A 58,705-nucleotide genomic window follows, 5' to 3' on the forward strand; every position below is an offset into this window, starting at 1 on the left:
CGGTCACCCGGCCGGGGAATCGAACCCAGGCCCTCCTCACTACCCACTGTGCCACCGTGCCCCCCCCCCCCCCCCCCCCCAGATAAATAAATATGTGTTTGAAATAGCATACTATTTTATGCCGCATACTGGACCAGTACATATAGTGTACTGCATACTGCTCTTCATCAGCAGTATACCGAACAGTGTCCAGTATGTGACACCTGCCAACATCAGTGACTGAGCCAATCAGACCCATCTTAAGACCTGCCCTATTTACGTCCGAGTGTACACCACACAACTTTTAAAGTGGAGAGCATCACATACTTTATGCCAGTTTGTCATAGACTTTCTTGTGTTTTACATCATGAGCAGTAAAGCACAAGGCAAATGTGGAGTATAGCACACAATGGGTTTCAGCTAAGAATAAGAGCTCAAACTCACAGAGGGCTAAAGATTCACACTACAGATCATATGTGCCATCAGTCGCTTCTGATCAAAATCTTGACCTGAAATAGATTGTGACAATCTGTCGCAAGGGGGCAGAACATTGTGTAGTGTAGGCCCACCTTAAGCAATGTCTCCAATTTTCTATTTTCACTGCCAAAAGTTTGCAGTCTCCTATTCCATAGTTTCTTTCTGGCAGCATGCAGCAGGAATTCTAGTCCATTGGTACAGAACTGTGCTAACACCAGTTTCTGAGGCGTCCACCTCGACCAACTTAGTTTCAGTTTCCCTTAGTTGAGACAACAATCAGCTAGTGTAATAAACGGTCCCAGCAAGTAGGTATATCAGGTCAGTATATAGACCTTGGGATGTTGTTTGTTTTGTGTTTTGTTTTATATGAAAAATGTTGACCAAAATGTCTTATTTTGGGAGAAAGAAAGAAAGAAAGAAAGAAAGAAAGACAGAAAAGATGGATGAACAAATGAAATGTATGTTTGTGTTGTAATCAAGACCCTATCAGTTCAAATATGGACTATTTTATTATCTTTAAGGCTTAACATTTATAAACAGGCAGTTTCACCAACATGTTTTCATGTGTCATAAAGCTTTATTATATATTGACTACAATAGTAGAATAGTAAACAATTTGGTAACACTTTCTATGAATGTCACATTTGTAAGCATCTATAAACACATGCATAACAAGTTGTAATACATGCAAGGTATCATAAACATGGCTATAAATATTTAGAAAATGCATTACATGTTATAGCCATGCTTATGCATTATGAATTTTTAACATAATGCATTATATAATTTGTTCATAACAAATTATAAGAGCTCATAAGCTGTATTTTTCTGCTCTAAGTAATGTGAAGCGTACTGTAAGAGGGAGGCTTCAAGTTGAAGTATTTACTGAAGGATTTACTGAAACACTAAAACACAATAAAGCTCCTTACAGGCTTCAAATGTCAGAGTTTAAACTAGAGCTGCCCTCAGTGTTTCACCCAATGTGGGAAAGTCAATGTTCACCACTGTTAATGTGCACCACCGTTAGCCTGGTACTAACTTTACACTGCATATCCAATATTATACTGTTTGTAGCATCTGAATATTCATGATGCAGCCCTAACAGGACCAGAGGTGACAAATAAAATACTAGAAATCTCAGGGTGTAAATAAACTTTTCTTGTCTGTATTTGTCTTTACGCTCTCCAAGCTGGGACTGACTTGTTTGGCACTGAGAATATAACATGTTATTAACACTACTTATAATGCATTATATTAACGATTCTTAATGCATAATAAAGATAGCTATAATGTGGAATTCAGTGTAATTATTTTTTATAAATAGCATTAAAACATGCTATGAATGTGTTTATAGATGCTTACACATGTAACATTCATCGAAAGTGCTACCAACATTTTTTTTATTTTCTTGGCTTTTTGGGAGGAGGCCTGGGAGTTGTTGTGCCAGGGGCCCAAAATGTAGTGCTACACCCCTGCCACCATCATGTCAGCGTCACAGTAGTGCTGAGAATGACCCACCATCCAAATACTACCTGTTCTGTTGTGGTCCTGACCATCGTTGATTGGGATAAAAAAAATTATGTTGGGAAACAGACGGACTACAATTTGTCATTGTAGAACTACACAGCACACCAATGTGGGAAGTGGAGCTGATAAAATAGGCAATAACTGTAGATACAAGGTATCTAATACAGGGCTGAGTGAGCGTATACCCCTGAATAAAACAAAACAAAAAAAACATGCCATCACGCTATTACAATTAAAACCTAATGGTTTTGCTTCCAAATGGGGAATTGGCTTAATAGTTATTACGACTAGTTTCCTGTAGGAACACCTATACACAGCCCATTAGGAAACCATAAAATGCATCTGTAATCAGTCCCAGAACACCTATTAAACCATTAGAATCCTTTACCATGTGATATCAAACCATCAGCAAAACACCAAATACCACAAGTGACTATCGGACACCATCAGGAACCAACAGACAATTTTAATGGTTTCTATGATTTTTTCTGCAGGGGGAATCAATGTTCAATCCCAACAGAGAAGTGTTTGATTTTTAGATTTCTTTCTTATTTTTATTTATTTATTTATTTTTTAAGTTGCTTTTGTGGATTCTTTTTTTGAGTGAAATGGATCATAATATAGCCATGGACTTTCACTTGCATCCTTCCACTTCATCACGCTCTCTGTTAGAATATTCCAAACATGGAAAAACAGAGTGATTCATACAACGGCGTTTTAGAGATGCAGCTAATAAAAATAAAAACAGTAGACTTTGAAAATAAAGTTGTAATATCCATCCATCCATCCATCCATCCATCCATTATCTTCCGCTTGTCCGGGGTTCGGGTCGCGGGGGCAGCATCCTAAGCAATGAAGCCCAGACCTCCCTTTCCCCAGCCACTTCCACCAGCTCTCCAAGGGGGATTCCGAGGCGCTCCCAGGCCAGCTGGGCGATATAGTCGCGCCAGCGTGTCCTGGGTCTTCCCCGGGGCCTCCTCCCAGGTGGACTCGCCTGTGACATCTCCCGAGGGAGGCGTACAGGAGGCATCCTAACCAGATGCCCGAACCACCTCAGCTGGCTCCTCTCGACGTGAAGAAGCAGCGGCTCTACTCCGAGTCCCTCCCGGATGACTGAACTTCTCACCCTATCTCTAAGGGAGAGTCCAGACACCCTGCGGAGGAAACTCATTTCGGCCGCTTGTATTCGCGATCTTATTCTTTCGGTCATTACCCAAAGCTCATGACCATAGGTGAGGGTGGGAACGTAGATCGACCGGTAAATCGAGAGCCTTGCCTTATGGCTCAGCTCTTTCTTTACCACAACAGACCGGTAAAGAGCCCGCATCACTGCTGACCCAGCACCAATCCGCCTGTCAATCTCCCGCTCCCTTGTACCATCACTCGTGAACAAGACCCCGAGATACTTGAACTCCTCCACTTGAGGCAAGAGCCTACCCCCAGACCCAGAGAGGGCTCTCCACCCTTTTCCGCCTGAGAACCATGGGTTCGGATTTAGAGGTACTGATTCTCATCCCAGCCGCTTCACACTCGGCTGCAAACCGATCCAGCGAAAGCTGAAGTTCGCGGCCTGATGTCCCCAATAGGACCACATCATCTGCAAACAGCAGTGATGTGACCCTGAAGTCACCAAACCGGACACCCTCCATCCCTTGACTGCGCCTAGAAATTCTATCCATAAAAATTATGAATAGAATCGGTGACAAAGGGCAGCCCTGATGGAGTCCAACTCTCATTGGTTCTTGAGGAACTCAGGGCGGATCTCATCCACCCCTGGAGCCTTGCCACCAAGGAGCTTCTTAACTACCTTAGCGACTTTGGCCTCAGTAATGGACAAGCCTATTCCCATGTCCCCAGACTCAGCCTCCTCACTGGAGAACGTGTCGGTGGGATTGAGAAGGTCCTCAAAGTATTCCTTCCACCGCCCAATGACGTCTTCAGTCGAAGTCAGCAGCACACCATCTCCACTATATACAGTGCTAGTGGCACACTGCTTTCCCCTTCTGAGTCGCCTTACGGTTTGCCAGAATCTTTTCGGAGCCGACTTAAAGTCAGTTTCCAAGGCCTCACCAAACTCCTCCCATACACGGGTTTTTGCCTTGGCAACAACTGAAGCCGCAAATCGCTTGGCCTGTCGATACCTGCCAGCTGCCTCTGGTGTCCCACAGGCCAACCATGCCCGGTAGGACTCCTTCTTCAGCTTGACGGCATCTCTCACCTGGGGTGTCCACCACCGGGTTCGAGGATTACCGCCCCGACAGGCACCAACTACCTTACGGCCACAGCTACAGTCAGCCGCTTCAGCAATGGAGGAACGGAACATGGCCCATTCTGAGTCAATGTCCCCCACCTCCCCCGATATCTGGTCAAAGTTCTGACGGAGGTGTGAGTTGAAGATCAATCTGACAGGTTCTTCTGCTAGATGTTCCCAGCAAACCCTCACTATGCGTTTGGGCTTGCCTGGTCTGACTGGCATCTTCCCCCACCACCTGATCCAACTCACCACCAGGTGGTGATCAGTTGACAGCTCAGCTCCTCTCTTTACCCGAGTGTCCAAAACACATGGCCGCAAGTCCGATGACATGACTACAAAGTCAATCATTGAACTGCGGCCTAGGGTGTCCTGGTGCCATGTGCACTTATGGACATCCTTGTGTTCAAACATGGTGTTCATGATGGACAAACTGTGGTTTGCGCAGAAGTCCAAAAACTGAACACCACTCGGGTTCAGATCAGAGAGGCCATTCCTCCCAATCACACCCCTCCAGGTCTCACTGTCATTGCCCACGTGAGCGTTGAAGTCCCCCAGTAGGACAATAGAGTCTCCAGGAGGAGCACTTTCAAGCACCCTTCCCAAGGACTCTAAGAAGGCTGGGTACTCTGAACTGCTGTTCGGTGCATAAGCACAGACAACAGTCAGGACCCGTTCCCCAACCCGAAGGCGTAGGGAAGCTACCCTCTCGTCCACCGGAGAAAACCCCAACATACAGGCACCGAGTCGAGGGGCTATGAGAAAGCCCACACCTGCCTGCCGCCTCTCACCATGGGCAACTCCAGAAAAGAATAAAGTCCAGCCCCTCTCAAGGAGATTGGACCCAGAGCCCAAGCTGTGTGTTGAGGTGAGCCCGACTATATCTAGCCGGTATCTCTCAACCTCGCGCACCAACTCAGGCTCCTTCCCCGCCAGTGAGGTAACGTTCCAAGTTCCAAAAGCCAGTTTCAGCAACCGAGGATCAGAACGCCAAGGCCCACACCTTCGGACACTGCCCCATCCACAACGCACCGAACCCCTACTACTGCCCCTCCCATTGGTGGTGGGTCGATGGGAGGGGGGGACTCATGTAACTCCTTCGGGCTGGGCCCGGCCGGGCACCATGAGTAAATGCCCGGCCACCAGACGCTCGCTGGCGAGCCCCTCCCCCAGGCCTGGCTCCAGGGTGACCAGGGTAACCCTGTTCCGGGCAGGGTACACAAGTCCTGTTTTTGTGTCTTCATAGGGGTTATTATGGATCACACTTTGTCTGACCTGTCACCTAGGACCAGTTTGCCATGGGAGACCCTACCAGGAGCATTTGCTCCAGACAACATAGCTCCTAAGATCATTCAAGCACGCAAACCCCTCCACCACGATAAGGTGGTGATCCAAGGAGAGGAAGTTGCAATATTTCAAGGAAAAAAAGCCATACTATTTTGAGAAAAAAAGTCATAAAAATTAGGGACAAAAGTCATAATATTTTTGAGAAAAAAGTCATATTTTGAGAAAAAGTCATAATATTTAGAGACTAAAGTCATAATATTTTGAGAAAAGTCATAATATTTAGAAACTAAAGTCATAATATTTAGAAACTAAAGACATAATATTTTGAGAAAAAAAAGTCGTAATATTTTGAGAAAAAAAGTCATAAAATTTAGAGACTAAAGTCATATTTTTGAGAAAAAAGTCATATTTTGAGAAAAAGTCGTAATATTTAGAGAGCAAAGTCATAATATTTTGAGAAAAGTCATAATATTTAGAAACTAAAGTCATAATATTTAGAGACTAAAGTCATAATAGTTTGAGAAAAAGTCGTAATATTTAGAAACTAAAGTCATAATATTTAGAGACTAAAGTCATAATATTTTGAGAAAGAGTCGCAATATTTTTAGGAAAAACGTAATATTTAGAGACTAAAGTCATAATATTTTGAGAAAGAGTCACAATATTTTTAGAAAAAACGTAATATTTAAAGACTAAAGTCATAATATTTTGAGGATGAAGTGAGCTAACTGTATGGGGGCTGCCATAACACGTTGGGGTCCCAGTTGCTGTCCTGGCACCAGAGCTCCACTCACTCCGGTCTCTCTTTGTGGATCATTTTGATCTTCATTCTCACTGTCTGTCAAACTTCATGCTTTTTGAATGGGGGGCGATGTAGCCCCCAATAGCCATGTATACGACTCTGCCTGAGATTTTCCTTCCACAACACAGACAGACGGTTTCCTCTGAGTCCGTCTGGCTCTTCATTCTAGATCAGCAGTTTCCTGCTCAGCCGGTTCTTATAGTAATACCAGGCTGGTGCTGATGTGCAGGAGAGACAGGAAGACTGAATGTTTCATTAAGGGAGGATCGATATGAAAATATAACTCCATCAACTCAACGCCCCTCATTTTATTGTGACCTCTACTGGTATAAATGCCACTTTAACGTCTTAATTCTATGACTTTTCTCCTCTGAATAGTATAACAGTACGACTTTTTTGCTCTAAATATGATATTATTCTTGAAATATCTTACTCTACCACAGTTTTTTCTACTATTCTATTCTGTACTATTCTACTACAGTCTACTATTTTTACTTTTATTAACAGTGGCCCCAAAACAGCATCGTAGATTCAGGATCATAATCTCAGTACATAAAAATAAAAACAAGTCAAGACCAAAAAGTCAAGACCAACCCTGTATTCGTGTTCACTCTGTCACATAACTGAATCAACAACTGTGTGTTGATTAGAGTAACATTAATAAGCATTTGATGTCGCTCAAAAAGGTACAAACTCAACACATTTTCACATTTGGTAAATCATATTATTCGCCTATCAAAATGGTAACAACATCATTTACAAATTATATTATTAAAGGAGAAGAGGCCATGGGTCAAAAGTTGAGCTGAGAGAGACCTCTGGAGGTGAGGAACGGCATCCTCAGGCACGTCGTACACAACTCTCCCTCTCCTATATGTACACAGTCAAATCTTTTGCAGGAGGGTTGATATATACCTGATATTTGCTCTATTCCAAAGTTCTAAAGTCAAAATATCTTCTCACTTGTCACATTTTTCCTGGTCAGCTTCTGTCACCTTTGCTCTGCCCTATTGTTATCATGCTCACCTGTATTTATGAATCTGAGTCAGACTCTGACTCTGAGTCAGAATTACTGGGACAGGGAGCAGAGTAGGCAATATTCTAATACATGCAAATGGATTGGATTTTATTACGGTGTGCAGATATATCTCTAGTTTGTTCAAAGAAAATGGACATTCAAAATAAAATAGAATAGCAGGGTTTCTTGTGGCTCTCATCGTTCAACTTTTTCGCTGAAGTCAGCTTCTCATTCACCAGCTTCTTGCTCAACTAAGCAAACATTGCAGACAGAAGGTCTAGAATGACATATTTTCACTCACTGGTAATTAAAACATGATTGGTTGAGTCCTCAGTCACTTCATAATTATGTTGTTAGTTAATCTACTGTATAAGGCCTTCTGTCCAGCTCCTGAAGTCCTAACCAACTGGAGAGCTTTCTTGGCTGCATCCACCTAGATACTGTTTGGTAGTTTTCCCATGGGCGTTTTAAGACTGTTTTGGTTTTGTCTAGCACAAGGGTTACAAACAATATTTGCAGAGATAAATACAATAAATATGATCATTCTATGAGTTAAAAGTGAACTAAAAATAATTTATAATGCATGTAATTCCGTAATAATCATTTGGCCCTAAAGAGTTGCTGTGCTGTTAACTTGACATATGTTAAAGAACAAAATTAGCAGAATGCAAGAAAGTCGACAAACCCATTGCTTTTGGAAAGTTTATTTGATGATCTTCAGGTATGACATACCAGAATGCTTTACTTTTTGGAGTAAAGGTTTCTCTTAAGTCAATGTGAAGTCACAGTGAGAGTAGAAGCAGAGCTGAGCTTGTGAAATATTCAACAGAAAATAATGACATTGAATGACACTGATATAAGTATCCCTGATGCTTATGTGGTACATCCAATGGTCAAGAGATGCTGAGCGAGTCCGGTGATACCCAAGTATTTCTCCCTGTAGGTTTGAGTTTGACCTTCTCCATTTGTGGGCCAGTATTCAATCCACGTCTGCTCGCCCAGGATGTACTGCAGCCTGATAAATACAAGAATGAGCCCATGATGAACAAAAAAAAAAATTATGAAGAGTACACAAGGCACACTGAATGAAAATATACTTGTGTACATGTAATATCTGCATTCTATATGTTTAGAGTATTTCTACTATGATGCATTTTTAGCCAAAAAGAAAGGACATACAAGTAACTGTAGATGTCTTACACTCATATTAGAGACATATGCAAACCAAAAGCAATTCTCTTGCATGGGAAGACATCCATACATAAATGCACCAACGATACCTTCCATCTATCTTTGGTAGGTCAACGCTTCGGCCCATGATGAGGTACGTCTTGTCTTTCTCTATTCCAAAAGATTCTCTGCAGTTAGCGTGACCCATAAAGTTTCTCTCTTGTCCTTCCACTCCTGCATCAGTGCCTACATACAAAAAATCAAATAAAATAAGTGCAGACACCATTAATCCTATAAAGTGTACTATATTTATATTTATAGACATACATATGTTCTTCACTAGGTCCAGGAACTGATCTGAAATATAATCAGTTCTCTAGGCATCAGGAAATCAAGGAGGACTCCAGGGGATTCGACACCAAAGCTTTAGACTTGATTCCACACATGCAGACTTATGGATTGTGAGATGCATTGTGTAGACAGCTTGTCTGACAAAAACAGGCCTTCCACAATGCTTGTATAGATTTGTTGTATTTTACCTTAGACCAGTGTTTAACACTTTTTGAAATCAAAGATCTACCAGAATAAAAAACACCTAGGTTACTGAAAATAAAGCTGTGCATGTCCCCAAAAACCCTTCAACAACATAAAATGAACAGCTTAAAATGAATAAAAATGAACAGTTTACTTAATGTACAACTGAGTGTTGGCGATGGTGGCACTCAGGGCGATGCACACTGTCTGCAAGTGCTTTATAATCCGACGTATAGTATGATGTAGCCAGTCTGATGTAGTATGTCAGATATGTATCTGTTAGGTGAGTGTGATATTTGTATTTCTGATGATCTGTGAAAATGCCACCACACAAAGATATGTGGATCTAAAGAAGGCCTTCACCTTTAGTGGACATGGTGAAAAATATAGATATCTCTCACGATTCACAAGTCCCCTAATGTACTTGTCTCTTGACCTAGCTATCATCTTAATGTAATTTTAAAGGTCAGTTATTCGCCTGTCAACTCCATTTGGCAATTCAACATCTGTTGAAATCTTGCTGACAGACCCTCAATTTTAGTGGTAAAAAAGGGTTTGAAATGAATGACACAATGTCTTTAATCTGGTTGAAATCCTCAAACTGCCTACTGAACTCCTCTTACAGTCTTTCCAAGTTAATGCAAAAGTTTTGGTTCCACAAGTGTCTCTAATAACGGTGTAGTTACATGTGAACAACATGCAATAATAATGTAACTATTTATGATTTAGTCACTTATTGATGGATTGCAGATGTGCACTTTAAGTAATTACACATGTGTATCAACTTCACTTTTGCCTCATGTAATTACACAAGAGTATGTTAATAGTTGTAACAGCCTAGTATCGCTCATGTAATGACATGAGGGTAATAACACAGATGTAATTACATCTGTAATCAGACTGAAGTTTTTTTTCTTCCTAGAAGTAAAAGGATATATCTAATAACGTACATTAAGGCATTACATACACTGTATCTGCCAGCTTTCCTTACATTTAGCCAGCATTTATGTTGCTAGTACTGTGACGCTTTCAGTTTCAGTTTCAGCTTTAAACCAGTCTGTAATATGACAGAACAGCAGACACCCCCTCATCTTAACAAGTAACTTTTAATACATTAATTAAATGTGTTGCATTTCTGCCAAAGCAGTGTCTATGTTACCCCTCCATTATTACACAGTACCTACATAACCACTACACATGAACTGTCCACTTATTTTAAAGTGTAACTTTAACGCTACACTAGACAGTAATTACATGAAGCAAAACTGAAGTTGATACACATGTGGTGTCCTTCTGTAACCGACCTGTAACATTTACTAAATCATCAGTAGTTACAATGTTGTTGCATTATGGTATTCATGTGTAACTACATGTTTATTAGAGACACTTAATATAAAGTGGGATCAAAGTTTTCAGAATGGCAAGAGTGTTCGTTTGAGATGTAGTTAAACATTTTGTCTACATTCTAGAAGTGAGGTAGCCTATTGCACTTTGGTTGGGATGTCCACAAGGCAAGTTTAACTTGGAGGGCACTCGCAGCACTAATCATGCGAGAGCAAATCAGTGAATCTCTGGAGCACCTTCCCATCACCTTCCCAGTGACATTCCACATGCAAAATCAAGTCTACATATTCAACATTAAGCTTGTCATGTAATGACTTCAACCAGAGATGCTGTAGAGCTTTTGCACAAATTGGCTGCAAAGCTTTTTTACACAAATTATGAATACATGTACATAAGTATTTTCAGCCTTTGCTCAATGCTTTGTTAAAGCACCTTTGGCAACAATTACAGCCCAAGTCTTTGAGTATGATGCTACAAGCTTGGCACCTATTTTGGGGCAGTTTCTTCCATTCTTCTTTGCAGAACCTCTCAAGCTCCATCAGGTTGGATGGGGAGCATTGGTGCACAGGAATTTTCAGATCTCTCCAGAGATGTTCTATCAGGTTTAAGTCTGGCATCTGCCTTGGCCACTCAAAAGCATTCACATAGTTGTCCTGAAGCCACTTCTTCGTCATCTTGGCTGTGTGTTTACGGTTGTTGTCCTGTTGGAAGATAAACCTTCACCCCAGTCTGAGGTCCAGATCCCTCTGGAGCAGGTTTTCTTCAACGATGTCTCTGTATATTGCTGCATTCATCTTCCCTCAACCCTGACTAGTCTCCCAGTTCCTGCTGCTGAAGAACAACCCCACAGCATGATACTGCCACCACCATGCTTCACTGTAGGGATGGTATTGGCCAGGTGATGAGCGGTGCCTGGTTTCCTCCAGACATGATGCTTGGCATTCAGGCCAAAGAGTTCAATCTTTGTTTCATCAGACCAGAGAATTTTGTTTCTCATGGTCTGAGAGTCCTTCAGGTGCGTTTTGGAAAACCCCAAGCGGACTGTCTCATGCCTTTTACTGAGGAATGGCTTCCGTCTGGCCACTCTACCACACAGGCCTGATTGGTGGAGTGCTGCAGAAATGGTTGTCCTTCTGGAAGGTTCTCCTCTCTCCATTGAGCAACGCTGAAGCTCTGTCAGAGTGACCCTTGGGTTCTTGGTCACCTCCCTGACTACCCTGATCACTCAGATTGGCTGGGTGGCCAGCTCTAGGAAGACTCCTGGTGGTTCCAAACTTCTTCCATTTCTGGATAATGAAGGCCACTGTGTTCATTGGGACCTTCAATGCTGCAGAAATGTTTCTATACCCTTCCCCAGATCTGTGCCTCGATACAATCCTGTCTGGGAGGTCTACAGACAATTCCTTGGACTTCATGGCTTGGTTTGTGCTCTGACATGTACTGTCACCTATGGGACCATATGTAGACAGGTGTGTGCCTTTCCAAATCATGTCCAATCAACTGGATTTACCACAGATGAACTCCAGTCAAGTTGTCAAAACAACTGAAGGATGATCAGTGGGAACAGGATACCCAATTTTGAGTGCCATGGCAAAGGCTGTGAATACTTATGTACATGTGATTGTTATTTATTTATTTATTTTTGTTATGGCACTTGAATAATGAATATTTGTGAGATCATAACATTACTATAGACAGCGTTTATGTCTTCCAATTTATGGTCCATATATTTATGTCAATGTCTACCCTATAATTTGTGGTTCTTCAAGTTATTGGGCTCTTGAACATACAGAGAAGCCTAGAGGTGGTTAGTACACTGAAAATATACAGGACTGTAAACTTTGTGAGTGTGTGCAGTTTGCCAATGTTATACTTTGTAGATCTACAGTTACAGACTGTAGTCCATCTGTTTCTCTGATACTCTGTTACCCTGTTCTTCAGTGGTCAGGACCCCCATGAACTCAGACACAGAGCAGGTACTATTTGGGTGGTGGATCATTCTCAGCACTGCAGTAACACTGATTTTGTCTGTGGTGGTGGTGTGTTAGTGTGTGTTGTGCTGGTACAAGTGGATCAGACACAGCAGAGCCGCTGGAGTTTGTAAACACTGCCTCCACTCCCTGTCCACTCTATTAGACACCAGCACTGCTGTGTCTGATCCACTCGTACCAACACAACACACAATAACACACCACCACCACGTCAGTGTTACTGCAGTGCTGAGAATGACCCACCACCCAAACAGTATCTGCTCTGTGAGGGTTCCTGGGGGTCCTGACCACTGAAGAACAGGGTAACAGAGTATCAGAGAAACAGATGGACTACAGTCTGTAACTGTAGAACTACAGAGTGCAGCTATACGGTAAGTGGAGCTGATAAGATGGACAATGAGTGCAGAAACAAGGAGGTGGTCATAATGTTATGCCTGATTGGTGTGATGGGTGTATAAAGCTGCAGCTTCTTGATTCACAGGGCTGACACAGTGACTATTTTCTAACTAATGCTTTCTAAAGGACACTGAGCACATTCCCATGCACTTAACAGTCTGATAACTGCAGAAAATCAGATTTTATCAGTAATATCCGTGTGTTTACATGTACTTGAGTAATCAGACAGTATGAAAACTCTGGGTCTACATGAGTCGGACAATAATCTGATTTCTGACTTGCAACCTGACAATCCATAGAATAAGATTTAAGGTAAACGTGATGTAAAAGTCCAGCGTCATGTCATGGCTTTTACTGAAAAAGAACAACAACAAAAAAGAAACATTGAGTCACTTTACCACAAAACATGAACCGAAGATGAAGAATTTTTAAATTCTTTACGTTATCAAGGTTTTGATGGCGCCAAAACAAGTGCCATGTTAAATGCTGCTTGCTGTTTGTATTGTATTGTTGTATATATTTCAAGTGATTTTATGAAATGTAATATAATATATAATATAATTGACCTAATTACCAGTTCATTATGTTCAACTGCGTTGTACCTACACCCAGTAGCTTTATGTTTTTTGTACCCAACACATTTTCAATATATCAAAGATCCCAGCATAGACTTTTCCCCAGTTTAAATGCCACAATTGCACATGGTGTTCTACACATGACAAAGCTTGAGATTTTTGCAAGCCACTTTGTTGTGATTGATGGTCACACAAACTGACAATAAAAAGACAATCAAGGAGTCATACCTTCTTTTAGAACCTGTTCAATCTTCATGGTGTAGTAGTCTGTGTATGGGCTCAGGTCGGTCTTCACAACTTTCACTTTGTAAACTGTTTAAAAAGAACAACAACAAAAAAAGCACATTTCATTTGTTGAGTTATTACACATATACAATCGTTGATTCATTACAACATGATACGTAAACGGTGAAGGTGTGTGGGGTGAAACGGTCAGTTCTAAGTCTTTACCGTAATCCAAGCCAGGTTCACAAGCCTTTTTCTGACGATCTTTATCATCAATTTTCTGTTTCTTTTGAATGCTGCAATTTTCTGTGAAAAAAAACTGAGTGTTTAGACTTTTGGGAAACATAATATATATAATCAGTTTGGCCCACTTCAAAGTAAAGGCCATTTATAGGGAATGACGAACAACCAGGTCAGTTCACGTGTATGGATTGCTAAATGAGAAGAAATATAAAATATGTCACTGAATTATGAATTTGCCATCTTTGTGTTGGCAGCATAGCTGTGAACGGCCATACCTTCAGCACAACGGCACAAACCCTCTGTATTGCACAGTCTGTGTAGAGCTCCATCTTTCTTCATAGGGTGGTAGAACTTCGTACAGCGTTTATCTATGATGACACAAGCATTTATTGCAATGGAAATGTGTTTACATGTGTGTTGGGGCCTTGGGCGCCAACTTAGGTCGTAATCTGATGACAGACGTTTAATTTAAATGAAGGATGCTGAAGTAAGAGCAGGAATTAAGGGTGAATATATGTCAATTCTTAATTATTCATTTTGCTTTTGTTATTGTACACATTTGTTTTAAAGATGAGTGGATTTTAACTAGACCCATTGGTCCCACAAGCAGGTTACAGCAGACACCCTGTCTGGGACATAATGATTGCCAGCTGGCCCCCATGACCTGTGATATGTGTGTGTATGAACTTACCTGGAGAGGAGTACTCATACACAGTGATGCCAGCAGGTTGAAGCATAGCCACTTCACTGTTTTTGTGCATTCCGAAAGCAATCCTATCCATCATCCTGTGAGACACCTGGTGAGAAGCAGCAGTTTTACACGTTTAATGCATTTTCAGTGTAGTTTAAAGTATATGCAATATAATGTATAATGCAAAATGTTTCATAGCAAAACATATAAATTGTTACATTATAAATGCAGCAAAGTCTGAATAAAACCACGCACTGCTCAAAAACCAGCTGAATTTGCTGAGCAGACTTCTCTGAGAACTGTCTGGGTGTGGCCTAATATTCTAATAAGCATGCCTGATTGACATGACTTTTCTGTCCAAGACAGGAGTCAAGCCGGAGTATAACCCATATCACAACCCAAGAGGGGCATGTGTAAACATATCAATGCAGATTTTGTTTGAGTGCTGGTGAAAGACACACTGGTGACTTCATAGCGGGTCCACATTCACCAGTGGTGACGGGTGGCTTTCAGTGTTTTCTATGGGGGTGTAATGATACACTTGGTCCATGATACGATTCCCAATACTGGGTTTATGACTCAGTATTTTCACAAAATTTAGAAAAAAAAAATCAAAAAAAGAAAAATGATCATTTTGCATAGATTAATAATTAACATACTGAAGGAAACTGTTGCTGTTTTATTACAATAACATTTATGGTACTTTATGGGAAGAACCACATTATGGGATGTGATAAAATGTTACCAGTTTTTTGCCGGTATTGCATAAGAAGGGGTCCCGAGAAATAAAGCTGAGCAAGTGGTCTTTGTACATGCACGTGGTTTGCCCACAAGACCAGCATTAACCTAATTAGAAAACAATCACAAGCTTAAAAATGGTGAAAAACAAGTCTGATGAAGGGTCGTCATCATATGTACCTTATCCAGGTAGAGGATGAGGGAGCCTCGTTCTGAAAGCTGTTTATCCATCTCAAACTTCTGAATATACCTGTCAGTCCCTGTGGTTAGCTGTTGTGAACACAAGAAAAAATGTGACAAATTCATTTATTACTTTTTAACTATGGCAAAGAATCGATAAGAGTAAGATAAACTACAATGAGACTAATGCTTGAGCACACTTGCTGGAACTGTGTTGGTACTTATTTACAAGGATCTGCACTGTACATGTTAACTAGTTACAATATACACAACAAACTACAAGGAAACCCTAACACTATTTTCAGCAAAACTGAACTTTCTTGGTAAATATCATACATTCTATTCCAATACATTCTGTTTAAGTTTCATTATATTATCATTCGTTTTTGGAATAATAAGCTAAATCTTATGTTCTTACTAGGGTTTAAAATGTTAGTGATGTACAACAATTCAAGAAAAATGTTTCTCAACATAAAATAGAAAATAAAATTGCTTTTCATCGTCTACGGTACATAATAGCATAAAAAGATTCAGAGAATCTGGAGAAATCTCTGTATGCAAGGGATGTGTCCAAAAACCAGTATTTGCTGGCTGTGATCTTTGGACCCTCAGGCAGCACTGCATGAACAACAGACATGATTCTGTAGTGGAAATCACTGCAAGGGCTCCGACTTCTGAAGACTTCTGAAAACTTCTGAAAACCACTGTCTGTGAACACAGTTCATCAATGCATCTACAAATGCAAGTTAAAACTCTAAAACCGCAAAGAAGAAACCATACATAAAAAAAAAACGCTGCCACCTTCTCTGGGCCAGGGCTCATTTAACATGGATTGAGGGGAAGTGGAAAAGTGTCCTGTGGTCTGACAAATCAGCAACTGCACCATTAATGCTGAATGGTATATACATGTTTTGGCAAAATATACTGCTAGCTAGACGTCTTTTTCAGGGACAGCCTTGCTTACTTCAGCAATATAATGTAAAACCACATTCTGCATGTATTACAACAGCATTGCTCCATATTAAAAGAGTCCAGGTGACACTTACAGAGTGTTGTTAAATGAAGAGGTGATGAAACACAGTGATAAACAGGCCCCTGTCCCAACTTTTTTTGGAGCATGTTGTTGGCATCAAATTCAAAATGGGAATTTATTTTAAAAAAACAATAACAGTTCTCTGTCTCAGTCAACATTTGATATTCTGTCTCTGGAGTATTTTCCTTGGAAAAATAGGGTTTACATGATTTGTACATCTTCGCATTCTGTTTTTATTTACATGCTGCACAGCGTCCCAACTTTTTTGGAAATGGGGTTGTATTATCAGTTAGATATTTCCTTACATCTTTGAGATCCTTTTCATCCACAACAAATCCTGTCAGCAGGCCGATATCCAATATAGACATAGTGGCATCTCTGGTTTCACTGTTATAGCTGTACAAATGAATAATAATAAAAGCAAATAAAAACCAAAAAACATTTTATTCCTATCGTTTAACAGCTCTAAAGCATACAGTTGGTGAATATATAATCTAAAATATCATATTTGCTCAACAAAAGTAAAAAATTGGTGCAGTGAACTGTATGTGCAATCCATATTCTGATATACTCACGAGGTTTCAATGGTGAGCAGATAACTTTCTTTAGCGCCTGGATATGACACTGAAATAAGAGAAAATGATGATTTTATAATAAATTTAGGAATTGCTTGATTGTGTCCTACAGCTATAACTAGAGTTGCACACAGAGACACATTTGGGTCATGATGAACCTTACCATCACGTTGCTTTTCCATCTTAACAGTAAGATTAAAATCTTTGCAGTCACCTTCCTTCTCAGTGGGTCTAGCGTAGTAGTATGTTACTACCTATATGAAAGATTTTTATTAACAATCAACAAATACAACTATAAAACCAATATTGTCAGAGACACAAGGCTGGGGTAGCATTTATCAATACTCACTTTGAGAGATGCCACACCGTTTCCTTTAGCAGTGACATTAAATTCCTGCTTAAGGTTAACCTGTGAATGCACAGACACAGAAGATTTTCAGCCTTAACAGTTGTCATCATCATCATCATGACCATCTTTAATTGCTTAGGCCAGCTAGGGTCGTGGTAGCATTTGGGAGAGCAGAGAATCCCAGACGAGCCTGTCCCCTGCAACTTCCTCCAGCTCATTCCAGGGAAGCTGCTCCCAGGCCAACTTGGAGATATATTCCCAAGTTGAGGGAACCTGGGGTCTTGTCCCTGAAGGCCATGCCTGGTAAACCTCCACCAGGAGGCAGCCAAGGTGGTGTCCTGATCAGATGCCCAAACCACCTCAGCTGGCTCCTCTCAATACGGAGGAGTAGCGGCTCTACTCCAAGCTCCTCCCGCATGGCCGAGCTCCTCACCCTATCAAATAGAGTCATTTCACTTCTCTAGTTCAGCCCTTGTTTGAGCATAATGCCTTCACCTTACCCTTTGTTCACCTTTTTCCTGCCTTTTTATTTCCTATTCATTGAGGTGTTTTTTCCCATTTCCCGCAGCGGTAACTCCTTGGACTGCCAATCAGTACATCGGCAGTTGAGGCACCTCAACTCCAACATGCAAAATCTCCGAATTCCCACTCCATCACCTCACTAAATTCATTTAAGACCTTTCCTTTCCTTTTCCTTTCCTCTCTGCACTTGGGTGTCCCGGCCGTCCCAAAACAAGTTTACTTTCTTTTTTACAGAAGTTGTGTTGATGTGATTTGCTTTATTACTGTAGAAATGATGTACATATTTGAATGAAATTAACTCAATTTTTCCCAATGTGAAAAGAGCAAAATATTTATAGTGTACAAAGAGCATGTTTAACCTTGTCTGAACGTGTGAGGCTTGAGGTTTCCTTTCTTATATTCCAATTTGTCCTTTGGCTTCGTCCACTCACAGACAACTCCACATCCAAGTCCCCTCGGTGAAATCTTCTTACTTGCTTGTAGTACTCAGCCACAGATTGGAAGACCATGATAGTTGCCTGGGTGAGAAACAGTCAAGCAATTTTTTATCTTTTTTTCGGTTGAATTCATTTCTTCCTTTTTAGAATGTTAAAAAAAAATCACCACTCGTAGTTTTCTCTAAATGAGCTGTAATAAGATGTCAATGTTGCACATTTGATGTTTAGTGTATAATTACATATTATGGTGTACACACTGTCTATGTAATAAGATCTGTGTACAGTTTAGTATGGTTATAAACCATCTTATCTTAATATTCCTGATTGGGATTAATTTGGAAAAGATCCAAAGTGTTAAATTGAAACTTCTGTTGTTGCATGTTGAATGGTATTTTTGAGAAAGGAACCGTTATTACTGAAGTACAGGACATTTTTTAGTTTCTATTTAATGTTTTTTTTAATGATTTTGTTTTTCTTTTTGTAATGAAACTGTGGTATTTCTAGGCCAAGCTCAATTATTTTATGTTCATGTACATGAGTATGGTGAGTCTGGTTAAAATTAACCACATTGCTATGATTAGGCCCTGCGATGGGCTGGCAACCTGTCCAGGGTGTATCCTGCCTTCTGCCCGATGACCGCTGGGATAGGATCCAGTTATTTTAGGATTATTAGTGCCATTAAACTGCTCCTTAGATTTTATCTTTGAACTATGTGCACTTTGTAGTTCTACATTACAGACTGTAGTACATCTGTTTCATTGCATTCTTTGTTAGACCCCTTTGCCCTGCTCTTCAATGGTCAGGATCCCTGAAGGACTCCCACAGAGGAGGTATTCTGAAAAACCGAATTACTCCTGCACTGAAATTGATTTGTCAGAATGAGCTAATGCTGCTGTTACAAACATCACTAAAGCTCATCATGTTTCATTAGTAATAGTAAAGTCACTGGAATATTATAATATTCAATATGGGATATCTAATATCCGAATATTCAAATATTCGGCTCATCCTGTCACAGACATGACATACATTAGCTAGTTAACGTTCTACAGCTCCTTTATTTAGATTAAAAAAACAACTCAATCTGAAAGATGACTATTTGACGATTGATCGACAATTGAATCTACAGTTCCAGTGCTAGTTCCAGTTCCTGGGCATGTGTTTGTTTTAGCTCCAGCTCAAGTTCCAGTTTGGCTCCAGAACCCATGCGGTGTGACTCTTCCAGGCTATTGTGGTGCAGCTGGTCACAATTCACATGACTGTCAGGCTTGTCCACACAGACCTCAGGAACCAACCCCAGGAAAGTTCAAGGATTCTAATCTACACGCTATGGCAGTAGCTGTGGTAAAGTGGTAGAGTGTTCCCACAAAGGGGTTGGTTTCAGTGTGTGCCATTACTGTTCGCTACTGTCACTCTTCTCGTGTCATTACAGCGTTAATTGACTCCGAGGCTGAGGTGCATTTCATCCATTCAGATGTGATGGCTGAATTGCACATTCCAGTTCGAGATCTTCAGACTCCCCTTAAAGTCACTGTGCTGGATGGAGGACCTGTTGGAGTGGATCCTATCTACTTGGTCACTGAACCTGTTCTGCTAGAGACCACAAAGAATTACCTTTTCATGTCATTGACTCTTAAATCTTAATTATTTTAGGTCTCCCCTGGTTACAAAAACACAATCCACAAATCCGTTGGTCAGGCAGAGAAATTACTGCTTTCTCATTGCCAATCATCCCAAATTTAGGATTAGGTCAACCACCAATGAAACCCCACTATACCAACCCCCCCAGTACACTGATCTTACAGAAATTTCAGTAAAAAAAAATACCTCTAAACTCCCTATGACTGTTCCAATGACATCATATAGGGAACTACTTTGCCTATATCCCATGTGTATCCATTTAATCAAGAAAAAGAAGAGAAAAACATGGGGGAATATATTGATGAGGCAGTGGCTCAAGGTTTTATTCATCCAACCATTTCCCCAGTCGCATCTGGATTATTCTCAGGCCTTTTATAGACTATCATGCCCTTAATAATATCACCACAAAAACACCTTATCCTCCAACTCTGATCCCTGCTGCCTTGGAACAACTTCGAGGTGCCCAGTTTTTCATCAAATTAGACCTTTGTAGCGCTTACAACCTGGTACACATCAAAGAAGGAGATGAATAAAAAACAGCATTCATCACCACTAGGTCAGTCTTCCAATCTTTCATCAATAATGTCCTCCGGGATAGGGAAATACATAATCGCATACACTAATGACATCCTAATCTACTCACCTGATTTTGATACACATGTACAACAAGTTTGTCAAGTCTTGTATCATTTACTAGAAAATGACCTTTTTGTCAGGGGAGAGAAATGTGAATTTCATCTTCAGAGTCTCCTTTCTCAGATTAGTTCACAAGTTCTCCTTCCTTGGATTAGTTCTTCACAAGGAGTTCTGATGGATGACCAGAATCTTGAAGCTGTTGTTAATTGGCCTACCCCCACAAATGTCAAAGAACCGCAGAGATTGCAAAAATTAATTCAAAATTTCAGTTCCAATGCCACACCTCTCACAGACCTTCTCAAAGGTGGGTCTAAAAAGTTAACTTGGGGTCCAGCAGCAGAAGCCGCCTTTCAGAAACTCAAAACTGCTTTCACATCTGCACCAATTCTGAAACACCTAGGCCCTTCCAAGCTCTTTGTAGTAGAGGTCAATGCTTCACAGACTGGAGTAGGTATAGTCTTATACCAGCATAGTAGTGACCCCAAGAAATTATGTCCTATAGCATTTTATTCACATAAACTAAGCTCTGGAGGAGAGAAAGAGCCTGCCTGAGCCTGAGCCTATTCTACCTTCTTCTGTACAAATGCAATGCCATTTGCTGGGAGGTTGACCATGAGATTGCTAAAGCACTCAAAAATGTCAAAGTTCTTGCTCACTGTCCACCCAATAAGCTTTAACTGCTGGACCAATTTCGAGATCAGTTGATTACACTGGCTCACTCCTTTCTTAGCTCCAGTCATCCTGGTGAATTTTGCACACAATGACTGTTACTCAACAGATATTGGTGGAAAACCCTTAAGCAGGATGTGCATAGATTGGTACGTGTACAACATAAAACCTCCAAAACACTCAGTTGGCAAATGTATGTCTCTATTTGTATCCTGATTTAACCCCTTCTGAAAGGTTTACCACCATCCTCACAGTTGTTGATCATTTCTCTAGAGGAGTAAAGTTAATTCCCTTTAAATCTCTGCCAAATACTATACTCTATATGAACACATTTTCAGTAACTTTGGCATCCCAGAAGACATCATTTCAGATCGAGGTTCACAATTTACATCCAGAGTCTGGTCAAGTATTTCATCTGAGTAGAGAGGTTGGGCTTTCTACTTGGGACCTCAGGTTTGGGGAGGGTTGTAATAAGTTGCAGCCCAAGTACATCGGTCCACTCCAGATCATTAAAAAGATCAATGATATCACATACAGACTTAACTTACTAGCACAATTAGGTATCTCACCCTCTTTCTATGTTTCCTTTCTTAAACCTGTGACCTCAGGTCCTCTGGATGAGATGTCACCTGATGGGGCCCCAACGGAAACTCTGGAGGTGGAGGGCTTGCTGGTCTACTGTCCATCAGGTGCTGGACTCCCAATATTGTAAGTAAGTGATACTTTTTTGATCCCACAACCGGGGAAATTCCACCTCCGCATTTAACCCATCCATGAAGTGAAACACCACATACACACTAGTGAACACACACACACTAGGGGGCAGTGAGCACACTCGCCCGGAGCGGTGGGCAGCCCTAACCACGGTGCCCGGGGAGCAGTTGGGGGTTAGGTGTCTTGCTCAAGGACACCTCAGTCATGAACTGTCGGCCCTGGGGATCGAACTGGCAACCTTCCGGTCACAGGGCCAGTTCCCTAACCTCCAGCCCATGACAACCCCCAAAGTTCTGTTTACATGGACAAACATAGATTCTAGCCTTATCCCTTTGCTCTGTTTTTGTCTTCTGCTATAGTTTCAAACATCCCCACTGACTCTCTGCTTCTGTTTACCAACTGTGACTTTGGATATCCCCTTTGGTATTAAAGATCTTAACGCCTCTGCAGTGAGCAACTGGTTCTGTCTGCCACCCTTACAATATATTATTTGACTATCAGTCATTTGTTGCATATATACTTTATTGATCTGGCTTTTACCATGTAAAAGCCACATTTAAGCCAGTTACTCTAGTCTATCATTTACATGAATTAACATGATATTTACATGAAATATCACAATTTGTTTTTTTGCAGCCCTTCTTGTAACACTCTACAAATAAATGTAGATGTATAAATGTCTACAATGCTAATTCAGATAGAGCTAATGCCAATTTCTACACTTAATCTGTGTGTATCAGCATCAGCAAATTCCTATACTGGTGCATCCCTACTTTTTGCACTTGGATTTTTTTCTGAATGTGCAGTTGAACACAGAACTCTGTGCCATACAATACAATACAATAAACTACAATACAGTAAACTATAATACAGTAAACTACAAAACAGAGGCCATTCAACAAAATTAAACTACAATACAAAGTGCAATACAGTAAAATATATATAAGTGCAGCACAATATATTGCAAACAATACTCAATTCAATGCTTATTTAAGTGCTGTGTAAAGTAATGTTCAAGCTTGAATGACATCACTTTCAATTTAAGGTTAGGGCATCAGGGCATCACTGGCATGTATGGCTTACCTGTGTGGTGCCAGTACTTCCATAAGGACTGGTCTGCGTATTGAGCCACTTCACTGCTTTCCCTGCTGCGTCAAATTCCTTTGCCTTTACCAGAGCCAGCAGAGCATAGGCTGTGGCTTCCACGGTGAAGTGGTGTCCTCTCGGGACTGGCCAAAAAGCACCATCTGTTTATAAAAAAAATAAAAATAAGTTGGTGAGCACAACCCGGTTTGTCTCTGAACCTCTTGCAAATGAGTTTCACGGACCTCCAGAGGAATACTTCATCAGGAGATCTTTGTTGAATTTGCCAGCATTGGCCATGGCATAGGAGGTCATAGCAACAGCATAAGGATTTCTCAAAGTAGTAAGTCTTCGTGCCAGATACTCAGTGGCCTTCTTAATGCTCTCTGAAAGACGCTAAGTGAATAAAACGAAAGAGAAAAATGGCAACAATTTAGAATTACTTTTTTTCCCCATTTTTGTATATAGCAGACTGTTTATCACACATCAAATTTGACTTACAGGGACTGCCTTGGCACAACGTTCACTTCCTTCTTGCATTGCAATCAAGATAAATGCTGTCAGAGATGCGTCTGCATCCTTTCCTTGCACGTCTCCCTGGAATAACAGAAAAGCCTGCACTGAAACACTGGGTTTACATTGAACTAATAGCTTTAAGGTTAAAGAGACACCAGTCAAGAAGACATATTTAGCCAAAAGCAAAAGCGATTTCAACTTACGACCATCTCCGTATGTATCACAGGTGCGCTTTCTTTAAATGTACCATCTGGCATCTGTGTCTTCAGAACCAGCCACTTAATAGCACTGCAGAGAACATTCTCCTCGATGGTAATGAGGCCACTGGCCATGGCAAAGACTTTGGCCACGTACGCCGTCAGCCTTTGCCACAGAGACAAACATACAGGAAAAATGGATCATGAATTATAAATGAACTACATTAGATAATTATTCAGAGAGCAGAGGGGGAGTGAATCTCATGCATGTATCTTTTACCATGTGCTGCTGGGTTTGTTTGTCCATGCAGCATAGGATCCATCGTCTTTACGGTAAGTCAGCTCTTGTTCATAACCTAAAAGCAAAGAGAGAGGCATCAGTCTCAGCAGCATAAAATAATTAGGATGGCTCTTATCTATTTTCATATCCTTAAGAGTTTAGGATAATACATTTTCATTTCCATATTATTTAGTACTCAGTTTAGTTTAGAACCTTAGCTGATCATATTTTTTGTTACCCATAGGAACATCTTTGTATGTGAGTAACTTTTCTAACATATCTAAAGGGAGTAGGAAAAAGGCAAAAAAAACATGAACCTGTTACGGGATGGCAGGGAGGCGGACCCAAGCACAGAACTGAAGCCCAGCAAAAACAAAAACGTAAAGAGCAACGGAAAACACAGTCGCCGCCACCACTGAAGAAGTTGCACCATGTGAGTGAGCGAGTGATGACGGTCAAGGTGGTCTGAGGAAGGTGGAAAGGGATGCGGAAGTAAAGGGCAAACCAAAGAGACGTCACGGACGACGTGCTCAAACAAAAGATACTTAGTAAGGCGAAATCAACAAAATGAAAACACAAAGATGCTACCATCATGACTATGGCAGTTGGCGGGCTTTGCTCGATGTGTTTGCTCATAGAGCAAACACCTTTTGAGGCTTTTTCTCTGTTCTTTTCCTTTTCTGTTCTTTTCTCTTTGTTCTTTGACTAAGAACCATACCGGTCACCCCCTCTACAAAGGTGTGACAGGCATTGGAGTTTGCCAGCACCTTATATACGAGGGCTTCCAGGTGCGTCGAGTTAGTCTTGATTGCTGGCACCTTGCCGCTGTTCGTTGTTCCACGGCTGACACAGAATCCGCATTATTCCTCCTCAATCTGAGGCTCAGCTATCGGTCAGAGTCTCCTTTCCAGCACCTTGGCATAGACTTTCCCAGGGAGGCTTAGCAGTGTGATACCCTGATAGTTGGCACACACCCTCTGGTTCCCTTTCTTAAAAATAGGGACCACCAACCTCATCCACCCCTGGTGCCTTACCACTGAAGAGCCTGCCAACTACCTCAGTGATCTCCACCACAGAAATAGAGCTTGAAACACCAGAAGCCTCCAGTCCTGGCTCACATGAGGGAGGCATGTCTCCTGGATTAAGAAGTTCCTCAAAGTGCTCCTTCCACCGACCGACAATATCCTCATTTGAAGTCAGAGTTTCTCCACCCCTGCCAAATACAGCTTGGGCACTGCCACTCCGACCACTCCTGAGTTGCCTGACAGTCGTCCAGAACCTCCTTGAAGTCAAGCAAAAGTCTTTTTCCACGGCTTCACCAAACTTCTCCGACACCCTGGATTTTGCTTCTGCCACCATTAATTGCTGCCACCACTATTGCCTGTCGGTACCTATCTGCTGAGTTGGGAGTCCTTCAGGCCATCCAGGCCCTAAAGGCCTCTTTCTTCAGCTTGCTGGCCTCCCTCATCACTGATGTCCACCAGGGGGTTATTGGCTTACCGCCCCACAAGCTTTTGGCCACAACTACGCCTGGCAGCTTCCACAATGGAGGTTTTGAACAGAGTCCATTCAGACTCCATGTCCCCTACCTCCTCCGGGACGTGAGAAAAGCTCTCCCGGAGGTGGGAGTTAAAATCATCCAAACAGGGTCCTCTGATAGTCATTCCCAGCACACCATCACTATTCGCTTGGGCCTACCGGGTCTGACCATCAGTCTTCCCTTCCATGTGATCCAACTCACCACCAGATGGTGATCAGTTGACAGCTCAGCACCTCTCTTCACCCGAGTGTCCAGAACATACGGTCCCAACTCAGATGAATTGACAACAAAATCGATCATTGACCTTTGACCCAAGGAGCTCTGGTACCATGTACACTTAGGAACATCCTTGTGTTCAAACTTGGTGTTTTTTATGGACAATCCATGCCCAGCACAGAAGTCCAATAACAATTCACCATTCGGGTTTAGATCGGGCAGGCCGTTCTTCCCATTCACGCCTCTCTAGGTATCCCAGTCATTGCCAGCATGAGCATTGAAGTCTCCCAGTAAGACTATGGAGTCTGTAGGTGGGACCATTTCCAGAACCCCACCAATACTCCGGCCTGTTGTTTGGTGCATGAGTTTTCCTCTCTGTGATTTTAATTCACATTGAGGCAACTCCAACTGCATGGCTACCAGCCGGGGACTCGTGAGTATCCCCACACCTGCCCGGTGCTTCTCACCCTGTGCAACCCCTGAGTAGGAGAGGGACCAACCCCTATCCAGGGGTTTGGTTCCAGAGACAACACTGTGGGTGGAGGTGAGCCCTCTCAACCTTCCTCAACCAACCTATCTCAAGCAAAAATGGGAAATTATTCAACTTTAAAAACTACAGCAGTGTCTCCTCAGTTTCCAAACGCATACAGAGTGTTATTAAATGAAGAGGTGATGAAACACAGTTTCTTTGGAACAGGTTGTTGACATCAAATTCAAAATGGGCAAATATTTAAAAAAAAATACAATTTCTCAGTTTCAACATTTGATATGTGTATCCCAACTTTTTTGGAAATGGGGTTGTATTTTTGCCATGCCAGGTCAAAGGTCTGGAAATGTTGCATTATATTGAACAAACACTGAAAGATGTCACTAAAGTACCTATTTAGCATAGTCGCAATTTTTGACACTATTTAAGCAATATGTAAACAAACAAAATAAAGCAACCTATCTGCTGTTGTTAGGTTAGAAAATTTGGGTTTTGCAGCCAGCACATCTTTTACCCTTACAAAACCCAAAAACAGAATATTGTACCCATGTCACATACTGGAGGTGACTTTTCATACCTGTCTGGATGTGTTTGACAGCTTCGGAACGACGGTCGAAGCCCACTTCCTCCCACTGCTTAGTGGTGTCCAGGTAGTGTGTGGCAATGACGGGTAATGTCATGTAGATCATATTATGCTCTGCACTGCCAGAAGGCTGCACAATCAGACGACCCATGAAGTTTCCACTGATGGCCTGCTCGATTGTCTGACTTAAATCCTGACCTAAAGGAAAGCAAACAAGTGTAAATGGATTTATTGATATGAAGCCTTTATTGTCACATAGTCACCAGAGTAACCAGCAAAATTATGATCAACCCATCTGAGCACATACAATATGACAAGGGTAGAGACAGGACAGGAAGACAGGAATGATGGAAAATACAGAGAAAAAGAATACATGGGGAAAGGGAGGAGTCAACCCCAACATCCCCCGCCCCGGAATCAAGGAGCACACCTCATGTAACTAATCAGCTGCATGAAGCCTGAGAAAAAGAAAAAAAAATCTAAAAAGTGAAGTGTGGATTTGCAATCAGATTTGTGACCCATGCCATTGGAAGGTCCGACCTAAAATTTTGGTCTGTTCGTGAATGCAGCCCTAGAATTTTCTGTCTCAGTTGGACCTAAACACATAGAGTGGTGTTTTGAGTCCAAACCCAACCTGAGCCAGAAAAAAAAAGTGCAAACTCAACCAGAAACCGGTCCAAAACTCAAGAGCTCAAACCAAAAAACAAAACAAAGTGTTGAAACAACTTGACAGGACAGCAGTGGTCACCATGTAGTCCAGTGGTGTCCAGTCTTGAAGTCATGAAGTGACTCTAGGTTTTAATTTCACACAAACAGAAGTACACATGATTCCACTGGTCCACTTAAAGAAATTATAATGTGGCTCTGCTTTGTTGGAATGAAAACCTGCAACGACACTTTGCTGATATGAATGGACATCCCTAGTATAGTGATAATAACGGCCATCGTTAGAGCATAGATAAATTAAATACACAATATAGATATAAGATATAACTAATCATCTGTCAAAAGAAAGTTTAGATTGTGCTTTAATAAACGCATTTGTCAAACAATATTTCTGAATATATCAAATATTTTTAGCCTGGTTAGACGGACATACTATGCTTTTTCATGCTGTGTGGTGATGACGTTTTGATGTTAGCTAGTCTTTAATTATGAACTCTGTTTCGGCACATCTAAAAATATTTTTAGCTAAATAAATCAAATGTCTTTCTGGCAACACTAAACAATTTCCTGAATTGATTTGTTTATGTACCATTTACGTTCACAAATGTAGGCCTCATGGACTATTCTAGATTTAAAAAAAATATTTAATGTAGTGACAATAATAATGAATACAGTAAGGGGAATCTAAAGCAGGGGAAATGCAAGATAACTCGGTCCCACTTTATGTTAAATGTCTTTAATAATGGTGTGAATGGCATATGCAACAAGAATGTAACTACTGATGATTTTGTCACAATTACAGATGGATTACAGCAGTAAACCTTATGTAATTACAAAAATGTATCTTAATAGCTGTAACAGCCTATCATGTAATTACACAAGGGTAATAACACAAACGTAATTACATTTGTAATCAGACTGGAAAAGCAACTTTTTTAGAGTTTTTTTTTTCTTTTTCCCAGCAGTAAAAGGAAGTATGTAATAACTCATTATTAATTCATGTGTAACTACCATGTTATCAGTGAAAATATAAAGTTGGACTGATAATTCTGGTAAAAGACAGCAGCTGTCTATGAACCTGACCTAACATTGGCTTCTTTGGAATGTGTGCACTTTGGGTCTTGTCTGATATGGTGTGTTTCTCTTTGATCAATCTAATGCTGACTTCTTCTTCTTGTGCTGCCATGATTAGTGCCCACATGCTGTCCCTCACTCCTGCCCTTTCCAGACAGTAGCAGTAGGAGTTTTCAATGTCAGCCATATGTGCAGTCTGTCTGTCATGCATTTCCTGAAAGGATTTATCTTGCACATCCTCTGCATCCAGGTCATATATCTGCATTCCCTATCTGTTACCAGAATTCTCTAACTGAGGGGTCCCCACATTTTGCCTTGGTGGCCAAAGTTCAATGTTCATAGTGGGCAAAGAGCAAAAAGACAACACAGTTTACAAATAACAGAAGCATATATATATATATATATATAAATATATATATATATATATATATATATATATATATATATATATATATATATATATATATATGCAATCTTGATTAGGTAGACCATCATTTTGAAGGAGGATGCCATTCATCTATCTTTACTTATTGGAAGTCTCAACACGGAACTGAGCGATAAGCAGTTCTGAATGAATGAGTTCTTGCTGAGATTCAATTTGTATCTTTCTCGCTAACAATTTTACCTAAAAGAAAGAAAAATGAATGGCTATCTTGCTCTTACCAGTTAAGGTGATGTATGTATTTGCGTGACTGCCTGGAATCTGCCGTTCTGGTATATCACTCCTCAGATGAAAGACCTGCACTCCACCTTTTTCACAGAAAGACAGAGAGACAAAGAGATTAAGAGTTTATTCGGGCACCTGAATTAGAGATAATATGTAGAGGACAAAGTAATGAAAATGAGCAAAACACCCACCATCAACTTTAGAGGGGTTCAGCTCCACATTCTTCTCTTCAACTGTAGATAACACACCTTCAGACTAAGAAACAGAAGGATAGTGTGATTGATCTGTTCATCTTTTTTTTACCTATTCTCAATAGAATGAGTGAGCATCAAATTTGGTCTCGGTGGGTTTGGGGGAAAAGGGGTGTACAATATTTGTTGACTTTCTATGTTTCACTCAAACAAACACAAATGACTAGTGTCAAACTCCACTTAAGCTTCAGCGTAGGTTATCTGTAATTTTATATTGGTGTATATTACTGATGTAAGAGTAATCCTGTAAAACAGACTCAGCTACACCCAGCCGATGTCATCATCTCAGCTTGCTGCCCAGGGCTCATGCTGAATGGCATTCTCTGAACCTTTCAAGAATGTTGAAACTCTTCAACTGACACTCACCACCACCTTCAGGGCCTTCTTTATTCCATCACCGATTGTTGACCCATACACTGAAGCCTTCACCTCAATCCAGTGGTTTTCCAGCTCCATGGGAATAATAGTGTATGGGATGGATCTGGAGGACTGTGCGTCAACATCAACTGTGGTACGGTACTTGCCCCTCTTGCTGGCTGCGCTGCAAACATGCTCCGTCTCTATGAAATCCACACGCACCTAGTGGCGACAATGAATGGGAAACATTCTAAACTGGAAAAAGTGTCCACAGCCTTATAAGTGAAACATGTATCAGTAAGAGATAGAGGGTGAACTCAGCATGTGAACTCTATAAACAAGATAATTGCGAGAAAGCTTTCAAAAAAATTGGGAGAGTGTGTGCCATTAAAAATGAAAAGCAGTGATTAGAAAATTCTGTTTGATCTGTATTACATTGAAAACACTACAAAGGTATTGTGCTTAATGTTTTACATTCTGAAGGATTGTCTAATCGGACCAAACATTTCCACTGTGCATCAGTCCATTTCATATGAGCTTGAGCCCAGAGAAGTTGGCAGCCTTCCTAGACATTATTGACATATTCCACTGGCTTCCACTGTGCATGGTATAACCGTAACCTGCATTTTGCAAGTTCAGACTGTCCCTTCAACATATTGTGATAGAATGAGGTAAGAGCGATTTGAGGGAAGGGAGAGAACTTGGGCTGGAGTTCTGGGCAAATAGAATCTGAGCAGTAAGTTCAGAGTTGAAGTGAGAAATACTGTATCGCCTGCATCCCTCCAAAATGTGGCATTGTAGAAGGTTCACCCATCTACTGTGCTGTGCCTTTTTAAGATTGAGACTCTTATTAGTCCCACAACAGGGAAATTTCACCTCTGTATTTAACCCATCCGTGCAGTGAAATACCACATACACTCTAGTGAGCACACACACACACTAGGGGGCAGTGAGCAGACTTGCCTTGAGTGGTGGGCAGTCCTACCCACAGCGCCCAGGGAGCAGTTGGGGGTTAGGTGCCTTGCTCAAGGATACCTTAGTCATGTGCCGTCGGCTCTGGGGATCGAACTGGTGACTTTCAGGTCACAAGGCTGGTTCCCTAACCTCCAGCCCATGACTGCCACATGATTGCCCCATGACTTATACCAGCTCATACCAGTTTTGATCATCCTTGTTTTGTTCCCAAACATATAGCACATTCCTTTCTTGGGTATCCTGATAAGCACATTAGCCACACATCTACCACTGATCTGTACCTTGACTTTGGATAGTGCCCCATATATATCTAGAGTATAAAGATCATATTTCAGAAAGAATCAAGAGGGAGTCTTCTCATGCCTTCTCTGAGCATATTGGAGGTGTGTCTAGTGTCACTCATCATATTGACCCATGTCCCATTCAAGCAATTTATTGCAAAACTGGCATCATAAGGCAAGGCTCTCGATTTACCGGTCGATCTACGTTCCCACCCTCACCTATGGTCATGAGCTTTGGGTAATGACCGAAAGAATAAGATCACGAATACAAGCGGCCGAAATGAGTTTCCTCCGCAGGGTGTCTGGACTCTCCCTTAGAGATAGGGTGAGACGTTCGGTCATCTGGGAGGGACTCGGAGTAGAGCCACTGCTTCTTCACGTCGAGAGGAGCCCCCAGGAGAGGAACTCCCACGAGTTAGTGGAAGTGGCTGGGGAAAGGGAGGTCTGGGCCTCATTGCTTAGGATGCTGCCCCCGCGATCCGAACCCCGGAGAAGCAGAAGATAATGGATGGATGGATGGATGGATGGGTGGATGGATGGATGCTGGCATCATAGAGGAATCTAATAGTCCTTATGCTTTGGCCATAGTTCTCAAATGTCTCACAGAATGTCTATCTGAGTATGTTCATGGACTATCATACTATTAGTCAAGCTGAACAGCTTGACTAAAAAGCACCTGTCCCTTATCTCGCATTGGGTAGACATCCTCCCTTCTATAAGTATTCATTCACTGCCCAGTGCCACAAGAACTTACAAACTCAGAGGCCACTCTTAAAAGAACAATGGAAAAAGTAAATCCAGGACTTAATCTACATAAAGTTACTGCCTTTCTAGATGATCTGATCATATTCTCTGATACACTAACAGAACACGATTAAACATTGATGTGAGTGTTGAAAAGGATTGCAAACTTTAGGTAAAAAAAGTCTCCATCCAAATGTCATTTTTTTCCAGACTTCTGTAAAATATCTTGGGCACATTAAAGGTCTTGGCTTTCAAAAAATTGGCCTGTACCAACAACAGTTAAGGAGCAAAGGTCGTTTCTAGGTTCTCTGGTTGTTACCTAAGATTTGTCTGTGACTATGCTGAGGTAGACCTTTGAATGATTCGTTAAAAGGAGTGTTTTCTACACAAAAATTGGCTCCAATTGTGAGGACCAAACAAGGTCAAAGTCAAATCTACCATCTCCTCAATATTTTCATTGGTAATGTGTTCAGAGGGATTTTCCATCGGAGTAACAAAGGGACAGTGGATTCAGTGGACACAACATAATTGAAAGACTAAGTGTAACACATTTTAATGACTAAAATATATAATTATGTGAGGAGTACAAATAGGACTACACAACAATAATGAAACATGTAGAATTTGTTTGAATTTTTATAACCCGTACTTGTAAATGAAGTTGAGCAAACATGATTAGGAACATAGGTTATCGATGCTCTATTAATTTGTCCTGTTGGGGTTGCTGAGTTAGGGAAAAGTTGCAGTATATCACAGGAGGTGGAGCAATATTTTGTTTGTATGGGGCAACAATCATTCACAATGCTTTTTCCATCTCTGGTTTTTATTTTTTATTTGATGTGTGAGGTTGGCTTGAATTTAAGAAGAATGTTTGTGAGAAATATTAATAATAATAATTATTAAATTTAAATATTGAATAAAATATTAAATATTAATATTAAATAAACCCAGTTTTGGAATATGTATTCTCTCTGTGCTGCTCTGGTTGGAAAAAAAGGATCTACTAATACTTCATGAATCAGAAACCTTATATTTCAGCAAATGGCAGCTCCTTGGGAAAAGGTCTCACTGAACCACCTCACTGTTTTCCTGTGAGTCCCTGACAATTCAGAACATGGAACAACAGTAACTTGGAATCATATCCTTGCACACTAAACCAAAACTCTGGTCCATGACACTTTGTTGACTTTAGCCTTCTACATGCACCACTACACTGTTTATGGTCAACATCACAACTGTGGTATCATGTGTCTGAACAATTAGACCATGGCTAGACATGGCTGTTCATTAGGCAGGGGTGCCCTGTTAGCACTAGAACCTCTGTGAGACCACGCAGTGTCCCAACCATTGGCTGGAAAGGTAATACCAAGCATCACTGGCAGAATTGCATGTAAAAATTATATCAATTAACTATATCAATTACCCTTTGGTATGCTGACAATTTGTCCACAATTTATGCATAATTGTACACTGTTGTCCACAACTGTCCACAACCTGTACACTGTTTTGAGGTTTATGAATAATTCATAGAAGGTTGTGCCTAGATAAATGTGTACCACCACATGTCAACACTTATGCTTCCACTCTTAAGAAAGCTTAAAAAATGTACCTTATATTTATTATTAGAGAAGTTGTGCAGAATGGCCTTGATTTCTAATTGCTCATTGCGCACTGCTGAGTAGGGCAACTTCAGGTCCAGAAAGAAATCCTTTTTAACAACCATTTCATAAGGATCAGCCACACAGATACCTGGAGAGAGAAAAAGATTGAAAGAGAAACATAATATTGAACAATAACAACCACTGCAAGTCTGATTCATGTTTGCCATAGCACAACAGACCTTGTGGAAGTCATCAAATCTGCTGCAACATAAGAGTTGATGTACTAGCACCATTTGCATGTTTTTACTTCAACAAGAGTTTCATTTTTTCAGAAGATCAAAAGTGAGAACAGTGTGAGACTAGACACTGACCATGGGTCTGAGACAGGCTGATGGCCAGGATCTGCCAGGTAGTGATGGAGTCTTTCAGAAAGAGATTGTCCTTGTTGAGGGTTGTTGAGGCACTGGAAGAAGAGTGAAAAGCATCACTTAAAATATAAATAAATTGCATTTCTCATTGTCTACCATTTACCATTGGTTGGGCTGTGTTCAGTTAAAGCCTAAATACAGTAGTATGAAAAAATGTAGTCTACATTTACCATTGGCCAGCTTGGCAGCTTGGCAACACCATGTCTTCCCAGAGCCAGGTCTCGGGGAACTGTGTACGGGATGTAATTATATCAAAATCATCTTCTTCTATTTCGTCTTCTTCACCTATGTGAGCAAGTACAAGCACATGTGGATGAGCAACGTAACAAGCAAATGAAGGAAAGGAGCTTTGCAAGGTCAAAAAGATGAATGGAAATGACTTATTCAGCTTTATTCTATGATTGACTGATTTAAATAAACGGAAATTCGTTGATAATGCCTGTTTATGTTTAGTGAACAGGCATTCAATGTTTCAAGCCTCTTTTAAGATCTCAAGAACTCAAACAAGGACAGAGAGCAAAGTGGGTTCATACTGCGAGCCAACACCATTTCCTCCTCCACGATCATCAGCTTTCGAGTCTGTCTCTCCTTGCAGCAGGTCAGGAAGGCTTGCACACATTCTGCATCATCAGTGATGAATGTAGCTCTCCGTTCACACGTGTAGCCCAGCTTGTTCGGCTTCAGTCCATCTGTGCAACATTTCTTTAGATAACCAGTGTATTTTCCAGCTGGAGGAAAAAAGGTAAAGATATCAGTTCTGCGCAAGGACAAAACTAAGATTGAAGAAGTTCTGTGACACAGGCAAATTTCATAAAATGTGACAGCAATCAGAATGTAAATCCATGTCTTCAAAGGTAAAATATTAGTTCATCAAATCAAGATTCTTACTCAGTGTTTGGATGATCTGGAGAAGAGCTTCAGCTCTCCGTTTTCTCTTTGGTGGAGTAGGGCAGGCAATTGCTATACAGGACAAAATGTCTATTATTTTTACTTGAACTCTTGAAATTTAAACCTCAATCTCTGTAAAGTTCACACTCAAATAGATGCTGTTTCAGTATATTTTCAGAATAGATCACCGCTTTTTTCACGATTTTCATTGAATTTTGCACCTACATAACAATAATGGTTATATAAGTATCTACTGTACTTGTTCTAGAGCTGGTGCTTCCCGCTTTGTCTGACACAAACAGCAGACCAGCATCATAGAAAACCCCCAAACTGTCTTTACCACTGCCAGCTGTACAACCAGTGTCATGCTTCTCAATGATGTCCCAGATCTATAGTTTGAAATGTAAACACATATTTAGATACCTGGATTACAAAACATGCCATAAAACTACAAGTTATTAATGATGATTATCAGTTCTGCTGGTAACCACTTACCTTCTCCTGTGTGAGTCTGTTCTTGTTGAGGACAAAGACACCCTTGTCCACAGCGACAAGACCAACCTTGGCACCAGGATCTCCAGTAATTTTAAGACTAAATTTCTCCCCAGGATCATATGATCTCCTCGGATCCTTTACATCCAGTCGCAACTAGAGTGGAGAACAGATCCATACGTTTAATTCTTCAGTCTGAAGATGACACATCCAGGTAAAGGTTCCTTCTAGAACACAGCTTTCAGGGGTTCTGAGGAATTGCCCTGTAACACTACTTCAGTAATACTATGAAGATATTTAGGTAGGTTCTCTTTATAAAATTTCAAGTGGGGAGGTTCCTGGACATTCAACTCCTCCTGACATTTGAAACACTCCATTTTCATTATTATAAAGAAGTTGTGGGAAAGTGGTTAAACCTTCTAATATCCTGTACAGTTATTCTGTGTGCCACATTTCACTCAGAATGTCTTGTTCTCTTTGTGTTTCCTTTTTTCTGGTGTTTTTCAACCTGTCAACCTATTAACATTTCTGTGAGATGACATTCATATACAAAGCATTTTTCCTTAAACTCAGAAACCTCACTGAGCATATTAGTCTAACAATTGGCAAGTCAGCCAGGAACCATGCTCCTCAGATTCCTGCTTTTCAAGAGCCAAGAGCCTGAACAAGATCCATAATTTGTTTATTTATTTATTTTTAAACCATCTGGTGCTAAACTAGGTGTTCCCAAATGTTTGCAACTCCTGACCCATAACAAACTACCACAAAACCTTACTGGGCCCACAAGAAGATCTAAGTTAAGTTAAGTGAAAGGAAATTCCACCTCCATTTAACCCATCTGTGAAGTGAAACACCACATACACTCTAGTGAACACACACACTAGGGGGCAGTGAGCACACTTAGGCAGCCCTATCCACGGCACCCAGGGAGCAGTTGGGGGTTAGGTGTCTTGCTCAAGGACACCTCAGTCATGAACTGTCGGCTCTGGGGATTGAACCGGCAACCTTCCGGTCACAGGGCCAGTTCCCTAACCTCCAGCCCACGACTGCCCCCCCTAAGTAAATATAACACAAAAATTAATGTAGACTATCAAATTTAGCTTACAATCAAATGACAAAATATGTACTAAATAATAATTTTATCTCTCTAATAATCTTTCTGACTAAGCTAATGAGATGGCTGACATTGTTTGCCAGCTACCAAGTGTTGAATGTCAGGCTAAGGAGCATAAAGTTGCAAATGGAGGTCTGGCTCAACATTAAACCTATTCCTGTGTTTAGTCTTGAGTGGCAGCAGCACAGAAAAAAAAACAGTTTCATGCACAATTTCCTTATTGTAGCTTAAATTTTTTGAAGCTTTAAAAAGCGTTACTGAGTGTCCTTGAATGCTAAGACTGAGTGTATTCAAGTGACTAAAAACAAGAGTTAAACCAGTTTAGCCAGCCACTCAGAACCAGTGAAATGCTCTAAGTGTTCAAAGTTTGGAACAAATAATTTTGTTTGAATCTGTAAACTTCTAGCTTATTGTAGCGATTGCCTACATGTATTATACTACTGCACATACACAAAGGAGGTGTAGCCCTCTGTGCAAGATGGTGAGCTGTTGTAGCACAGCCTCCGGTCTGCTGTATCTATACTCTCTGGACAGTGATGGTGACCTGTCATTAAATACGTCTTCTACCCCGCATGGAGTGTGTTCCTGCCTGCGTGCCTCCAAACAAGTCAGGAATCCTTGCTAGTTCTTCCACCACACGCTCCCTTTTTCACCATTACATTATGTAGCAACCTACAGATCCAGACACCCCAGTGCAGGTTTTGCTGTTCTGCTGTTAGAACTCTAGATGAGTGACTGGTTCCTCAGTATTCTGATGTAGCAGTGAAACAAATCTAAAATAATATATATATATAGTAAGAAATGTTTCAATCATTACATCGTCCACCTGGTACTGCCAGAATATTCATACTAGCTTGACCTAAATATACAGTCAAGGCCAAAAGTTTTGAGACTGACACAAATTTTGGTTTTCACAAAGTTCTTCAGTTTTTATGTTGACAGTTTTCATTAACTCGAGACTGTAAAGAAGACTGATTAGATGAATTTGTAGTAAAAAGTAGTTCCTTGCCATGATAATTAACTTAATCAAAAAAAAAAAAAAATCCACTGCATTTCAGTCCTGTTACAAAATGACCCGCTAACACAATTTCAGTGGTCTTCTTGTTAGCTTAGGTTTTATTGAGGACAAGGCAGCTAATATCACTTTGTCATGCTGATTGTTTTAGAAGAGCAGACCAGTTGTTTTAAAGAGGGATGGTGCTTGAAATCATTGTTTTCTTCTGTTAAGCATGGTTACCTCAAAGGTGCTTCGCATCGAACGGGCTTCACATGTAAGATCGCAACTAAATCAACCATTTATCGGATCAGCAAGAACGTCCAGGAGAGGTTCAATTGCTGTGAAGAAGGCTTCAGGGCACCCAAGAAAGTCCAGCAAGTGCTCGGACCACTCCTCGGGTCACCACCAGTGCAAAGCTTGCTCAGGAATGACAGCAGGCATGTATGAGTGCATCTGCATGCACAGTGAGGCAAAGGCTTTTGGAGGATGGCCTGGTGTCAAGAAAGCAGCAAAGAAGCCTCTTCTCTCTAAGAAAAACATCAAGGACAGACTGGCATTCTGCAGGACGTACAGGGATTGGACTTCAGAGAACTGGGGTGGAGTTATTTTCTCTGATGAAGCCCCCTTCAGACTGTTTGGGACAGCTGGAAAAATGACAGTCTGGAAGGAAAAGGTGAGCGCTACCATTGGTCCTGTGTCATGCCAACAGTAAAGCAAGAGCAACTTCTCTGAACAATTGAGGAGCAATTTGGTGATGAACGATCGATCCTTTTTCCAGTATGATGGAGCACCATGGCACAAGGCAAAAGTAATAACTACATAGATCGGCGAACAAAGCATTGAACTTTTGGGTCCATGGCCAGGATATTCCCCTGATCTCAATCCCTTTGAGAACCTGTGGACAATCCTTATAAAGCAGGCAGACAAACAGAAACACAGAAATTGTGATAAACTCTAAGCAGGCAAAAATGGGATGTCATTAGTCAGGATTTGGCCCAGAAGCAGAGAGAAGTGAGAAACTATAACTATAACCCACTATAACCGAAATCCACTATGATCTCTGATTGCTTTTTTCTGACTATAAGACTCAGATAACTCTGTAATTATTTGCTGAACAAAAGAAGAACATGACCACAACTTTGTAACTTATCAGACTGAGCTTTCAGTGAGAACGCACCGTTCCCATACATGTGTCCTTTACATCAACCCAGACAGAGTCAGCCACCACCTCAGACTCTCCCACATGGTAATACGCCACCACACGGAACGAAGGAAGCATGTCCTTGGTGACCAGATGAGACAGAGTGACCAGAGTTTGCCCTTGCCTCTTAAACCTCTTTGCTTGGATAATCTGTCCTTTACTAAGGATCTGAGAGGAAAAAAAAACAAAAAAAACATTAATTTTAGATGTGTCCAAAATGTTCATTGGAACTACAGATGACTCTGCAAACTATACAGAATCAGGAATGCTGTATCTGGAATGCTTATGGCAAAAGTAATATCCATAATGCTTCTAAACTGCATAATGTTTGTCAAATCTCATGGTGGATGTTTTGATGAAAATGACTACAAATTAATACAGCATATTTAATATGATTTACCAGGTTTGTTGGATTATTTAAAGGTTGTATTAGTTGGTCTCTGTTTAACTGATTATATTATTAATGACAAGTGATTCTTAATTTCCACTAAGAAATCAGTAAAAATTCATTTGTGTGTATGTACGTTTGTGTTCTGGAAGAGTACCAACCAGGTAAGTGAAATCTTGATTTTGGACACCAGAGCTCTTGATAAAGTTCAGATTAATTTTCATATTATCACCAACTTTCAGTTCTTCAGCGCCAATGCCAATGTGAAGGTAATTGATGGAGCCTCCTTTAGTAGCGTAGGCTTCAGCAGTCATTTGCTTTTCGTCCTGTCTGTTGTTTGATATGGCTGGGTCATTGGTTGTCACCTGTGAGACAATAACAACATTGCGGTTAAAAGAAGAGTCAGATTTTTCAAACATTAGACTCATCATGAAAAGTAAATGAAGAGTTTTGATGTCAATTTAGCTGTTCTGTTGTTCTTATATTCAAGAACTGTGAGATGTCTTTACTCTGTGCTCCACCAGAGGGCACTGTGGAGCCTGCACATTGCATTTTAGTCCAAAGGAGGACGACCCCTGCAACCATCCCACCTGGGGAGCCGAAATTTCTGCTCTTACACATCGACTAAACCGGATAATTAAGTAATGAGTTGAATCAGGTGTGTTTCAGTTGGAAAATAACCAGTCTTCTAGGACTGGTGTTCCTCACCCCTGATCTATAAGCTATGACTCTAGCAGAGAAGCACTGCTAGTACAAAGTACTACATATTAATGGAATACTAATACATATTTCTGGAATAAAACTCTCACCAGATTAAAAAAATTAATTATTTGTCTGTTTATTTTACAGACTTTACACTGACTGCATTTCTCTGTGTAAATTTCAAGCTGAGCAATTTGTGGTCCAGTCCTGGAGTCACTATAGTAAAAAAATGGAAGTAGAGTCACCTTTTGTTTTGGATATTATGCTTTATCTACTTTATGCATTCAGCATTACGTAGTGTATAGTCCAATTAAGAACTTTTCAATATTTTTTCCTAATATTTGTCAAATAATAATGACGACTTACAAATTTGAACATGATATTTGACTGCAATTTCCTTGCCTAATTAAAAGGTAGGTAACGTCCATGTTTTTCACATTGTTGTGCTTCAAGGAAAAATAAACTCGGGCTGCAACAACTAAATGACATTATTAATTATGCTGATAAACAAACATTATTGGCAATAAATGATGTTATTTATCTCTTGTATATATTTGCGTTAATGGTGCTTATTTCTGTGGAGTTCCAATTGAATGAACAGAAATTTGTTCCCATCTTTCAGTGATTTAGAAAACCCATTTTAAGGGTCTCAGGCTGTTGATGTAACATTTTCTAATCAGGTTCAGAAAAAGTACGGGGCTCACATTAATTTGTAGACTCTTGGCTCCTGTCTGGGTGTTGACTGTGACCTTTGCTATGCCGTTGGCCTTGGTTCGACCCTGCCCACCTCCAGGGTTGACTATAACATCAACGTTTTCAGCAGGTGTCTGGTCTGGATTCGCCACATAAACCTGTTCAAATCACAAACCCTGATAAGATTTATGTTTCAAATTAAGCTAATTATTAAATGTAAGTAACCTCTGGATCAGAAAACATTATGGCTTTACAGACTGAAAGCAAGCATATAAAAAGGTGCCACTTTAGTGGAAGTAAAAGGAAGATGTTTCCAGTAAGGTGGCTTTTGACTGGTGTTGGATTGTGGTCAATTCTATAACTCCTAGGGCCAGTTGATGGTGATAACCATCTATACATTTGTTGTCCCACTCCTGCTTTCTCCAACCGGTTACCTGTGATCATCTCCGTGTGAAGACATCTTGTCTTAAATCTGGTGCATGTCTAGTTTATTTGCAACAACTTCGATAACAATCTTTCAAGGCTTGTAAGTTTTCTAATAAATTAGAATGTGTGTGTATATATTTCCAAATATCCAAATCATTGAATTCAGGTGTTCCAATCACTTCCATGGCCACAGGTGTATAAAGCCGAGCCCCTAGGCCTGCAGACTGCTTCTACAGACATTAGTGAAAGAATGGGTCGCTCTCAGGAGCTCAGTGAAGTCCAGCGTGGTACCGTGATCGGACGCCACCTGTGCAGCAAGTCCAGTTGTGAAATTTCCTCACTACTAAATATTCCACAGTCAACTGTCAGTGGGATTATAACAAAGTGGAAGCGATTGGGAACGACAGCAACTCAGCCACGAAGTGGTCAGCCACGTTAAATGACAGAGCGGGGTCAGCGGATGCTGAGGCGTATAGTGCATAGAGGTCACCAACTTTCTGCAGAGTCAATCTCTACAGACCTCCAAACTTCATGTGGCCTTCAGATCAGTTCAAGAACAGAGTAGAGAGCTTCATGGAATGGGTTTCCATGGCCGAGCAGCTGCATGCAAGCCTTACATCACCAAGCGCAATGCAAAGCGTGGAGTGCAGTGGTTTAAAGCGCCGCCACTGGACTCTAGAGCAGTGGAGACGTGTTCTCTGGATTGATGAATCTCGCTTCTCCGTCTGGCAATCTGATGGACGAGTCTGGGTTTGGCAGTTGCCAGAACAGAAATTGTCTGACTGCACTGTGCCAAGTGTAAAGTTTTGTAGAGGGGGGATTATGGTGGGGGGTTGTTTTTCAGGAGTTGGGCTCAGACCCATAGCTCCAGTGAAAGTAACTCTTAAAGCTTCAGCACCGAGAGATTTTGGACACGGATTTGGGGACGTCCCCTTCCTGTTCCAACATGACTGCACACCAGTGCACAAAGCAGGTCCATAAAGACGTGGATGAGCCAGTTTGGTGTGGAAGAACTTGACTGGCCTGCACAGAGTCCTGACCTCAACCTGATAGAACACCTTTGGAATGAATCAGAGCGGAGACTCTGAGCCAGGCCTTCTCGTCCAACATCAGTGTCTGACCTCACAAATGCGCTTCTGGAAGAACGGTCAAAAATTCCCATAAACACACTCCTAACCCTTGTAGAAAGCCTTCCCAGAAAAGTTGAAGATGTTATAGCTGCCAAGGGTGGGACGACATCATATTAAACCAGAAGGATTAAGAATGGGATCTCATTCAAGTTCATATGCGTGTGAAGACAGACGAGTGAATACAATATAGTGTATGTTTTATACCGTGACATCAAAGGGCATTCCAGGTTTGAAGAATTTGGGTGTTCTTTTGAAGTCGATGGTATAAGGTGATGACACAATCGGGATGCCCCTCCTCTGAGCTTCCACCATTTCACTACCTGAAAGACAAACATTTAAAATTGTGAATAAAAACTATTACAGTAATGACCTTATTTGATAAAAATAGCTAACATTTAAAATATCAATGAAATGTGAAAACAACTTTGCAGAATACAATGAGTAAATGACAATTGACATGCACACATTTGCTCATAAACCCAGATGATTGACTCTTACCAACATTTGTTAAAACACTGACTGATATGTACAAGGAGCTTCCAACCAGCTGTTTGATGTCTACAAAAGTCTTCTGGATCATCTCTTTAGTCAGTGTTGCACGTCCTTCTCCATCCCTGATCTACAAAATAAACATAATACTACTTGAAAGAAAACGGTTACTTTAAAACGGTTGTATGAAAGAAAAGGCATTCAGCAAGTTGAGGAAACAAAGGCACTCAAATTTGTTAAAAGTGGATTTGTGATGTATCTTCTGATGATATTAAGAGCTTACCTCCACTCTTCTTAAAGAGGCTGGCAGGCTGGTCCTGCTGTCACCTTGCATCACACCAAACACCACAAATGCACTTCCTTCCACTTTGTTCCCGAACAGATACCTTCACAAAGTTCACACTGCTGACATTATATTCTTATGCGGTCTTCTGGTCATGAATTGTCACTTATTCCTCTATTCTTCAGCAAAATTACTGTTCCTCAAGCCGCCATTTTTCAGGAAACTTCTAAAATATACTACTACTGAAAGGTTATAGTTGAAGTCATATTCCTCTTACTTGGCAATGATGTCCACTTGAAAGCGATCATCATCAATGTAGAAGAAAGACCTTGACGGATTTAACGTGACCTCATATGTTGGCAGCACTGGAAAACAAGACGTTAAATCGCTTTATGTGTGGAGAGACATCAGGCAGGTTTTTGTTATCTGAATATATGAATCTCACCATATTCTTTCACTTCAAACTCAGCAGTGAAGTTCTTCTGAGGGGTACTCTTGTATCGTGCTGCTATAGTCCATATACCAGGGCTTGAGAGAATAACAAGATTTCAAGTCAGAACAATGCCATTTGTAGTCCCCAAGTCCCCCAGACATAATGTCTACATCAGGACCCACAGATATTTAAAAAAATGTGGCCATTTCTTTTATTATCAGTGTAGTACACATACTACTGAAATGTGCTACTGCTGTGGACTAACCTGACAATTTCAGGGATATCATACTTCCAAGTCAGAGTCCCTTTTTTAGAGAAGAATGTGTCCTTTTCAACTATGATTCCTTGAGGATTCTTGAAAAATAAACTTAGAATTATTATTTATAATATATGAAATCCCATTTGCAAAAACCACATTAAACATAAATATTGTTTTCACATTTGTCCCGAATAATTGAGTCTGCACCCAAGACAGACAACCTTCAGGCACACAACTGACCACACCAGTGTACACTTAAAGTAAACCCTATATGACCGTTTTCAACAAGACTAGTAATCACATCTCTGGACCACTCCTGGTTTACAAACAGGTTCATTGAGGTACTGGCGACTTGGCCACGGTGCTTCCTGCCTTCTGCCCAATGACCACTGGGATAGGCTCTAGCAGCCCCCCAACCCAAGAGGACAAGTGGCTTAGATAAAGTATGTGTGTGGATATGCAATAAACGTCTGTCCATGTTCATGGGTAACTTCTAAATTGAAGCAACATAAGGATGACTTGGACAAGGAATGCAGTTGGCAGAGTGCTAAGTGTTCTGTTTTTCTGGACTATTGAGGCAGTGGCCCATATATTGTAGCCCCCATGACTCTCAAAAAAAAAACAACTACTTGCTTTTCCCCAGTGATGTCATTAGCTTCCACAAAATGCTCAAATCTCTTCACGTAGATAGACCACTGCTCTCTTGTGTCTCATTCTGTTGATTCTTGACAGCCGTGCCACTCCTGTTACACACGATCCAGGCTAACCAGTCTGCCAGGCTTTTTCAGACTTCAAAATGTGGTTCAAACCATAACCACTGGCATTTTATGTTGCATCTAGAGCTTTTAATACATTGCATCTGGAAAGTATTCACAGCGCTTCACTTCTTCCACATTTCGTTGTGTTACAGCTTTATTCCAAAACGGATTAAATTCATTTTTACCTCAAAATTCTACACACAATACCCCATAATGACAAAGTGAAAAAAGTTTGTTTGAATGTTTTACAAGTTTATAAACTCATGTACAGAAGTATTCACAGCCTTTGCTCAATACTTTGTTGAAGTTTCCTCCAGACATGATGCTTGGCATTCAGGCCAAAGAGTTCAATCTTTGTTTCATCAGACCAGAGAATTTTGTTTCTCATGGTCTGAGAGTCCTTCAGGTGCCTTTTGGAAAACCCCAAGCGGACTGTCTCATGCCTTTTACTGAGGAGTGGCTTCCGTCTGGCCACTCTACCATACAGGCCTGATTGGTGGAGTGCTGCAGTAATGGTTGTCCTTCTGGAAGGTTCTCCTTTCTCCACAGAGCAATGCTGAAGCTTTGTCAGAGTGACCCTTGGGTTCTTGGTCACCTCCCTGACTAAGGCCCTTCTACCCTGATCACTCAGATTGGCTGGGTGGCCAGCTCTAAGAAGACTCCTGGTGGTTCCAAACTTCTTCCATTTCTGGATAATGAAGGACACTGTGTTCATTGGGACCTTCAATGCTGCAGAAATGTTTCTATGCCCTTCCCCAGATCTGTACCTCGATACAATCCTGTCTGGGAGGTCTACAGACAATTCCTTGGACTTCATGGCTTGGTTTGTGCTCTGACATGTACTGTCAACTATGGGACCATATGTAGACAGGTGTGTGCCTTTCCAAATCATGTCCAATCAACTGGATTTACCACAGGTGGACTCCAGTCAAGTTGTCAAAACAACTGAAGGATGATCAGTGGAAACAGGATGCACCTGACCTCAATTTTGAGTGTCATAGCAAAGGCTATGAATACTTATGTACATGTGATTTTTTAAAATATATATATAAATTTGTAAATATTGTTATTGTGCGTAGAATTTTGAGGGAAATGTTTATTTAATCCATTTTGGAATAAGACTGTAACATAACAAAATGTGTACAAAGTGAAGCGCTGTGAATCCTATCTGGATACACTGTATATCCAACTATGGATCAGAACAAGCTAATCATTATGAGTTGTAGGATATCTACATGAGAGAGGCTGGCCTGTCTTCTATTCAGTGTTTCTTGCATTCGATCATCCATAACAAGCTCTCCACAACAATAATTGTCGATTATTAGACTACCATAAGGGGTCAAATCCCTTACAGATTTTTTTCAAAGAGTTAGATTTGAGTACTTACTATAATTTCAACAGAGACTGCACTGAAGTCAAGCGGCTGCAGATCAGGAGTCATTGCGAAGACTCTGTATTTAACTGGAGAAGAATGGAATAGGTGAATACAGGTCAGTTTTCTTTATAAAGGTAAAAAGGTTCAATTTAAACTCCAAACCTAAAGCTAATCATATAATGACAACCTCTGATTTTCACCAGCCAAGAATGAGTAGAATTATATGCAGCTCTATGAAAGCAGTGTTGATTAATGAAGCAGCATTGCTTGTTTGTTTTTGTCTTGTTCCATTGCTCCATATGCATGTTCAGTATTGGTGCAATTTCATTTCATGTGCATCAGTATTTCTGAGCGTTGTCATACTTGAGGTGCCATTTCATTGCTGAGTTCAGAGTGTTGTACCTGTACTGCTGGGTGTGTAGATGCTCTTGTCTGTCTGGATGAATATGTAGCCTGACTGGAAGGAGACCAAGACCACCTTCTCCAGCACACCAGAGGGAAAATGGGCCTGCAGGTACACGTACTCCTTCTCTAAGGGGTCATCACTGAAGATGTCTTTGTTTTCAGGAATCTGAACCACAGAAAAATGACCTGCTCATTTATGGAACTCAATCATTTTAATGACTGTTTTGTGAGAACTGAAATTTACATATTTTACTTTCATGTCAAACTGAATTGGAGTGGATTGGGCCATTTTATTTTATGTTGTCATTTTATTTAAAATTTTAATTGTTTATTTATTTTTTGTCCTGGAGCTATCAGGCTAATATACAGTAGCTTGGAAGAATGGAAGGTAATATGTTGGCATTAAATTAGCCTCATCCATACTGCAAGCCTAAATCATCACACACTTGCCAGGAAAGAGTTGTTAGGTAAAGTCTCTAATAGACTTGTTTATGCAATTTCTACATATTTACCCCAGTATGTCGTGACTATCATGCATGCATGATGCTAATATTCTTACTTTTAATCCATGTATTTGAAAGAAAAAATCCTCAAAACTGATTGTTTATTGAGTAGTGAGAATGATGAAACACATGACGAAGATATGAAAGCGCTTCTTGATTTCTTGACTATCAAGGGAAACAAAGCCAGTCGTGACAAAGCTCAATTGTGCTGTCCTGGTGTGCAATATTTCGGACAATGGGTCACACAAGGATTTTTGTCTGCCAGAAGCTCTGCAATTAGTGCAATGTCATTGCCAACCACAGTGCACAAACTGCAAGCTTTCTCAGGCCTATGCAACTACTGTAGACCATTGATCGAGTCTTATGCTGCAATTTCACAACCACTTTGCGATCTGCTCAAAGGTAACATTAGGCAACATGACCCTGTTGCATACAACTACTGCTTAGGTACGGTTCAAATCAGCCTTGAGATCTGAACCTGCTCTTGGCCTTTGTGATCCAAACAAGCCTTTTAATGTCTTATTGTGATGTTTCTAGTTTAATTTTTGGTTTGACAGATGCTGACGAGGAAGGGGAAGATCATGATTGCATTCAATTATCCAACCCCTATCCTGTTTTTTAAGAATGCCCCTCTTGATCAATCCTGATTTGACAGCTGGCAGACCAAAGTGGTGGCTGTATTCCTAGTTTAACCTGTCAACAAACTGTGGTCTCACACCCTAGAATCCCTAAATCTGTCCTATGGTGTCATAAAATCCCCAGATCAGGTCCTTTTTTAAGACCAATAGGCCAACTGACAAAAGACATCTTCTGCTCTGAGATGCACCAGCCTAGCTTTAGCTTCTCACAGAATGATGGTTCCGCAATTCTGGATTTGCTCAGTAGAAGTCCTTGAATGCTGCACCGATAAATCCTAGGGAAGATATCTCAAGGATCCTCACTGACTTACACAATTTGCATGACTAAGTATCCAAGTATCAGAGTTGCTACATGAACTTCTTGGACGTTTCTGACATAATGTTATGGAGACAGATATTGTCCTATTCTGCACAATTAAAGCCATTTTAATTGTTTGTTCCTGTAATGCTGGGCTTGCAGATCAGATACGTGGATAAAAATGAACCCGCAAGATTTATTCAAATGGAGATTAACAGGGTCAGCACCAGACCAGGTCAATAATCAGAACAGCAAGACACAATACATGGAAGTAGGCAAAATTATTGTCAAAAAAACACATACACGAAAACAACAACAAAGCCAAAACTGGAGAATCATCAACGGGGAAAAAACAAGCGAGGTCAAACACGGAACAGCAATCAGAAAAAAACAAACCGCTTGGTACGCACCGACTACGCAAGGGCAACACTTCACAAAGACATGAACCTAACAGACCAATACATACAGAGTTCAACAGGTGGTGGTGATTAGAATGCAGGTGACTGTGATCTGCTTTGTGGTTTGTGATTGGTTGAAGAAGTCTCATGACTGACAGGGGGATTCTGGGAAATGGAGTCCTTGATGGTATGAGTGTCTGACTGAGTACTAGGAAGAGTGACAGTTTCTGCCATCAACTCCTCGTTGTACACTTATGTGCCTGTAGTCATAATACAGTTTTGTGAGTCAAATCTAACGGGAATCTTTCCAATATTATTGTCTCAACACATGTTACTTTCCCTTACATGTTATCATCTTAGGGTCTTAACCATATTTGTTGTAGAGTTTAAGCAATTTTTTTTTTTTGCAGAAAAGTGATAAGCATCACCCATTCCTTGGAAAGAAGTGATAAACTTTCACCTTGTCCCCATTGTACTGAAATGTCCTTTTGTCTCACAACCTTAAGTTGATAACAATCACGCCCCCCACACTTATCTCTGCCCTATTCATATCCTCCTTGAACCAGAGAACTAGGTAGAGAACTACCTCCTCCTTCTATCTATCTCATCCCGGACAAACCGTCTTAAAGACAGTTTTTACCCCAGAGCCTTACGGGAACTGAACACTTCCAAACATTGACAAGGACTTTCTATAGAAACTGAACTGATCACCACTACTGCTCTTTACTGGCACTGACTTCATAGGACACTGGACACTGTTCCACTCCACCTCTGTCCTATTTATTATTCACTGCACGATTAGTTCTCGAGTGTGTGATCTATAATCTATATTCTTTCTGTGCAATAATTCTTAATTTGTGCAATATTATATAACGCTATAAGCGATCCAGGAATGTGCAATAACTAACTGCTACCTCACCCGTCTATTGTCTATTGACTGTTTAGAATATATAATTTTATAGTCCTTTTTCTTTATATTTAAGATTTTTATACTATTTTTCTTAAAAATGTACTTTATATATTTCAGTCTTATGTTTAATTATTCTGTGCATAGAAAGTGCCGTTGGCTTGCTGCTCAATTTCATTGTATACTGTGCAATGACAATAAAGGCATCCTATCTTATCTTCCTCCAGTACAGTTCTCAATGTAAATAAGGTCCTCCCAAAATATTTCTTGTTAGACTTATGACAGATTTGCTGTATGTCTCCTGAGTCTTCCTGCCAAATTTCTAACACTTTTGACCATGTTTATGAACAATTGTATGTCATCCATTGTCAGAAACCACATAAACAAGTCTATTAGATACTGTTGAACAACTGTACAAAGGCCAAGAGTGAGATGATGTAGGCATGCAGTTAAGATGCTAGTTGACAAGACATATAATGCTCCATTACCTTTAACCTGCATTATCCTAGTAGCTTCAGTGCAAAAAACATATGAAGACTTTTTAATAGTCACAATCATTAGTAGCAAATGTTGTTGATTTCAATAATTAATTATCTCTATAGTTCACAATGTATTGATAACACAGTGTCAATTTCCATCTCGCTGAATCTGGACTTCTGCACAGGATTTGGAATACTGTGAATTCATGTGATCCTCATCATTGGAAGGAAGAGTGGATGTTTGTAAAGCAGATCAGGGTTCAGTTTAGGATCTGTTCATTTCCACACTACAAAATAACTGGAGACTTCAAATCAACACCATACGTTTTTTGGTCTACAGTCAAACAGCACTGACCTTTATGGCTACAAGTGCCTGGTAATTGTTTCCAGCGTCGAGGACCACCGATTTAGATTCCAGCTCGACAGTTTTCTGTGGATAATTCTTTACAGCAACCCGTACATTGAGCGTTCCTTCAGCGTAATCCTGGGTCTCCACGAACACGTTCTCTGAGCTGCCCACCCTCAGCATGTTTGGGGCGGACAGAATGTTGCTAACAAACATAAAGAGTTTTGTAATGAATTCTATGTGTTCTGATGTACTTTAACAATGAATTTTATGCATAAACATAAGCATTTACAAACTATTTGTTTATTTATTTATTTTACCCAATTTTCTCCCCAATGTAGTCATTTCCACCTGCTAGTTAGGAGTCCCCCAAACTCGTGATACTATCAACTCTAGGAGGGTGAAGGCTAACACAGGCTTCCTCCGAGACCTGTGAAACCAGCCACCGCGTCTTTTTGAACAGCCGCTCACGCAACGTCACTGGACAGCCGAACGTGCTCGGAGGAAAGCGCTGACCGCCGGATCTGTTACAACAGCTAACAGACATCTGCACTGACTAGCATCTCGCTGAGTGATGGGAGGAGAAGGGGAGGCCATCCTTCCCACCCGGAGAGAGCGAGGCCAGTTGTGCTTTCTTGGACTGCCGACTACGGATGGCTGTAGCATCCCCAGGGATCGGACTCGCGGTCTCCTGACGACAGGGTAAACGCTTAGATGGTTGCGCCACTCGGGAGCCTTACCAACTACAGTTTTGCTCAAAAGCTCCATAGGAACCCATTCATTTTGGGCTCATTCAGGAACAAACCCAGAAAAGATTACTGAGTTTCAGTCCTTACAAGAAATGTTCTGGTTACACCACTGATGGGGTCTTACCAGCCCATGTTTTTCTTTTTATCAGGCATGTAAAACATAAACGTATCCCAGATCAGCATTTAGCTCTTTTCTTTTTATGTGTATGTCCTTTTGCATGTCCTCATGTACATTGTGTTATCATTAGCCCATACAATAGCCCATTCGAATCCTAATAACCATAATATCTTTTTGTTTTTTTGATGGCTAATTTTACTTCTTCTAATGTTTACAGTGTCAAAGTGTGTGTGATATACTCACAGTGGGTCACACAGTGTGAGCAGTGGTGAAGACAGAAGAGCAGCAGTGATCCACAGCAGGTCCACCTGCCCCATCCTGCCAGTCTGATCCTGCCAGTGTCTGAATAAATGCTTGTTACTGAGCAGAACTACAGCTTTAGTACAACAGATCTAACACACCCCTCTCTTCTGAGGGTCCGCCTACAGGACAGCACATCCCCCACCTCCCTACCTCCACCTCTTGCTGTCATCTTGGTTATGTGCAAACTTAAAAATAGATTTGGAAACTGATCCAAGGGATGTGTTTAATTTACAATCTTAAAATATGTTGATATTAAATAATTGATTTGTGTTGTCTTTAAATCTTCTCATTGGGTTTCTGAATGGCTTGTTAATGATTCATTTGATGGTCTCTATTCATCCTGTTGCTGACTGTCCTCTTCATTCCTACCTTCAACTTTCCCAAACATAACAGTCTGTCTAATAAACTGGTTCTTCTCATAATGTCCAAAATAAGAGCGGTAGTTTGGTTATCTGGGCTTCAAGTGAAAGCTGAGGCTTGATTTGTTCAACAATCCATTTGTTTGTTTTCTTTGCTATCTGAGGTGCTCTCAAAAGTCCTCACCAATGCCAAAGTTCAAATGCATCAATATTTGTCCTCTCGCTCTCTCTCTCTCTCTCTCTCTCTCTCTCTCTCTCCTTGATTACTTTTCACTTACATAAAGAGACACACAGAGAAGACCACACTCTGGACAATTCTGACAATTCAGCTTCTTCATTGTTGTTCTGCCAAATGTTTTGTTTTTAATACTTAATCCAATCAGGCAAAAGCTGTCTACTATCAGTGGTAAAGTTAGCTGCCTTTTAGTCAACTGGTGTTTTTAATGAGGGTACATATATGTGGCTGATTTTGCATTTCTGAAACATTCCTTTTAAAATGTTGTTTTCTTATTATCTCGTTGTTCAATAAATAAATGTATTGTCTGAAACTTACTAAAAGCTTTGCTGTTCATTTTAGGCCAAAAGGATTATATTTATTTCATTTAGATTTGAAAAAATGATGTCTGTAGATAGAGTAGAATGGCCCAGTAGTGTGGGCTAAAAATGATTGAGGTAGCATTGAATGCTGTCATAATTGGCTCAACACTATGACAAATGAAAAGCAAGCATACAGTGAAGTAACATTCCCAAAACTAATCTATATTGAAAGCTCAAAAGAGGGAAAAAGGAAGCTCACAGGACCCATCACCACGAGGTCACCTCAGTTTGGTCAAAACAGGGACCGAAACTAAATCCCAAACTAAACCATAATCCCAACAGAACCTCCCACCCCCCAAGGCCCCCCAGAAATCAAAAAACAAGAAAAAGAGCCTTCACTACACCAGGTAGCAAAAGAGATACGAAAAGGAGTGCCACCGACACCAAACCTCAGGGGCAACTACTACCTTGATGGGACTCCCAGCCCCACCCCCTGCATCTCTCTGGCTGACAAGAAGGCTACACACACACCACCTCTAAAAAGTGAGACCCGCCAAAATCCAGAAACCATCCAAAACCAAAAACAGCAAAAATAAATGTTCTGCCACTTCAGATCATGCTAGGCCACATCCACTGTCTGAATGCAGCACTGCAAATTTGGTACACTGTCTGCAATAGTGCCAGATCTAGTCCCCCCTCTCCAAACCCATATCCCCTCAAACCTTGGTACAAGGTAGGAAAATATGAGATATGGGAGGAAAGTATGAGAAAGAGAGAGAAAGAGTTGAATTTCTTAGAGTTGAAGCCTGCAGGATTATCAACCCCTGTTCAGACGCAGTGGTACTTTCACTCCACTACATTTCAGAGTCTAATATCCGACTTTTTCCTCCTACATTTTGAGAAATCTGTCGTGGTTTCTGTGTATAAAAACGTAACATGTCAAAACGAAAGAAGCGCAAAGCCAGAGCACCAATCAGGGCCCAGCGGTCACTTTGTTTAGAGCTGGTTTTGACCTGTTGGTCATACCGACCCAGTGCAGCACGCGGTTCAACGTCAGCGCAGCAGCGTAAAACTTTGGGAGAGTCTGTTCAACATAAATGATGAACTAACCTAACTTTGTGTAAATAGAGCACAATATAGAAATATGTCCACATATGCAGTCGAGACTGACGCGGCTTTTTTCTGAATTTCTACAAACACCATTTCATTTTATAGTAAATGAGTTTGGGCTGGTTTATGTTTATGAACAGACGCCTACAGATCAACATAGTAAAGGAGCTCATCTGTGATCCTGAGTTTAAAGCCAGTTTTTATTCAACTTAAACTTGGAACTAAGTTGTAAATAAATCTGAAACTGAAACTTTGCTTATGTGTAAAAGTGATTTCAGAGCCACTCGGTTCTCCCTGATGGAAACTGTTTACCTTCAGTGTTTTGTGCTTCTGATCATTTTAATAGACGTCAGCATCACTAATTAATGACGTTCTATTAAAAGACTGGTTTACCAAGAGAGACGCTGGAGGACTTTCACCTGAAATGAGTTCATGAAGCCAGTCTGGTTATAAAAATGATAACAGGACATCAGAGCCAGAATTACTCTTTTAGTACTTTTACTTTATACTTAAGTACATTTGGAGGTAAATACTTTAGTACTTTAAATCAAGTACGTGATCTGTGTACTTGTGAAACTGTGTACGTCAATGTGAAACTTAATAGACTGATCTAATTTGGGTGCAGCTAAAACCAGAGCTACTGTGAGGAGTGATTTCAATTTTGAGAAATTGAAATCACTCCTTACAGTAGCTGGCAGGCCGGAGTCCATTCAAACTCTCACACCATGAAGAGGCACTGCCACAAATTGAGATCTTCCTACAGAAAGTCCAGTAGCATCAAACCATACCCAAAAATCTCATTGGCTACTTTTTCATTGGTGGTGACGGGAATGTATTAATAGTAAGGACAAACTTCATAAAGGCTGTAAAAAGCAGCAAAAAGAGATAATGGTGTAAAAATCAAAAGAGACAAAATGCTTAGGATGGGCAAAGAGGAGTCAGGTGATGACCCATCCTTACCCAGAGAAAGATATGAAAGTTGTCAGCATTTGTTGGATAGTCAATTGCAGCCTGGGCCAACGCAAGATTAACACTTGTCTGTTGGGAAAACTTAATTTTTAATAAAAATTCTGTGGAGCTTCTTTGTGACAACATCTGTTGTAAAAAGCGCTATACAAATAAATTTGATTTGATTTGAATAAAATAATCTGTCTTTTTTTTCTGCCAATCCTGGTATTTGAACTTTATTTACATTTTTGTAAATAAGTCTATTTTTGTGACGACACATGTCGTAATGCTATCTGGGTAGATATGTAAAACATGCAAGATTAGTTTTATTTATGCCAGAAAACTGCATCATTGATAACATCTATTCAGCGAGACATAAGAAAATGACAAAGTACTAGATTTCATAAATAAATATTGCTATGAGTGGAGGGGCCTGAAAGGGTCAGTGCCTGAGATTTGTGGGGCTTTGACAGTGGCGGGGCCTGAGAGGTTCATGATAAGGAATGAATCTGCGAGTTCAAGGGCCTGAGAGTGGAGAGGCCTAAGAGTTGAGGGGCGGGTCTACTAAAAAATCTAAAACAAAAGCTATTTTGGATTTCACACTTCTGTTTATTCACTGCCTTAGAACTTTTACATTTTTTTCATAGTTCTGATGTCCACTACTGTAGACTGTAGATCTAGAACTGGACTTTAAAGACATGTATTCACAATAGGGCTGTACGCAGCTGGCACACCACAAAAACAGAAGCTGAAACTGTGGACTCATGTCATGCCTAACTGCCTTTTACAACACTTTCAGAAGAGAAGATGATTTGATAAGCTGTGAGTCACGCTAAATGTGATGTTTTCAAGTGTTGCCTGAAATCAACCTCACTCTGTCCTGAGGGTCAACGAAAAACCTCTCTCACATATGTATTACCTTGATAAAATATCACAGTTATCAGGGGCCTTAAGGGTTCAATTTATTCCACAATAATATATGAATTATACATAATTTTAAAAACTACCTCTTTTGTTGGAAGTTTGAAGTTGCCTAAGTTTATTCCTACTTACACAACAGTGTGGTAAAAAGTGGGTGGGGCTGTCAGTGGCTTTCTACGCTGACTGTTACAGGGATCCTGATGAACTGGGATATAACATAGTTGATCTAAAAGAGGGCAACCTGGAAAATCTATAAATGGTCTATAAATTTATAACAAATTTTACTATTAACAAATCTATTACTATTTAATAAGTTAGTAAAAAAATAAAAATGAATAATTACATTAGAATTAAAAACACAAAGTTTTTGTGGACCAATAGAAATGGCCAAATTAACTGGCCCAAAAATCGTGTTATATTTATGTAAATTATTTACGTTTTTTCTGTCTCTTGTAAATTTTCCACCTTGGATGTTTTGTTTCAACAGCGACAGAGTACATTTGAATCATTCGCGTTTCAATTCAAATCAAGATTTGTGCTTTTTACAACTCAGCAACACAGAGATTAATAACTGATCACATTGATTTATTAATCTAAAGCTTTAGCAGAGCTCAGTAACACTGAGATTAATAACCGATCACATTGATTTATCAGTCCACTCAGGCTTTAGCAGAGCTCAGTAACACTGAGATTAATAACCGATCATCACATTGATTTATCAGTCTACTCAGGCTTTAGCAGAGCTCAGTAACACTGAGATTAATAACCGATCATCACATTGATTTATCAGTCTACTCAGGCTTTAGCAGAGCTCAGTAACGCTGAGATTAATAACTGATCACATTGATTTATCAGTCTACTCAGGCTTTAGCAGAGCTCAGTAACGCTGAGATTAATAACTGATCACATTGATTTATCAGTCTACTCAGGCTTTAGCAGAGCTCAGTAACACTGAGTTTAATAACTGATCACACTGATTTATCAGTCTACTCAGGCTTTAGCAGAGCTCAGTAACACTGAGTTTAATAACTGATCACACTGATTTATCAGTCTACTCAGGCTTTAGCAGAGCTCAGTAACACTGGGATTAATAACCGATCACATTGATTTATCAGTCTACGCAGGCTTTAGCAGAGCTCAGTAACGCTGAGATTAATAACCGATCACATTGATTTATCAGTCTACTCAGGCTTTAGCAGAGCTCAGTAACTCTGAGATTAATAACCGATCACATTGATTTATCAGTCTACGCAGGCTTTAGCAGAGCTCAGTAACGCTGAGATTAATAACTGATCATATTGATTTATCAGTCTACTCAGACTTTAGCAGAGCTCAGTAACACTGAGATTAATAACCGATCACATTGATTTATCAGTCTACTCAGGCTTTAGCAGAGCTCAGTAACACTGAGATTAATAACCGATCACATTGATTTATCAGTCTACTCAGGCTTTAGCAGAGCTCAGTAACGCTGAGATTAATAACCGATCACATTGATTTATCAGTCTACTCAGGCTTTAGCAGAGCTCAGTAACGCTGAGATTAATAACCGATCACATTGATTTATCAGTCTACTCAGGCTTTAGCAGAGCTCAGTAACGCTGAGATTAATAACCGATCACATTGATTTATCAGTCTACTCAGGCTTTAGCAGAGCTCAGTAACGCTGAGATTAATAACCGATCACATTGATTTATCAGTCTACTCAGGCTTTAGCAGAGCTCAGTAACGCTGAGATTAATAACTGATCACATTGATTTATCAGTCTACTCAGGCTTTAGCAGAGCTCAGTAACGCTGAGATTAATAACCGATCACATTGATTTATCAGTCTACTCAGGCTTTAGCAGAGCTCAGTAACGCTGAGATTAATAACCGATCACATTGATTTATCAGTCTACTCAGGCTTTAGCAGAGCTCAGTAACGCTGAGATTAATAACCGATCACATTGATTTATCAGTCTACTCAGGCTTTAGCAGAACTCAGTAACGCTGAGATTAATAACCGATCACATTGATTTATCAGTCTACTCAGGCTTTAGCAGAGCTCAGTAACACTGAGATTAATAACCGATCACATTGATTTATCAGTGTACTCAGGCTTTAGCAGAGCTCAGTAACGCTGAGATTAATAACCGATCACATTGATTTATCAGTCTACTCAGGCTTTAGCAGAGCTCAGTAACACTGAGATTAATAACCGATCACATTGATTTATCAGTCTACTCAGGCTTTAGCAGAGCTCAGTAACGCTGAGATTAATAACTGATCACATTGATTTATCAGTCTACTCAGGCTTTAGCAGAGCTCAGTAACACTGAGATTAATAACTGATCACATTGATTTATCAGTCCACTCAGGCTTTAGCAGAGCTCAGTAACACTGAGATTAATAACCGATCACATTGATTTATCAGTCTACTCAGGCTTTAGCAGAGCTCAGTAACACTGAGATTAATAACTGATCACATTGATTTATCAGTCTACTCAGGCTTTAGCAGAGCTCAGTAACACTGAGATTAATAACTGATCACATTGATTTATCAGTCTACTCAGGCTTTAGCAGAGTCTATTTTTAATGTCTTAAATAACAGTTAAATCTGTTTTAACTGCATGAAATACTTTTGTCTTTGTAAATACTTTAATCCGTTTAAAGTATATACAATTTAGGGAATAAAATTACAGCAGGACAAGTGACTTTCTAGTGTGGTATTTTCTACAAACTAATGTTTACATTTCTAAGCCTTATTCAGACAGGATTTACTATACATGTTGTCTAAGGAAAATCTTTAGATTCAGATTAAATGACCTTCATTAGTCCCACATACACACTAGTGAATGCACACAGACTAGGGGGCTGTGAGTCCACTTGCCCAGAGCCGTAGACAGGCCTATCCATGGCATTCAGGGAGCAGTTGGGGGTAAGGTGCCTTGCTTAAGGGCACTTGACATGCTGTCAGTTCAGGGGATCAAACCAGTGACCTTCCCATCACAAGGCTGTTTCCCTAACCTCCAGCCCATGACTGCCCCAATTTAATCTGTGCCAACGCTCATCGGATGGAAAAACGCTGTTTTCACTATAGAACTGATGTGAATGTTAAAGCAGAGTGTGGGATTGCGGACATAAGCAGAAGGTATTACCAAAATCCCATCAATATTGCAGTCAAGGCCAAATGAACTAGATATCAGTGCTTTAGGGCCAATTAAAAGAATTTCAGTTTTGTTAGCATTTACGTTAAAAATGCATCAATTCCTTCATTATATCATGAATACAATGTTGCTGTTGGAACAAAATCTTGTACCTGGTAAATGGTACAGGAGAAAGAATAAAACATTATTATCTTTTGATGGAATTCAATGTACACAAATTAAACAAACAGGGAAATACAAAGAATCTTCTTCTGATTTACATTGACCCATTTACACACTTTTTCTAGATTGCCCTCTTTTCCTGCCCAGTCCATCAGGACCCCCCCAGTAATAGCCTGTATACAAATCCACTTTACCCCAAACTGTTGTCTAAACTTGAATAAACTACAGCAATTTCCTAATTATGAATATATATATATATATATATATATATATATATATATATATATATATATATAGAGAGAGAGAGAGAGAGAGAGAGAGAGAGAGATACATGTATTATTGTTCATATGTAATTATATATAATATTGTGGAAGTAATTGATATTTTTTCATAGTAATACAAATGTATGCTTTTGCATTGGAGACGGAGTGAGGTTGATTTCAACATCACATTCAGCATGACTCGCATGATCTTAACTTCTGTAAATTTTGCAAGAGGTAGTTACAAGTTCCAGCAGTCACACGTTTCAACTTCTGTTTTATGATGTAGCAGCTGCTTACAGTCTTATTGAGAACACATTTTAAAATCCAAGGGCCATATTACAGATAATTATTAAGTTAGAAGTTATTATTAATGATTAAGATCATATCTTATCTGCTTTGTTGTCATGACTGATTTTAGGACAGAAGCCATGACAGAACAATAGTTCTTAAGTCTATAATCTTAAATTCTTTCCAGATAAGAAAACGTTCTTACAGAAACATATTAAATTGCCAAAATATTCTAAATCTTTTCTTA

General features: G+C 40.4%; 1 protein-coding gene across 1 annotated transcript; it reads right to left on the reverse strand.

The window, feature by feature from the left end:
- Nucleotides 1-8,029: 8,029 nt before the first annotated feature.
- Nucleotides 8,030-50,761, reverse strand: LOC108411294 (complement C3-like). The gene is made up of 41 exons (XM_017682787.2): nucleotides 50,663-50,761; nucleotides 49,562-49,757; nucleotides 45,981-46,149; nucleotides 45,591-45,664; nucleotides 43,452-43,540; nucleotides 43,199-43,281; nucleotides 43,031-43,118; nucleotides 42,754-42,856; nucleotides 42,480-42,600; nucleotides 42,186-42,301; nucleotides 40,437-40,583; nucleotides 39,192-39,395; nucleotides 38,619-38,810; nucleotides 35,334-35,486; nucleotides 35,098-35,227; nucleotides 34,839-34,910; nucleotides 34,484-34,678; nucleotides 34,121-34,235; nucleotides 33,894-33,985; nucleotides 33,531-33,670; nucleotides 29,931-30,143; nucleotides 29,505-29,568; nucleotides 29,310-29,396; nucleotides 26,901-27,104; nucleotides 24,081-24,156; nucleotides 23,807-23,966; nucleotides 23,589-23,684; nucleotides 23,333-23,483; nucleotides 23,088-23,251; nucleotides 18,267-18,425; nucleotides 17,386-17,445; nucleotides 17,200-17,290; nucleotides 17,037-17,085; nucleotides 16,767-16,857; nucleotides 15,429-15,518; nucleotides 14,511-14,616; nucleotides 14,095-14,187; nucleotides 13,802-13,882; nucleotides 13,580-13,663; nucleotides 8,622-8,757; nucleotides 8,030-8,356 (listed from the first exon to the last, which is right to left on the reverse strand). The coding sequence occupies exons 1-41, from the start codon at nucleotides 50,734-50,736 to the stop codon at nucleotides 8,215-8,217; spliced, it is 4,950 nt and encodes a 1,649-aa protein (XP_017538276.1). The 5' UTR covers nucleotides 50,737-50,761; the 3' UTR covers nucleotides 8,030-8,214.
- Nucleotides 50,762-58,705: the final 7,944 nt, after the last annotated feature.

The sequence above is a fragment of the Pygocentrus nattereri genome, chromosome 12, assembly GCF_015220715.1.
Source record: "Pygocentrus nattereri isolate fPygNat1 chromosome 12, fPygNat1.pri, whole genome shotgun sequence".
In the NCBI taxonomy this organism is placed as follows: Eukaryota; Metazoa; Chordata; class Actinopteri; order Characiformes; family Serrasalmidae; genus Pygocentrus; species Pygocentrus nattereri.

Excerpts from the sequence above, each read along its gene's own strand:
- LOC108411294 (XM_017682787.2), bottom strand. The coding sequence starts at position 50,736 with ATGGGGCAGGTGGACCTGCTGTGGATCACTGCTGCTCTTCTGTCTTCA. Across the intron at positions 33,671-33,893 it reads CAGCCTGTCTCAGACCCATG|GTATCTGTGTGGCTGATCCT; the intron begins GTCAGTGTCTAG and ends TTCTCTCTCCAG. Across the intron at positions 14,617-15,428 it reads TCATCCTCTACCTGGATAAG|GTGTCTCACAGGATGATGGA; the intron begins GTACATATGATG and ends GCTTCTCACCAG.